The 60,948-nt window shown below is 45.7% G+C and overlaps 3 protein-coding genes across 3 annotated transcripts; 1 reads left to right on the top strand and 2 right to left on the bottom strand.

Moving 5' to 3' along the window:
- Nucleotides 1–456: 456 nt before the first annotated feature.
- LOC131287249 (endoribonuclease CG2145-like) lies at nt 457–3,431 on the bottom strand. Its single transcript, XM_058316281.1, has 4 exons — nt 3,377–3,431; nt 1,258–2,137; nt 760–1,192; nt 457–690 (listed from the first exon to the last, which is right to left on the bottom strand). The coding sequence occupies exons 1-4, from the start codon at nt 3,429–3,431 to the stop codon at nt 457–459; spliced, it is 1,602 nt and encodes a 533-aa protein (XP_058172264.1).
- A 3,771-nt stretch (nt 3,432–7,202) lies between these two features.
- On the top strand, nt 7,203–8,690 carry LOC131284200 (estradiol 17-beta-dehydrogenase 11-like). Its single transcript, XM_058313055.1, has 5 exons — nt 7,203–7,559; nt 7,844–8,020; nt 8,095–8,351; nt 8,420–8,548; nt 8,618–8,690. The coding sequence occupies exons 1-5, from the start codon at nt 7,203–7,205 to the stop codon at nt 8,688–8,690; spliced, it is 993 nt and encodes a 330-aa protein (XP_058169038.1).
- Nucleotides 8,691–13,248: 4,558 nt separating this feature from the next.
- LOC131284199 (uncharacterized) lies at nt 13,249–32,647 on the bottom strand. The gene is made up of 9 exons (XM_058313054.1): nt 31,053–32,647; nt 24,835–25,160; nt 20,713–20,864; nt 18,327–18,434; nt 16,666–16,792; nt 16,298–16,593; nt 15,970–16,222; nt 14,020–15,165; nt 13,249–13,956 (listed from the first exon to the last, which is right to left on the bottom strand). The coding sequence occupies exons 1-9, from the start codon at nt 32,581–32,583 to the stop codon at nt 13,378–13,380; spliced, it is 4,518 nt and encodes a 1,505-aa protein (XP_058169037.1). The 5' UTR covers nt 32,584–32,647; the 3' UTR covers nt 13,249–13,377.
- Nucleotides 32,648–60,948: the final 28,301 nt, after the last annotated feature.

The raw sequence follows: 60,948 nt of genomic DNA, 5'->3' as shown, positions 1-60,948 counted from the left end.
TTGGCCAATATTTAAAATTCATGGAAAAAAGTCGTTGTCCGTTAGCGGAGTTTGGCAAAAACAAAACGTATTTTCGTGAAAAACAACTTTGAGCAAGAAAACAATATAGTTTTTGAAAACAATAACTATCAAGATAGAAGGTGATAGGTATATTTTGAAAGTTGTCCTTCCTACTTTCCCTGACTTTTCATTACCGCTTCAAAGAGTCAACGTTTTGGTCGTTTAAGACGTTAAGCATGCTATCCACATGCTTGAGTTTTGTTTTGCGTATCTCACGTTGATTCTCATTCAACTTGGTATGATTGTTTATAAAAATTTAGATTTTTATTAAAATTCGAGGTATACAGGCTTGATTAACATCGTGCGTGTGCAAGATAAAATAATGGCAACCAACCGTTCATTACGCGGTCAGAGCTATCCACGTGCTGCGGCAGGCTAGCGTATGCTTGGCGCGGTTTAGATGTTTGGCCAAGCTCCTCCGATTAGATTTTTACCCCGATAGCGGAACGTGAAGGTTTTTATCGTGAACGGTTTTCCGTTCACCGCCAGCGGACACTCCTTGTCTGGGCGGGTCTGGAAGCACACGGTGTACAGTGCAATCTCCAACTCAGGCGACGTGCCAACGAATAGTGAGTTCGATGGTTTCTGCAGATTGTCGAACGTTAGGCGGACCTTTGCAATTTCTCCTTTCTGTGAAAAGAATAGAAGCGAATTTTGAGAAACGAAATCACGAACTCTCGACCCCCCGAGGGTACGTACCGTGCCAAGTTCCATCTTCTTATTCCAACCCTTGTAGTCGATACGGCCAGCCTTCTCCATATCGTACACGTACAGCCAGTTGTGCAGACCGATCATCGTACCATTGCTCACTTCGTTCAGGAACACGTGCTCGAATCCGGAGCTACCAATCTTGCCATTGCCGCGCGAGTAAAGCGTAAACCAGATGGTCTTCAGCAGTTCATGGTGCGTCTTCGGGTCGGCCGTCACGATGCCCTTCTTCTGCAGGAACAACATGGCCTGGCGCATCACGTTGGTGGCCAGCAGCGCATCGACGAAATCGTTCTCTTCCTTCTTCTCCAGCGGCGTCACGTACTCGTTGGTCATCGTGTCCAGCTCGTAGTTGTTGAACAGGGCGTGCATTTTCTCGATCGTAGGAATGGCGTAGATCTTGGCCTCGTCCACCGTAAGGAATCTAGAGGTAGGTGATTTAAAAAGTAACCGTTACATGAGGCTGGTGAAAACTTTATGAAAACTTACGGATTCGGTGCCTCGTCCGTGTTGACGAAGGAAGAAGTCTGCTTCTGGTAGTTGATAGTTACATGTTTGCTCGGGCTGTTCGTGTCCTTGGTGAACAGCAACTCGGACAGAGCCATCAGTTCCTCATCACTGGCCGGTCCTTCGCTGACCGTACTGGCGGATGCCGGGGTGCTACTGACCTTGGCACCAGCCGTTCCAGGGGTGGTCGGTACAAAGCTTACACCAGACTTTCCACCGGCGGCAGGCGGAACAGTTGGTGGCGTACGTGTCCACGCGTTGGCAACGGTTGAAGTTGGCACAGGTGCCGGTGTGGGACTACCACTGCGAGACGTGGGAAGAGCAGGGAAGGCATCCTTTGACTTGGGAGTCGTCACCGTCGTCGTCGGCGTAGTCGTCGTGGTCGACGCCGTTGATACCGGTTTCGGGGTCGTGCTTGGTCCTCCGGCCACAGGCAAGACAGATTTTGCGGTCGTTACCGTCGGAGCAACGGCACTTTTTGCCGTTGTGACCGTTCCTGGCTTCACCGTCGTGCCCGCCTTCGTCGTTGTCGATGGTGCAACGGTCGTGGTGGAAGTCTTATCCTTCTTTCCAAAGAGTCCGCCGAAGAAACCTGTCTTCTTCGTCGTAGGAGTCGCAGGCGTAGTTGTGGTTGTGGTAGTAGTGGTCGTAGTCGTGACCTTCTCTTCCTTCTTCGAACCACCGCCAAAGAGTTTACCGAAGAAACCCTTCTTTGTCGTCGTGGTCGGAATCGGAGTGGTGCTCGGGGTGGGACCTGCTGCCGTTGTTGAGGGAGGTGTTACACTGGGATCCACCGGGGCGTATGAAAGAAGGGCCACATTGGGATCCTCTTCTTGTTTCTTTTTCCCAAACCATTGTGCATCTGTAAGGGTAGAATATTTAAAAGTAGGTAAGAGTATGAGAAGTTGATCACCCGATCTTCACCTTAATGGGAATTCGATTCAATGGCAAAACAACTCTTCAGCGAACGTACGATCGGAATACTTTCACTCGTGTTGCGATAAATGAACACAACGGGGTGGTAGAAAGTGATCGTTACACAACCTCTTAGGTATCGACTTTTAAGTGGCATACTTTCCTTGAGCCAAACAAGCGTATTAAGTCACCTTAAGTGGTTCACACCGGTTCAGTGTGGAGTATGCCAGACCGATATTTAATCGGTGACATTTACTAAAGCCTTTGGCCACCTTTGTGGTCGTCATTTAAAAGGTATTCTACCGTGTTCTCGCCTTGTTTTTCCTGAACGGGCTCTGATTATCGCTGGAAGCAATCGTTAGCGAACGTTGATGGGAAAGATTATTTTAAATATTCCTCCAGATTGTGCTGATAATTGAGGAATTGAGAACTGACATCATGCACCTTCGGTAAATATTGCTCGATTCCCGGAACCAAGAGAAACTTGGTGTGTTTGATTGGAGGTACACACGCGTAAGGCTCAATGCTTATCGGTAAATAATAAAAAAAAAACTTATAACTCCCATCATCAGCCACCGAAGGAATCAACAGTTTCGGTCGATCAGTTCAAGACGTCCGGTTCTTCCCGGCGAGACGTTAATTGAGAAGAAAACAACAAAATGTTCGCGTGTCAAGAAGGTCAAGCACGATTGGGCACAGGGAAGATGCAACTGAAGAGATCACTAATTATCAGAACTCTCACAAATGGTTGGTCTAACGGTCTTCCGTTTGAATAGGTTTAATGCTTGCTCTGTTCATTTTGAATCCACCTACACGCATCGAGATGGCTTGGCTTGCGTTCGATACCTAGCATCATTTGCAAGTTTAACCGGGTTCAATTGAATCAATCAATTCGTTTCAGCGATCGTGGAAAAATGGAACCGGCACGAGGCAGACAGATCGCGTCGCGACCTTCGCTGCGCCATCGAATGTCACTCGGTGCCTGTTTGGTATTCCACACCGGATGACATCAGAGCCCCTCCGTCTCCGATCGATGTGGTTGCGCGTGAAGGTGTTTGACCCACCGTGACCAGCTGCACCTCGTGGTTCCCCCATTTGGCCTTTGGGTTGTTGTTTTACGTTCTAGTACAAGTTGCTCACGAGGAACCGGAGAAAAACAACAAACGTTCCGCTTGGTATACACTACCTATAGCCAATGCTAGGCACAGCAAAACAATAGCTCCAATCTGAAGGGTCCGCATCCTGTGGCCAGTCGTTGATTACTTCGTGTGGTTCCGGAAGGTGTATTCACTAATTATAGCACTGCTTGGAAAGGAGACCAACAAAACCAAACACAAATAACATTAGCAAATCACTGCCTACTCTGATCCGTACCGACCGGTTCCTACCTGAGAGACTACCAAATTGAAGATCGACCGCTCTGATCGACGATCAACGAGCAACTGCATACAGCGAGAGGCCGCGATCACAACATCGCCACTTCTCTCGAACACCAGCTGATCACCGTGATCGTCAGCAAAAGAGAGAAGAGGTGCTTTCCTAGAAATCTCGCGTCTAGGAGGCATCTTCACCAACATGAACCGACCGGTTCCTTTATCTCCGGTTTTATGTTTTCTTCCTATCCGCAGGATAGAAGATTCACCATATTTCTGACTTTCTTCCTTGCCGTGAACTCTCTTCTATTCAAGATGACCTTTAATGGCCGCCCAGGTTCGTTCTTTGTGAAAGATTATCTCATCCTCCTTGTAACCTTGAATGTTGCAGAAGAAGCTTTCTTACTCTTTTCCGTTGTCCACCTTTTCGAAGTCAGCCATCTCAGGGGCAAAAGGTTTGCTACATCCGACAAAGACCTTGGCAAAGGCTTTATGCTGTCTGACAGTGGTGATACGATGATTGCAGCGGAGTTTGGACGGTTTATGGGGCCTAGGTGACCTCGTTGGCCCGTTGGGATTGTGTTGAACAGTGGAATAGAGGAGTCTTTCTTGGAGACTCGAACATAAGCTACCACTTTAAGACTAATATCAATTAGAGTGCGTAGGAAGAGACATGACCGAATGCAAGAAAGAAACATAGATATTGCTCGTGGGAAACACCTTTTTCAGCTAATTGGTTTTAAGTAATATCGATCAACTACTCCCGTTGATCAGTGTTGGGCCTTAAACTGAGCATTTCGATACGTTACCATTTTATTCCATTGCCGTTCGATTAAGAATTGATGGTATGAGATAAGGAATCTAATCGATTTTCTACACAGAACATCTGCTGATGTTCAATTCAGTCTTAGTTTAGTCTAGTCTCGAGGTATTTTAATTAGTTTTTAATTTCTGTAATTTCTTGTTTGTGCAATCATGAAAATTATTACTTATAACTACGAAAGGTGCTGCTAAGCACCCACAATTTGAATAGTAATAATTGGCCTTTACAAAACTTGACTAAAACCACGCCATTGGGCTATGAGTCAACTGCCTTTTCTGTTTAGTAGCTCTTTACCGGTTCTTGGTTTAACACAACACAAGATGAAACTCGTGTCGGTATTATCGGTATCACTTTGCTTGGCATTAGTAGCTCCCCAAAATCTGCTACATTCCTTGGTTCCCTTCTTCGATGAAGCGTTTCGGCATTCGATCCGAGAGCTGTGCCTTGCCGGACTGGATCAGCGGGACGTGTTTGAGGTGCTTGTAGCGTTGCCTTATCCAAAGACTATATTGGATGGTAACATAACGTTCAGAAAGCTAGAAGAGTCCTATCTGGTCATACTATTCGCGGACGTTCGCAGTTGGGTGAGGCTATAGGCAACCGGCCAGACGTTTTGAAGCAACGTTTATCGTTCCTGTTTGTATTCTTTCAGAGCACTCTGCTGGAGTCGATTCAAATGAGAATTATGCCAACAGAATACACACTCTGGCAAGCGAAAATCCTGGTCCTAGTAGAAGATGAATACCTCGAACAGCGGGCAACGATGAGCATGTTGAGTCAGTTTTTCCGTCACTATAGAATTGGGTTTTGGTGCGTAACGGGTGAACGCCGGGGAACCCGCGTGCGGTACATTTTGGACCTGTCGGCACAAGGAATATTGCTCGACGGACCGATGGACTTCCAAACCTTGTACACCTACCGTCGGTTGATCATTAATCACACCCTGCCGATTCGTTATCAGGCTTTTACTTCGTTTCCATACACCTTTACGGATGCGCAAAATATTTGGAATGGCATCGATATTCTTGTGTACCAGAAACTGTTCGACTATCTTCATCTCAGGGCCGTTTTTCATTCCGATTTAAAAAATGCCCAAAATGGAAATGACGTAATCCAGATGGCTATGGAGAATTTAGCCAACAAGACAGTCGATGTAACATTAACACGCCGACAGATAGAGACCACCGTGTTTCCCATGATCGTACTCCCGGAACCGATGGTCATCTCTCTGGTTGTTCCGAGAAGAGCAACGCCGGCACTTCTGCGCATCCTGTGGCGTCCTTTGTCCGAAGAACTTTGGATAAGTATTGCGTTGTCTGTGGCTTTCGTCCATGGAGTCAAACTTTTGGCCAACACACGCACCAAGATGGGAGCAAATATTAGGCGTTTCCTAAAGAACCATCTGATGGATACCTTCATCTCAGTCACGGTTGACGTGGTCTCCTTCGTTCTGATCGAAAGCTACCTAGCGCAGATCACATCCTGCCTCTTGGTTCACCAGTTCCAGCGAGATCCAGCAACGTTGGAAGAATTCTTTGCCACGGACATTCCCGTGCAGGTGTTGGAGCAACAGAAAGCGATGATATCTAATCTGGAACCACGGATATCGCATGCCCTCCTGGCCCGTGCCGAGGTCGTCCCGATGTTGGACGAATTTTCAACCGACTACGCCCACATCGATACAACGGCTCGAGCATCCTATATGCTTGCTGCACACACGAAACACGATGAAAGTGGCCGCAAGCCGCTATTCATTCTACCGGAGCCGCTGGCAACTGTACGGATGGCGTACTTGTTTAATCCGGTCGCGAAACCCCTGCGGAACCTCATGGCACTGAATCTTAGCTGGATGAGCGGATTTGGGTTCATGGTCGAAGCCGAACGACTTTATAATAATCTGCTTCAGTATGTCTTGAGGCGAGCCTCGCTCGGTGAGGACTTGATCCAATTAGACAATCTGGAACCGATCGGGATACTGTTGCTCATTGGATGGGTCGCTGGAGCGATCGTTTTGTTTGGCGAAATATTCATACATACGCTACAAACACGTAACCAAGGAAAGGTTCTAGGATTATTATTTAAACTTAAGTGAAACGAACGTTGTTTTTGATAAGCCTATTTAATTTTAGTTGCCTAAATCACCAACTATTGAATTAGGAAAAATGCTTTTATTATGAAGGTCTCTAATATTTTAACTACTCATTTTTAAATGAGCACAAAAACAGTTAAGTTTTAAATAGTTGTGGATAATAATGGATCAAAAATCATATCGAGTATTGAGTTGATTTTTTATTTGAATTAAATATTATACTATATTTATTTTCTGGAAAATAATTGGGCAGCAAATGCTTAAACCAATGTTTAACCTCATTCAAGTCCGAACCCTTTCTACCGAAACTAGTTATAACCGATTTCATCGTCCGCTATGTGTTATCAACACGTCGGTGATATGTAATTGCAACCTGAGACCCCCTTCTCGGTGTATCCCTTTCCAAGCACTGGTTGAACATGACAAAATCAGCGACAAAAAATAATCATTCAACAATCAATCCGGGGCCAATCCGCCGGACGGTGGCAGTCGAAGGGCCACGTTATCTAACTGGTTCGATTAGTGGCGTTCGATTGGATAAGATTGCCGTTCGAATTTTGGTTCAACCCCGAAAGTCCGAAACGTCGGTATCGTTTAATGCACGCATTCAGTTGCCCTTGGTCGGTTGGTTCCGTGTGAGCTATTTTTCCTCTCCGGTGGTTCCGGATCAACTGTGAAGTGTTTGTTTGTTGGAATTTGGGAACGGAGGAAGTTTACGGCAGAAACAATGGTCGATAACGCTGACGTTAGCCCGTACCGGTGGGCCGATCCGGTTCCGCTAAAAACGAGCGTCCAGCGTGCCCGGGAACTGTTCGAGCTGGTGCTCAACGTCGTGCTGTTCTTGTTCGAATCCGTGCCCCTCTGGTGGGAGGCACTGGTCGGGTGCTTTGTGGCCCCGCCCGCCAAGAACATTTCCGGCCAGACGGCTCTGGTGACGGGCGGTGCGAACGGACTCGGGCAAGCGATTGCGATCGCACTGGCGAAGGAGGGTTGCAACGTGGCCGTGGCGGATGTGGACGAAGTGAACGGGCGGGAAACGGTGGCCAAACTGCGCCGCTACAATGTGTCCGCCGTGGCATATAAGGTATGGCAGACATCTATTCGCTTGTGCTGTGATCGATGACGGGTTATCGGTAGACTGATTTTCCTGGCTCTCCTGGTGTTGGGCAAAGGTCGCGGGAGATAATTTCTGGAGACGTCACGTCGACAACGTGTTGCTATAGTATTTCGCTGAATCGTAATCGCTGGGTTGTAATTACTTGCCGAACGCAGTTGATGAATAATGTTTTACGTGTTGGACATACGGGACGAAAGGTCAATTTACAAAAGAAATTATTAAACATGGTTTTAAATTGAATTATTTTAAAGGTTGATGTATCGGACTACGAAGCCGTGCGGCAGCTTGGACGGGACATCGAGCGCGACCTCGGCCCGGTAGACATCCTGGTCAATAATGCCGGAATACTTCCCACAAGCTTCTCCCAGGACGGCTTGCCTTCGCACTGCAAACGTACCATGGAAGTGAACGTACTTTCCGGATTCTGGGTAAGTACAAAAATCCCTTGTAGCCAGGGAAGAACCGAGGAAATATTTTCACACAAACTCCTTCTCTCCATCAGACGACACAAGTCTTCATCGACAGCATGGTCCGCCGGAGAAAGGGTCACATCGTGGCGATCAGTTCGCTCGCTGGTTACGTTGCGCCCGGGTGGGCGAAAACGTACGCCACGACCAAGTTTGCCATCCGCGGTTTTATGGATGCCCTCGAGGACGATCTGTACCTGCGCGGACAGTCGGAGCACGTGCGCACTACGACCATCTTCCCGCAGGCCTTTAACACACGCAAACAGGCCATCAGTGTGCTGAAGGCCTCTTCGTAAGTACCTAAAACAGACTAAATAATTTTTACAACATTGATTATCCCTACACCTTCTGGCCTTCCAGCGGACTTACTCGTCTTCCGATCTACGAACCGAGCGCATTAGGAGAGACCGTTGTAAATGCGATCAAAACCAACCAGCGCAAGGTTGTGGTGCCAGAAACAGTGAAACCCTACCTGCTGGCCATCTTCGAGTAAGTTTAGAGACATTCGATGAGTTCTATAAAATCCTCTTTTTTTTATTATGATTGTCCGGTTTCCAGGAACATGCCGATCAAGGTACGACAATTGCTAACGAAAACATTGGCGCAGGGTGAAGTTAAACTTTTAGATTGAATACCCTTGAGACTGACCAAAAGTTTAGCTGCAATATGTATCATTTACCGTTAAGATGATGATAAAACAAATAAACAATGAAGAAACTTGATTCGCGTGCCTGTAGTTGATTCGATTGACGATCGGATGGTCCTACGCGACTAGTTTTCGGATAGGAAACTCAACAAACTACCATCGGGGAGGACAGCTTTCCACTTTGTATTACATCTATAGTTTTTATTTTCTCTCGATAATTCCATCCAGTTCAGATTCAGTATATTTGTTAATTAGTTCCTCCGCCGCGCGCGTTTTCGGCTAGTAATAACGTAACGTTCATAGTCTTCCGCTTGTCACCTCCGTAGGCTCCGTTTGCTTAACATCTCTCCGGTCCGTTCTTCTTGGTTTTACAGTACTCTGCGTCGTAATAGTAGGAGCGTCTTTACAGTAAAATCTTCCTAATAACATTCGGCCTCAAATCGCATGCCACCACCACAGGGGGCTACACACAGGAGGGGAGTGCAGCTTTTCTTTTCCACTTTTTCACATACCCTTATTCCAACGATACACACACACACACACACAGACACACAAAACAAGATCAGGCCCAGCCTGTGGGGGCAATCGTTTCCTACACTCAGATCCACTGCCTTCAATTCATATACTGTTGTAATTATTATTTGGTTGGCGAATAATTTCTTATTCATTTATGAGAAGTTTACCCCCGTCGCGTGTTTGTGTGTGTGGCTTCCAACTGCTGATCATTCCAATGAAGGTTTTAAGCTTCTAAACACCATTGGGGTTGGTTTCCTTCCACAGCACGATCGTTAGTCTAAATATCTGCTCGCTAGTGCTACCAGCATTCAAGAGAGTCGTTGAGAGACTTTTCCTTCGTAAAGAACCAGTGGCTCGTAGCCAACACACTTAAGTTGCTAAGCAACAGCAAGGACATCCCCGGGGGGGTGGGATGCACCGCTGTTGACTCCAAGAGTTACATAAACACACACACTTATACAAACGTTTATGCTCTATGCCTTCACAATAATGACACGAATTTTCCTAAAGGGTCGAACACAGTGGCCGACACAGGCGTTGATCAGGGGGTGTGCACACGTGAGAGAAGTGATAGTCTGCTAATGCCTACGAATGATATCCTTTTGTGATACGGTGCTAACTTTCCCGCCCGCCCCACAAGCGATAGTATGGCAGGTTTATAGTGTGCCGATTGAGTTTATTTACAGCAATTACTTCCCTCCACCCAGTTTCTGTCTAGGTTTTGCTAAATAGTTTGTCCTTCCTAAATCTCCACCTCCAACCAGCTCTACACCAAAAGTCTACGGATCATCTGTGTTATCTTTGCTGTTATTGGTCCATTTCGAAAACATTACGCCAGCACGCATGGCCCCACGATGGCGGGTGACGGTTTACGGGGGTTCAGAATGGGGTCCCATCATTTTATTTTCCATCAGATGGCTTTCGTCACCATTGCTCCCTTTCATTGGTTTTATGGGAATAAGATCACTAATGGCACATGACATATCACGCCGTTCGCTCTTTCCTTTCCTACGCGGATATCGTGGCAGTTTGTGCAAACATTTCTATTCTGGGCATCGCATCGGCAGGTCGATGATTTGCTACCGCCAGCCAAATTCACACACACACACACACATGCCTCGTGGAAAACACTCTTTCGTACGCTAATTTGACATTTTTGAGATCCTAGACTACGGTGCACGATGGCTTACGATGTGAGGCTGTGATGCTGCGATACCTTTACAACTGTGCTTTAACGTTTATACTCAACTTTTTCAAACGGTTTGGCCACCGTTCCGTTCCGCATGCCGTATCGTTTCGGGTGGATTGGGCCCACTTTCCACGAACTAAGGATTGATTGTTTCATTGGGTTTGCTGCGAAGCATTGTTTTTTTTTTCCATCCAAGTAGCCGTTTGTTTGTTGAATTGTTTGTTTTTCAGCGAGCCCAAATTGCACCTAGGAGGTCAGTCAGGTGGGATTATTAACGGACTTTCAAGTTTACACAGCCAACTCCGTGAAACTAAGCGCGCACAGTGTTTGTTCGGAATAAAATCGTTACATGAATCTTCAAATTTGAGGAAATCAAAACACTTCTCGGCAATGACTTTTTTTTTTACATAAAACAACGTAAAAAAATAAATACAGACATGGGAAATGATAAATACAAATAAAATAGAGCAGAAAAGTCAAATGACAACGAGCGCGATATACATAGGACATGCCAAATCAATCCTACAAGCTAGAGAGCAATAGAAATAGAAGTTAATATGCATTTGCGTCTGCTTGTTGTTGTGCATTCCTCTATTTGCTTCTCCCGCGCTGGACAAAAGTGTGCCAGAGGTGGGCGGTTTTTGGGAGTCGATGATGGTCATACGGTGGTCATAATATCTATCGAACAACATTTTGCTATTTCTACTGTAACGGACTTTCGTTTGCGGCTAGTGTAGTGTAATGTTTCCAAATATGAGCAGGCAATCGCTATTGTGTGTGTGGTTGTTTTTCTTTTTTCTCTCTATCTTGATTTTATCGTACACATAAATACGTCGCATTTGTAAGCATTGAGTAGACAATTGGTTTTCTTTGTTTTATTATTATTTATAATGTCGCCTGCAACATGATTGTTAGTCATATCTAATAATATCATACATCTAGGTGATACCGTTCGCATTCGCCCAAATTCTCTATGCTTTCCATGCTCTTGTCTTTCGTTTCATTCTTTTCCATATCACCCTCATATATGTTTGTTTCATATACTGTTTACAATTTTCTTTAAATGTTTGATCCTCTTTGTGATTTAATACAACATGTTGTGCACTTTAAACTTTCCAATTTCAACTTTCCGATTGTGTCATAAAATCGATACCACGTTCGTTGTGGGTTACTCCATTTGGGAGAGTAGGAGAGACAGAGAAGTAAAACCAAAACGAAAACAAAGTGCGGATGATGAAGATACGCCAAAGAATACGGAAATGCACTAATTGATTTGTTTGATGCACTTGTTTGTTCTCACAGTGGCACTCGCATACAGTCTTCGGTAAGGATAGAAGAAGCTCGGATTAGTAACGCTAACAAGCATTCGGTCAACCAGGGAAAGGAATTATCTATCGCATTGATTATTACGATTAGTTCTATTTGTCTTGGAGCTTGTCGCACCAGCAGGGGATTGTTGTAGCAAAGCGTTTTTAATCCTGTTTGCACATTTTCTGCGGAATTCTTTGCTAAACGTCCTATGCAACTTTCCTACTACTTAACTTGAATTGATGAACCATCAACTTTACCTTTCTGATTGGCTTCTCATCCGTATAAATTCGGGTTTGCCACTACCACTGCCAACAATGCTTTGTCTCTATAACATTCCGTCCTCGTCTACGATCGGTTTTTAAATTTACAAAGCCTTCAGTTTTGGCTAGACCGCGTTGAGTTGAGTTTCTTTTCATCTACTGCTGCAGTAAGTTTGGGTTTTTGGTTCAGTTTACAGTCTCCAGTTGGTGTAAAATTGTGGTCAGTAGAAAAACGGGAGTTCTCGTCCAAGCGGGACGCGACTGATCGCGGTAGAAAAACTGGGAACGCATGTAATGGTTCGATCGGAAGGTAAGTGTAGTGATATGTTTCATTAGCAGATCTGTTCCTGGGCTGTAGTTTGTTGTAGTGTGAAGCTAGAATATCGAAGGGGTGGGTGGCTGCCCTCTACCTGCCCCATGGCCCGTCCCGCTATCGCTAGGTTATGTACTGCTGTCTATCGTATTCGCTATCCCGTACAATGGGAACCATATTTATCTTTTTAATAGTATCATTTGTCGAATTCTTTTACTAATGTCCTAACGTTTGGCAATATATTTATTGTTTCCGTCCACAACTGTCTCCGCGCATTGTTGCAGAACGATTGATAAACCAGCCATTAGGCTCTCTAAGCACTGTGATCATAGAATTACTACAAACTTAAAGAAATAAACAGTATTTTTATAAATAAAATAAAACAAGGAACTATTGAATATGATAGATTAAAACATAATTTCGAATTTACTACATCGTTCAAACAAAACATTCGTAGATATTTACAGTGATGGTCTAGTAGATAAAAAGCTAAAGCTTGGTTGCGTTACGACTTCAAACCTCGCTTCCACGTGAGCTAAAACATGCCGTGAGGCTAGGGCTAGGGGGGTTGGTCAGGTCCTGTCCGGATCAAATGTTTCCCAAATCACCACCACCAATACGTGAGCCACTCACCTGCCGCGTCTACCTAAAGCCCTATCGCTCCCTTTCTACCAGTGGATTTTGGTTTTCTTTTCCCAAAAACTAGATTAAATCGTTTCGGTTTCCGGGTAAACACTAAACACTTTCCGCCGGTGGAAGAGTGCGTTCGCAGCACTTGCAGATCAGTGAGCTCATCCGCTCGGTGAGACAGATCCAGTAGCTCACCAGCGCGGACGTGTGCTTGGACGAGATGGATTCGGATTCGGCAAATGGTGCCCGCCGGTCCGAGTCGACCGAGGGCCGAGCACCGCGAGTTCCCGATGCGACTACTGCCGGCCCGAGATGTTGGTGGGATTGTGACGGTGAGTCGGCTTGAAGTGAGGTCGAGGTGAGCAGGATGCCTTGTAGTGATGGTTCGTAGGAGGAATTTGTGTGATGTATCTGTTGGTAAAGATGTTGCTGCTGGGGATGTTGCTGTTGTTGTCAAATTCCTTCCCCTCCACCCGGTTTGCTGCCACCACCCACGGACGAGGTGGAAGGATCGTCCATCAGGAGCAACAACGAAGGGTCGGTTCCGTTGCGCATCGGTGCCACGGAGCTCGATTTACGATCAGTCGAAACTAGCGCCAAACTGCCCGCATCATTGTCCTCGTTCAGGGACTTGTTGTTTAGCGAAAAGGTGAGACTCTTGTGGCTTCCGCCACAGCTTGAACCGGCTCCACCACCGGTCGTACTACCGGAGAGACTTCGGCAACAGTTGCGTCCCCCGATCGGTACATCTAAGCTATACGCGCGTCCTCTGGCTGAGCCTCCGACCCCGCCCAAACCGAGCACCTCACTGTGACGATGTTGCATCAGGATGGGTGAGATGGATTTCGGTTGACTCATGACCACCGGCCCACCAGAATAGAACGATTCCCCCCCGACACCGAGGGCTGCTCCCTGATGCTGTTGCTGTTGGATCGTCATACCCGGACCGCCACAGATTGCGACCGGTCCACCGATGTCGACCGTACGCGAACCCTCCAGAAGGTGGCCTTTCGTGATCGTCAACTTTGATCGCTGGTGATCGGCATGTTTCATCGGTATTGTCGCCGCAGTCGTTGTCGTTGCTGTCGTTACCGCTGTCGTATGTGCCGCGCCGGACGCGATCAGATGCAGCTTCTTCGATTCCTTCGAGTCGAAGCTGAAACTAAGCCGACCGGTTAGCTGACGTAGCCGGGACATGAAGGACTTCGATCCGGACGTAGACGAAACACCCGTAGCTCCCGTCGTTGCACCGCCTCCAAATGTTCCTCCTCCTCCTCGATCGTCTACGCTTCCACCATCCGCTACGCCGACACTCCCGGAAATGGTCCCATCGAGTCCACCAGCGCCACCAACGCCACCAGTGGTGCCGCCTCCACTGCCAATACTTTCTTGCCGTACTCGACCTCCCGCTGCTCCCGACGTTACCATATCGTTACCAACACCACCAGCCGCTAGGTTCGGTTGTCGCACGGCGTAGCTGCTGCTGTTCACTAGGTTGCTGTTTTTGTTCTTACTGTTGCTAATATTGTTGTTGTTGTTGTTGTTGTTATTGTTGCTGTTGTTATTGTTCTTGCTTTGGTTGTTGTTGTTGTTGCGCAGTTTGTCGAGCTTTTGCTGTTGATTGAAGCTGAGCATCCGGCTAAAGTGTTTGCCCGCGGAGCTTGTCTGCGCCGGCGTAACTCCAACCGCAGGTCCACCACCTTTGCCGGCCCCCTCGGCACCACCACCGTTATTGTTTTTCAGATTGGCCGCGGCGGTGGCTGCCGTGGTTCCACTGCCGAACAGCTTGCCCAGCCGTTTGCCGGTGCTCGGAGGCACGTTGAGGTTCATGTTTTCGCTGTCCTCGTGTCCCCGTCCGGGGGCCTCGTGCGTGCTGTTCAGGCTGGTGCTCTTGTCCGACGACGAGCACATGGTGTCGTGGTCGAGACTGCGGTGCTGCCGCTGGTGGTGGTAGTACAGCACGCTGTTATCCGAGTGGACCGTCTGTATCGGGACGCCGTCCGACATGCGCCGGTTGTTACTGTACTGGTCTAGGCTAATGGCGCGATTCGAACCAAAATACGTGCGATTATTAGTATGCTGTATGTTGCCGTGGGAGCCACGGGTGCGCGTACCTGTGGTGTAGTATTCACCGATCATCGAGGGGCGCTTCTCGCGGCTACCCTTCCGGGAGTTCGGGTGCGACTGTTTGCGGTGGATGCTTTCCGTGTCAACCTTGAACTTGGCCGTTTTTTCCGCCACCTGGCGTGCGTTTGTTTCATTTTTTCGAGCGTATGAGTGACGTAGTATTGTGTAACCAATTTCGTTAAACGCGATACGATGAGATTGTTTCGTTCGTTGAGTAGCCGAAGATGGTTTCGATGTACGATCGTTGTTGTTAGCGGTATGAACGGTTCGAACGGTGGAAGAAATAAGTAGGCCGCGTCGCACAAGTAACGTAGGCATTTGAAAAGAGAAAGAAATATACGTTAATACAACTGTAATCGTGTTTTCCATCGCGTCGTCGCTACTTCTATTATGCAAACTGATTTTCCACAACTGTAGTGCAAGCATGGTGGTGATGTACAGCCACTACTCCAGGCAAGGAAACGATTTGGCAAGATCGTAGAATATGAAACAAACATCTCCTAGCTATTTTGTGATGATTTTCTGATATGATCAACTACTGTATAAAATCTAAAAATGGAGAAAACTAATCGCGTTTTTGCTGAGGCAAATATTCTCTATGCGAAGGTGAAAGAAAGATTCAATTTCCAGCGCATCCATCATTTTTTTTCTAAAAAGCAGCAGAATGGATGCAAAACAGAACAGAAGAAAACCATAACGAAAGTGTGATGTGATCGTGTGGTGTGGAAAGCAAACGCAAAACACCCACTAGAAAACGGGCACACTTGGTCACCGTGGCGAGTGGCCGTGCGTGGATGCGAGAGGATGCCGCAACGCAACAAGAGTGAGTGTGTGGTTTGGCTTTTTTTGTTTCTTCGAGCAATCAACACCTCACCACGAGACGACCCGGGCGTGGTGGTGCGCATGGACCTCACTTACGTCGACTTCGGTGGCCGTCTCGGAGTCGCCACTTTCGCTGCCCTCCGGAAGGTCGTGTAGTTCCGCTGCAATTAAAATAGGCTCATCAACAGACGTTCGAGAGGCGGACTTTTGCGAGGGAATACTACGTCGGGATTTGACGCTGATGCCGGACTGGGAGCGGGGCAGCTGGGGCGAGCCGCCGCTCTCGGAGGAGGCCGCTTCCGCTTCGGCGATCGACCGGCGGGTCCTGTTGGCGGCATCGTTGAGACGTCTGAAACAAACAGTAAAACAAAATGCTTGAGGGTTCTACTTCCATTTCGCGGGATGAGTTTACGGTTGAATTTACTTGTAATAATCGAGGGCAACTCGCACCGGCGTGATGATAAGATCCGTCAGTTCCGGTAGTAGCTCACCGAGGGCTTCGAAAAGTGGCAACAACACCAGCCCAATGAAGCGCACCTGACTACCCGGCTTGGACACCTTGTCCGGATCCATAAACGGTGTCACCGGTAGACCCTCCGATTTTTCGGCCGCACTCTGGGCGAAGAACTCCAGCAGCAACCGATCGACCCACGGTTCTGCGACGTCCATCGGACGGGCTTCGTTCGAAATATCCGCCACCTTGATCAGCACCATGCAAAGCTGAAAGAAATAAGCACGTGTTAGTGATCGTACGTTCAAGAACTGATCGGTGACAGCTTACACTTGACTTACCAGATTGGTGTGAACCTTGTTGGTGTAGTCAAAGTTAGGGGTAGCCTCCTGGAACTGGGTGAGGATTTCGTTATGACGGGCCATATCGGTGGCCAATATGCACCGGATAATTCCTTCGCGGACGTCCCTGTGTTAAAGAAATCGAACAAACAAGAGAACGATGGAGATCGATCAACACAAATCACATCCATCACGGGGTGAGTGGTCACGATTGTGATGCAAAACGGTGCCTCCCAGCTGCACGTTCTCTCCCGCCCCGCCCCGTCCCGACCCGTCCCGTCGATCGTGCCATCACAGACGCCTGATTGGCGCCATTTAGTCGGCCGGAACGATTGGCGCAGCGATTTGCCACTGCTCGGTTCCTCAGTCTTTCGGTCGAAGGTGCAATTATTTCCCCCACCTCCCGCGAGAGTTAATGAGTATGAGCTCGTGGTGAACTCGTGGTCGCCGTAGTGTCAAAACGATACAGTGGCGTCGCCTCTGGGACCGTACGTTCCAACCATGGGGACGTGCCAGGTACAATCTCACTTTCAATTACTCTCGATTACACCGAGGCACCGATCATCCCGCACGGTAAGACGGGAAACCAGTGGAAGTGATGGAAGGGTTCGATAGATCCGGTTACCAACCGTACGTTGTCGACGCGTAGACGCCATCAATTAATCATCATTAGATGTCGCACCAATTATATCCGTTCGTCTTCAACGCCCCGGCAGCCGCTGCGGAATTGGCGGAAAGACGCGAAACCGGATTCGTACGCATCGGATCGCTTCACCAAAGCAGAGGGGGTGGGGCTGCACTGTGTATATACATCACCAAGCAGGCGGAAGGTTTGGGAAGCTTTCAGAAGCTGCGCAGTACGGGCTGCGTTTGCCCGGAGACAGTTTTCACCGGATTGACCTCGGTGTGCTGAGGCATAATGAGGTTGCAATTAATTTTCCCTTCCAGCGAACTACCATACGCCCTATGGTGTTGTGGAGTTGCGGCTTTTTGAACACAAATATCTTTGAGGCACATATCTGATAGTGACTGAATTTACATAAACTTAGCTGGTGATACAAAGAGCGTCATGATAACGTCACACGACAGACCTCTTGCTTTCAAAACAAATGCTATAATTAGCGAAACCATTTCGAAGTCACAGCGCTGAAAAAAAAACTGTGGTTGTAGATAAAATGAATGCCAATTAGCACTCCGAATTTTACAATCCTCGATCCAATAATCCAATTAATTTTACATTTGACTAATTACTTCAAGGATACGCTTAATAATGATACGACAGTTACGATATCTATCGTAAACCATGCGGTATTTAAAAGAGATAACTAATAGCTCAATCCACTAAATTAAAACCATTGACATTGAATGGTTAGAATGAATTAATCCGATGTACAATCAATGTATGGTTTACTGAACGACAAAACGCAAAGCTACATACATCCAAAGGTAGTTCATCAAACCAATCAAACTGCTTGTTTGCTCCAGTTGGCCAAGTGGAATAATTTAGCAAACAACTGTTCCACATCCAATAGCGCCATAAAGCTATCGTGAGGTGATACTCTCCAATCCGTTGCTTCTCTGCTGTACCCCGTGATTTTCCTCATCCTAAATCAAATCCCACCACCACCACCACCCCACCACAGTTGATCCCCAAAACTTACTTGAACATCTCCTTGCTCATGTTGCGAAATATGTTGCATTCCGGGTGCTCCAGCAATCGGAACGCGATCGAGCAGTGATGGTTTTCCAGCGGTGAAATGTCATTGTACCTACAACGATGGAGGGGAGAAGTAGAAAAAAGCATGTTAGATCAAGGGAAAGGAAGAGTGTTTGGAGTGCACCGGCAGCAGTCGGGTGTGGCATATAACTAGCAGACGATACGATTGGCACAGCAGAGGATTGTTTTCCTCCTGACCGGAATCACCGTTGGTCCCAGATTTGGGTTGAGGGAACTGACGAAGTGGTTGGGTCATTGAAAAATGGCAACGATAAATGTGATCTCCACAGCGTGGAAGGGGATATATTGCACATGGTGTTGTGTTGTCGTGTTCAGTACGCAAAAACCGAACCAATCCGAGTTTTTCACTGTGAGCAACGTTAGAAGGGTTTTCGGTAAAGGATTCAAATGTGGAGTAAGGACGTGCATCGTGCAACCGGAGCTGCCTTGATCAAACCGAATGACCCATTCCCGGAACGGGCCAAATGCAAAATGGAAACTCGAAACGTAACAGCCTGGAAAGGGCAACAATTTTGCTGGATAGAGGATTGGATACATCGGACTCCCAGGAACGTTGGGTACGAGGGATCCCACTAGCCCAGGGTGGCCTGCGGCGTCGGATGGAAATGAAATGAATCCTTCCAATTGGACAAACAAATGGTTCAATCAATTTGTGCAGTCAACAACGAGTGTTTGTATGTGCGCGTTTTTTTTTTGCGCTACCACTAGTCGTGTTTTTTCGTATTGATATTTAACGATCGATGCGGAAGGGCCGGGAGATTGTTGCCGGGATGGTTAACCGAGGTGCACCGATGCGTTCACCTCAACCTCATTGCCCGATTGACCGTAGGTAGTTAAATTTAACGGTCCACGTTATCGTTGTGCATTTGACTTGTTGTTGTGCCATCCCTGAGTTTGTCCCCGCGTTGGGGAACTATTCAGCTTTCGATTTATCTTTGAAATGCGGCCATCAACTGGAAGGATCAATTATTTTCGGTAGCTTCTCGCTCATAACTTCATAGAAGCGCATCAATTTTTAAACGAATTGACGTAAAAAGTATCTCAGTAGAAGAATTATCAGATTATATCTTTACAAAATTGGAAAAAACATGCCAACAAATTTGTAGTACAAAGAATCGGAATTTAATGAATGTGGTTCTTTGAAGTTATTCTGTAGGAATACCTTCATTATCTGTAGGAATTTTGATAAAAAAAAAGAAACATTTAGATTACACTATTGATTAAAAAATATCGTTGAATGGAAAACAACCCAATCTACGAATTCTACAAATTCTCCAGACTTTGTGCTGCCTGCTCAATCACTAGGAAGATTGTATCCACGTTAGACAAATTTATTAAGCTAATGGAAGTCCATTCGGGAGGTTCCCTCTGTGACTTCTAACTTCAAACAGATTTCGGGATAAATTCCCTCACCGTGGACCATCACAGCTCCTCCTTTCGAATTTAGGATTTATGTTTAATTTCCTTAGTAATGACCGTAATTTAGCGCCCGACCATCGCTGGGCTGTAGGAAAATTTAATGGTACGCACGGCAACCACGAAAACTTTTAACTCGAGCTTTTGTGTACTACACGAACTGAGACCGGGAGCGTTTGTTGGACGTTTGGTATACCGAAAAAGTTAGGAAAATTTTTCATCGGCCTCTGGGTTTATTTTACAACATGAGAACTTGCGACGCAAGTCGTGGGCGTGTTCGGATCTAAAGTTTGCTAATAACTTTGGAGTTTCTTTTGAACATAAAGAAGTGGTGAAAGACGAGATCGACCGAGAATTTTGATTTTTCACGCAAGTGTTGCCAACAGTGAGCGTTTTGAATCGATATAATAAAGTGAAGAAGCGATGATTGGACATCCAAATTATATTACAAATTTAAAAAGCATTATTACCAGCATTAAGAGTAAGTTTCCTGTGATGAACCCAATTCTATCAAATCAAACTAAGTAAACTCGTAATGAAGTACACAATACAACACCAACAAATCAAAACTATCCAAGTTGGTATTCATGAAATGCCACGCGTTCATTAGGTCTATATATGGAACAAGTCCCACACAAACTGACCACATCCATTTTGGTGGAATAATTTGACAAAACTACCGGATCAAACTGTGTCATGAGCATGCACGAGTCAGCTAATGAGGTCCATTGAAAGCCTTCCCAGGACTGCGTGTTGCCCGATCCAGACGTTCCGGGTGCCGTAATTGATTAATCATCGCTGCCAAAATCTGCCAAAATGCCATTGCCAGACGAAACTTGCCGCAACGCACGCGAGCGGTTTTGTGGTGTTACTCGCTGAGTAGTTGGACCTACCTTAGTGCTAGCTCGGTTCGTGCGTTAATCTGGTAGATATTGTTGTATCCAGGATGGTCCAGATCGTGACAGATGCAGGCCACCAGCAGGACCAGTACCTCCAGTTCGCCCAACCGCTGAACCAAGTTCGTGTGCCAGGTGATGGCGTACATCTGAAAGTAGAGGAGATGAAGGGGAGTAGGATATAAGTCACGGGCAAAGCTTGCCAGACAACTGAGACATTGAATAGACGAAGACGTCAGCCGCTCGAAGATATTCGTCACTGAAAGCAGAAAGCTCACATGGCGTGCATGTAATTGCAAGTGTGTTCTATCCGCTATGACTTCCGCTCCTGGTGGTGATGACCACCGGATGGGTAATGATCCGACGCTTGATTACGTTCTGGAACACAGGCGCCATGAAGCATGAGCCCAAATTGCCATTCATAATCAGAGAAAATCACCCCATTGTGGGTGCTTCCAAGGAACTGCTTCGGGGGTCTCCTATAAAAGCGTTTGGGTACCATCGGTTTCTCAACAGACGTTTTGGGCAATTCGAAGCAATCGGTCGACGGGATGAAGTATTTCGCATTGTTGCTCCTGCTGGCGATCTTCAGTGGAACACTCCTGCTTTCGGGAGTTTCAGCAGGTCAGTAGGAATCTGTACTACCAGCCTCTTGCCATCGATACTAATCGAACGTGTTTGTTCCGGTACGAACAGCCCATGTTCCGGTGCCCTACTTCGACCAGCGGCTACACATCGGTCCGCTGAGCAGAAGCGAGATGGCATACCTCAAGCGCCTGGTGGATGATGACGATGGAGAGATGCGAGAGGTTACGACTAGCCAGCGGCCTTCGGTCGTCGATGAGGACTCGGACTCGTGGGACAATTCCTGTGTCAGTGAGGCCGTGAACGAAGGAGGCTTCAGCCAGGAAGAACCCGCCGAGGATCCTCCAGCGGAGGATGAGTAGAAAATGTTTGCACGGCGTGGAAAAAGTCTAATAAATGTTTAAACAAATAAACCAAATCTTTGCTCCTTTGAATACAACACCCCCGAAGCAGCAAAAAGACAAAAAAATGAAGTCCGCAACATTTAAAAGCTCTATGGCAGGGCGAACGAAACCTGCATTCGTACGACCGGGAAAGGTACAATATGAGTTGCGCTAAACATGAGTAATGGCTTCCACCATCCGTTATGTAGGATACTAATTCCAAACGAACGAAGATGCTGTCTGGATTCCAGCAACACACACACACATCCGGCCTTCCACAATGGAGCCACAATTAGCGAGGTAGGATGCGCCGGTGTACCATAAATTTCATTTAGTACGACATATGTTTGCACTATCGCGAAACGGCAACCAGCTCCAAATGATTTAGCGGCCCACGAGTTTCCCTATTCAACCCACCCGACCCCCTTTCCTCCCACCCATATGCGGAAGTAATAGCGGATGCATCACCATTGCAGCTTGGATGGTCCGTCATCTTAGCTCTATGGAACTCATTAATCAGAGTCGATTTCCCCGCGTGCGTTAGTTACAACACGGGACGGGGTTGGAGCATCTCGTAGTTCATAGTTCGCGTCAAGCTTCCCGGGAGGCCAAAATGGCAATGGATGGGATGGGAAGGTACGTTGCGTTGCAGAGTCAAATTCTGAACCGGAAGATTGCAATAGACCATCGCTGCAAGGTCGGACTGAATGGAAATGACTCAGATTTGAAAGGTTCTTCGGAACGTTGGCAGTTTCAAGCTTCTTGCTCAAAAAGTTGGGTCACGTTCGGCTTACGTCTGATACTTTCAACGTGCTCACGGTGCGTCATCGTTCTCGTCCGGGGTTGGAACTCTTGTTACAGTGGCATGATATGCTGGACATCTACATACCGTGGGTGCAGTTTTTGAGGCGGATAGACACCGGGTGTATTCTTTAGAGTTCAGCGCCACCATTATCGAAATGGTAAGCCGGTCCTCGGCGCAGAAGAACTGCATGACAATGTGTGTAACAGACAAGTCCATCAAAACTCACCCTGCCATAATGGGATTCTGTGAAAGTGGTACGTCCAGAACGGACACCCTGGATCTTGGAGGGCATCAATTCCAAGGGAAGACCAGATTTATTGCGTTTTGTGAAAGTGCATCCCGAGAAAGGATCAACACATGTTTCGCATACTACTAGGGAAAGTATGAATTATGATAATACAACACACATTTCGATTGCGAATGCACACTCTCTACCATCTTCCCTTGGCCAGTATTCTGCTTCAGTCCATTTGAGGCAAACTATTTTGCTGCGCTAGCGTTCCCTCTGTCCATTCCCGCCGAAGGAAGACTTCAATTTATTTATGTCTATTCATCACCCTTCGGCCAAGTGTATTCCATTCCTGCGTTCGGAACCACCTGCGATGTCCTACGGACGCGAACGTCGAAGGAGGACGAGCCGAAAAAAAAACAACCCGATGGCGCTCGGTCACGATGCTGCTCTCCGTGTGCACCGGTGTGATAGATTGAGCGATCAACTGGAACGGATGGATGCCATTTTTCCCATTGTTACGCTGACGGTGCATTGTCGTGGCCGGCCACGCAACCGGCGTTCGATTGCATTTAAGGGACGCTAGATGAGTGTCCGTCATTCAGATTTTGCATTTTGATGACAGGAAGCGAACGGACGAGACTTTCCGAGTGCACAGGAAATGGCACTTAGGGCGATTTGATTTGATGCAGTGCAGGGTTTTAACATCTTTACCATAAAAAGCATTCGTGAATCAATTTTCTTTTAAGACTAATTGATCCAAGTCTTATCATTGAGAGGTACAAGTGACAAAGTTGCGCAAAAGTGAACGTATTTTCTTGATGCGGGAAACTACAACACAACTTCGTCTGGTATCTCGAGCCAGTAACGTTTGACATTAAATTCTTACTTCCAAACGCCACCGTGAGGCGTAGAAGCGAGTAAAAGTGTCCGTCGACGGATGTGGAACGGATGAGGAAAATCCAGTATTCCAGATTTGATTGCCACTTGAGCCGTTCCGTTTCGCGTACGAGCGTTATTAGCTCGAGTGGGTAGAGAAAGACGATGAATTTCCTTTGGTGGACACCAGCGACGAAAAATGCCAACCTTTGCCGAAGAGCGAAAACGCAATTATTTACCCTACTTGGTTGCAGCACCGAGTATTCACGCCGGGCAAACAAATACTCGCGCCTCGGTGAAGGTTGGAGGAAATAAGTGGACTGCTTAAACTGCGCCATCGTCGGTCGGAGCCAATGCTAATGAGATAATTCTCACGACACCCGTATTACACCAGGTTTTCCAGCCGGCGACCGGGAAGCCACCCTGCTCGGTGAGGAGGAACTCCACCTGAGGTCCCTTTTGCCGTGTGGCATCATCCGTTCGCTCCGTTCTTCATCTGTATGCAAATGAAATTCATGTTTCCAAAATGTGCAGCATTTCTTCGTGAAATTAAATTCCCGGGTCGTGATTTCGGCGACTGGCGGAGGGAACGGGAAAATGAGAACCGCATCGCTTCAGGTGCCACTTTTTGGTATCTTGCTATAAGGGAATAACATTGGCGCTATTTAATTCTATCGCCATTTCCGATGGGTATGCAAGCAAATTGCGGACAATCAAAGAGGGGGGGAATTTAGAATGCACTTCAAGAGAAAAATGTGACAGTTAACGTTGTGAGTGGAAGCAAAACTAAGATAAAAAAGGATTTTTGAATGTTAAATTAAAACGGTGATGTAGAATTCCTTAGCTCTTGCCACATTTTCCTCATTTATTGGTAAAGGCATGCAGTTTATTACGGTTCATTCGTTTCCAGGAAATCATTTTAATTTCACAGCATGCATATTTAATGTGACTCTAGGAGTACAAACAAAAGCAATCATTCTGATGAAATTTATTCAAACTTCTCCTGAAGGTATATTGCGCTGCAATAAAACGCATCTTCTGTGTAGTTGATTAACACATCAAAAAGGTACGTTGTTCTTGGAAGAAGTAGATTGCATATCACATAAAAGCATTCGTAACCTGGCGGCAAGAAGGCGCATTACAACTTCCAACCCCCGGGAAAAGTTGAAATGGGAAATCTGATTAGTTAAAGTGAACTGCCCTCCCTCCTTCTCTCCCTCCCCCTCCTCATTACATACCATCTGGGCAACGCAGAAGCAGTGCCGGTAGTTGTGGAACGGTACGTCGTTGTAGTGCTTGTAGACCTCGTACAGCCACTCGCGCAGCGTCTCGATCGGTATGTTGAACTTCTCGAGCAGATTCAGCTCGACGAACATCGTCTGCATCAGGTGGATCACGTCCCAGTCCTCCCATTCGTACGAATCGAAGGCCGGCAGCCGCAGGGCGTTCTTCACCTCGTCCGGCAGCGTCCGGTCGCACGTCTCCAGGAAGCGCTTCTTCACGTCCGTGTGCTTTGGTAGGCTAGTTTTCCGATGGGGTGGACCGCGCGGTCGGCTCGATAAACCTGCCGTACGGAGGAGGGAGAAAGGAGCGGTAAGAAAAAAAGCTATTTATTTTAACTGACGTGAAGAACAAAAATCTCATAAACAACACCACCACCAACAGGATTATAAATGGAGAGGGAAAAGTGTACCGTGGCCGTTGGCGTGTTCAATACATCCCCGATCGGGGAAATATGTTTTGCGGGAAAACTTTTAACTTCTCCTTCCGCCTGCTTGCATCGAGTCACGTCCCCGGTTTCGAGTTGGCCTAGTTTTCCTTTCATTCAGTGTATCCATCAGAGTTAATGGAAACGTCATCATGCCGGAGCCATTCCTCGCTTTTCCGAGGCGAAAGATGTTTTTCCCACTTTCCCAAGAACCACACAGAAAACCGCGACATAAGCGCATCAGCGAAACGGAATGTCCCATGCAGTTCGAGCGACTTACTCGGGGATGATGTTCCGCGCGCTCGATGGGAAGAAATACGAGACCGTTCCGTATCAAGCTTTGGAAGGAGGAACGAAGGAGCACTAGCATTCGGTGTGAACGGGGCGGAAATGAAAAATGTATGCACAGAAAATACTCCCATCCGGCCAGATGTGGCGGGAGAGTTCCATGGGACGTCGAAACTGTCGTCCGCGGTCAAAGTTTTCCGCCCCTCCCTCGGTGGCGAGAAGTTAAACTTGGGAAAAGAAAATCGGCACCTGGCCCAGCGGTATTGAGTGGAAATTTCCGATGTCAAACCAAACGACACGGACAGACTGATTTTCTTAGAAACTGTAAGGGGATTTTACTAACCGGTTTTTACAATTCTTGGGTTGTTTTCAGGGATGGAAAAGGCATCATCAGAAGGGTTTATAGAATGAATGGATGGACACGTTTGAAAATCAACTGAAAAATAAAATGTGGAAATCTATCAATTCTCCAAGCATTTCATAGGAAAATTTTCATCTAGTGATTTTCACAACTCCTTGGCTATTTCTTGTGCTTCTACAATATTCAGATCAATAAGAAAAAAGAAACAGAAAATGGTTTCCACCATGCATCTCAAGACTTTATATTGGCCATTATTGTCCGAACTAAAGCATCTTCCTTCTAGATCCTAGACTCTTTTGTATTTTTCTCTGTACATTTGTTGTGCCACACACGGAACTGAACTGAATTAAATTGAAACATTCCTTTTTCAAGGAGCGTCAGGCAGATTTGTATAGAATGGTGAAAAGGTTGAGATCGAGGGAACAGAATGGTAAAAGAAAATAGGGCAGCGTGGAAAAGCGACTGCGATGAGGTAATTTTGTATCACAGCCAGATTCTACCTGTAACAAAGGATTCGGCCTGTCTTTGTGTGTGTGTGTGTGTTGCTTCGACCCAATGACGTTCTAGAATGGGTCATGGGAATGGGATTTCCGTCGCACAAAGTGGAGGACGGCTTCATCACGGATCGGAACAGCACTATCCCCCTGACCGAAATGAATAAGGCCATCGAGGATCGAGGGTGCGTTTTATGCGCACAATGATTGAATATTGATGTCGGGGCCCGGCTTGGATCTCCCGTAACCTTCAGGGGGGAAACTCCATGGTACTAAACTCAATCCCTCCCGGGTTGTAGGAAGAGAGGGAAAGAGTAGCAGAGGCCTTCCACCCGAACTCGATGACAATGTGGAAAAGTATAACCGCCTCTCGAACAATGCATCCCATTCGACCGTGGAAGTGGTGGACCATTTTTCCGGATAAAAGCGGATCGATACGTGTCTCGTGCGAGTAGTGCCGAATTGCCGGCCGTGCTTTGGCCAGTGGTGAAACAATAGAGAGCCTCGAGCGGGCAAAAAAGGGCCATGAAAAATTGAATCATCCGACGAAATATGGCAACTAGGACAATCCGAGTACAGTTTTATTGGATCCCGCCGACTGGAGCCGAATGTGTCATGAAATGTTTGAACTTATGGACACAAACGCGACAACCCCGAGCAGCGATGCGTGTAAATTGTCCAAAAAAATACCAGGTTATTTCAGAGTGGCGTATCATAGATAGGTTGGTTTGTTTCAAAAAGATAAAAAGGGAATGTGTCCAATGTCGAGCTATAATTGTGACATTCACGATGGAACAATGCATCGTGCATGGTCTCTACTAGTTTTGTAGCCTAAAAAAGGGGATGGATTCTTTTTAAGCTATGGTGCTGATAAAAATTGGCTTCAGAGCATCACAACTTGGGCATTTAGAGACAACTAACAGGAGGATGTGGACCTCAACCTAAAAAGAGTATCTAAAACAATGACAATAATATTATGAGAACGAAGGATTTTCATGTCGACATAAAAAAGTAGTATGTACAAATACCAAACGATCGTCGTTCTACGATGAGAACGAGAAATGTGTCTATAAAAAGAAAGAAATGACTGATATGTCCATGACGGACCAGAGAGAAATGGAAACCGATTTAATGAGATGATGCTACGCCATACGCAACGAAACGGGTTTAGCAAAGGTTCTTTATCCAGTATATCATTTGTTGGGTACGATTCAATTGAGGATGCTACTCAACATTCGTGTGCTTGCCATTCATGGTGGAAATGAAAAAAACCGTAAGGTCAGCTTTTAAGTTTTCGACCCGAGATCGATGGCGTATCGCAATTTTTTTTTTCCCAAACCCACGCCCATTATGCCATGGCAAGAAGCCATCATTTATCCCGTGCCAAATTTACAAGGTTGATGAACGTAACGAACGGCGATTCATCCATCCTTTCCAGCCGGAGGTTTCTGCTATCTCGGGGCCGGTGGAAGGATATCAATTTCTTTTTTTTTTTTGGCTTTATCAAACTCGCTCGAATTATTTTCTTCATCACCGAACACGGCGTTTGTTCGGGCGCAGGTAAAAGACCTGCCGGCTTCTTGTTCGACCGTTATCTGCGCTTTCAACTGTCAAACCATCAATCTTCAAGGAACGTAGGGCCGAATCGAACCGGGCTTGTGCGTTTACAACGTTGAGCCCTTTTGTGGCAGCGACGATAAGGGAAGAAAATGGCGTGAGAAAAAGGGGGGGGGGAAAAGAGCTTTTGCTACCAATTATCCTTTTAGTATCCACATTCTCTTAGTTTTTTCTCACACGGTGCTTTGCATCAAAATATCCTCGCGTTTCGTTGGTGGCTCCATCTGGTGAGTTGGTATGCAGTTGTTGTTCGTTTGATAGAAAAATACGTTTGGATTCCGCCCGAGCCGTAAGACGACACCCGTCTCCATCAGTCACCCGCCCGAGGGTCCTATTTCTAGACGCACAACACCCGGTGGCCCACAATTCCCCATGCAGTAACGGGGGAACACTCCCGGGGAAGATTGATTACAATTCTACGTGGGATTGGTTTGTTATCGAGCACGTGGAGGTCGCCTGTGTGTGTGTGTGTGTGTGGCTTTAACTCCGTTGCTATCCATCGTTACTTTCTGCTTCGGCCAGGATCTGGATGGTCGTGGGTGGACTTTCAATGGCGGAATGTAGAACAATGTTGCCATTCAATACATCACGCCGACGCTAGAACCTTCGAACCGTCGGTGTTTTACTGTGACAGTTGAAAATGGTTCCAAAGGGTCAGGTGCAACCCGAATCGATCAGGAAATTCCGGAGAAAGAAGCATCGATATTCGAAAGATATAGACAATCTATTCGTTACTTACAGGGAGGCCGTAGGGAGCTACACCTTATCGCTCTTAAATAATTCCATCGTAGCAAATTGCAAAGGATGCAAACAGCCACCGAATTCTGAAAACGAAAAACTTTACATAACGCTTAGCGTTCATAAAATTGGATGGGTTGCAGCCATTCCCTAATCATGGTCCGATGGCGAAACGTTGGGAAAAAAATGCCCAAAACATTAACAAGCTTTATTACAAGCAGCTGTTTTCTCCAAACGAAAAAAAGGGACGCCTTTACCGAAACGTATCTGCACCGCAACCGTTGGCAACAAATTTCTATACCACGAAATAAACTTCGACGAATCGAACCCATGTCTCGGCGGGTTTGGAATCCGAAAATCTGTGCTTATGACCCAAAAGTTCAGATCTACCACCCTCTTCCAGCGGCTTCCCTTTTACCTGTCCCGACCATATCGGAGAGGGGTGCCAATTTGGCTCCGGAACCAATTGGAAATGTGAAACGACCCATTAACAATGCGAAGAATGCGGTTGCGGGCGAAAACCTCTTGCGGGGGAGGATTTGGGGAAAATTTGTCCCAGGAACCGGATCATTTATCCGATCGTTTACCGATGGTTGGTTCCGGGTAGGGGACCGGGTGTCACAGAAAGGAAGCTTGTTGGAATTCGTTTCTTTTGCTTCTACAATGCGTTGTCCTCTAGAAACGCGCCGTCCTTCAATTATGGTACGAGCAATAAAGTAATTTTATTTGATTTTTGGCTCACTGCAGACTTTCTCGACAAAGGAAAGAACATACAACAAAGAAACGCCACGATCCAGCGTAAGGTGGAAGGTTATAAGCACTTCATATCCATTTCGCTATGCCATTCCATGAAGCAGTTTACTATGAGGACGCCAGAAAGGACGCGAGAAGAAAAGTTGTGGAAAACGCACAAACCGAACACCACTCCGACCAGGTTTTCCCATGCCCCATGGGAATGTACACAAGCAGGGGATGCACGACGGGCCGAACGACGGCCAGCATGCCGTTTACGAGGTTACCTTCCGCCTTTTGTTTGTGAGAAGATGGTTAACGTTTTACTCACAATTTTATTGAAATTGTATGACGTTAAAGTGGCTCTTAAAATTTAACCTAACGAAAATTGGAACGAGGCCACCGATTGTCGAGACGAATGCTAGAATACTACGGGTGTTCCGTTAGCAAAACGTCCCATTTTGAGCAAAACAATTGATAGCTTATAACGGGAGTTTTTGTTCATACTTGGGATGGATTTATTTTTCCCGAGTGAGACTTGAATACAGTCAGGTACTTAAAGGACCATTTGGGGTACTTTTTACAAGGTGTTGTTAAATTGGATGAAAATTGACATGATTTGGCTTAAAAAGTACCCAAACGAAAATTAACGTTTGAAACTGAGATCTTCCTTATGTCTTCTACGGAACGCCTTGTTAGGGCTACCCTCCAAGTGTTAAACCTCGCACACACGGACGGATTTTCAATTAATTACACACCGGCAACCTATCAGATTTCGACGAACTGGGTCAAGTAGGTAATTAGGCGAATCATGACAAACCCTTCGCTGCTACAACCCCTTCGAAACTCATTATGACGTAAGGATTAAGGAGTGGTTTGTGGAAGTAATTAGGGGAAACATGAACAATCTGGAGTAAAGGACAAGGGTTTCTCTAATGACATCCTCGCCACAAAATTAAAATGATCTGATAGTTTTTATAAGTCTGGGTGTGCCATTTTAGGGATTCGATCCAGCCAATCCGGATCCACCTTCTTCCGGAACTGCTCCAGATCAACACCAACGAGACAAATCCGGGACCCAATGAATCCTATTTTCGGCCTTCAAAGATGGTACATTTGGAATCTAAGAGATCTGAATATGGGCTTTGCAACAGAATTCCAACAGAATCTAAATACAGGTTCCAGATCCTGATACTCATTGTAGATCCTAGATTCAATATCCAATTCAGATGAAGTCGTAATACGTCTGAGTGCGGCGTTTTAGGGATTCTATTGAATCAATCCGGATCCATCTCCGATGTCCACCCAAATTGCTCCGAAGTCCTATGACAGAAGACAGGAAACAGATCCGGGTGCCGAAAGATCCTATATCCGGATTCCAAACATGTCAGTTAACATGGGATTTAAATCACTCAGGATTAGTGTGAACATCTATATCTGGATTCAGATCCCAATCTCAGATCCCAGATGAAGTATCCATTCCAGATAGATTCAACTAGGCTTCTATGGCATACTTACACAGCCAGTTCATCCTTTCGGCAAATTCAATCTTCCTCTTCAGTTCCTTAATCAGCAGCTTCAGGTCGTTGTCAGTGATGTTGTCCAGGTTATCGTACATCTGCTGGAACTGCTTCGGCGTGCAGAAGTTGTTCGTCAGTTCCGAGATTCGCCTTCGCAGCCGTTTGCTATGATCACAGCCTGCCGGTTCACCCTCCGCGCCCGAACACCGCCGCGTCGTTGGTGACCCTGTCGGTTGATCGGAACCGTTCAGTCCAGCCAATAGTTTCTCCTTGCGTACGGTAGCACCATTCTCCTCGCCTTGATCGCCGCTGTCTTCATCGGAGGACCCACTGACGCCCTCGTGTTCGTCTTCGCTGGCGCTGGAGGTGTCACTACCGATTCCGGTCCTTGCGAAGCACCCGCGCCCGATGGCACCGGCTCGTTGGGGCCTTGCCGGTGAATCGGGTCGGACCGCTTCGTCGTCGTCTTGCCCCGTTGCCACGACCGTCTGCTGGCTGCAGCATTCACTGCTCGTTTCCGTGGTCAGCGTTACCGTATCCTCCTCCTCGTCGAGCGACTGCTCCCGATCGGCTGCGGCCAATCCCTCTTCCGCGCCGTCGTAAATCGATCGCAGCGGTTGTGAGGGAACCGCGGATGGTATGTTCTGTGGCGGCTGTTGGTTCGTGGGAAGAGCTGGCTCCACCGCCGCCGGATCGTCGTTGGTGGGAAGAAGTAGCGCGCAGTCGGACACCGTCGATGCTGCACTCGGGAGAAGATCCTGCTGCTGCTGATCCAGGTCGGTGCCTTGGTTCATAGTACGTTCCCGATCGGCCGGTGGTTGCCACTGGCCGCCCTGCTGTTGCTCTTCCGTGTCCAGCGCTACCGACCTCTCGTCGTTACGCTTCGATCTCGTTTTTTTCTTCTTAAACTTCTTCACTCTCGAATCCTCCTCCCTTGGATCCCCTTGTCCACCGGGGCTGTGAGATTTGCTTCGCGTGTGTGCTCGCGCACGTCCCGATTCACCGCGTCCACAGGTGCGATAGAACGCGATGACCAGATTTTCCAACCGATCTAGTTTGCGGACCCGCTCGTTGGCATCACTGAATTCGGTCCGGTCGTCGTTGGCGTGATCTGCTGGAAGTGGCTGCTGCTGGTCCTGCCGCTCATCACTGCCACCGGTGCCCTCCGAGACGACCGATCGGGCCCAACATTCGTCCGCCACCGACGATACCTCCTCGAGCGAAGTCCCGGGTGATAGTTCCTCGGGCAACTGATTGGAGTCCGGCTCTGGTTCTTCCCGCTGCAGCTGGTCCGGCGACCCCGGTGGAACCGTGGGCGGCGGTGCCGATCGTGTTGGCGTCTGAGCGGCAAGGGTCGGACGTAAGCGCAGTACGCTCGTGGGCGGATCGTCCAACTTTAGCACGATGCGCCGGTGCAGATCCTTCAGCTCGGTGAGATCCCACTTCTGCTCGAGATTCCGGAGACGGTCGGCTATGTACCCAAGGTCGGCTAATAGCTTCACATCTACGGTTCCGTCCTTATGGTACATTCGAGGGCTCGTTACGCGTCCGTTGCCGCCAGCGGAATAGTTGTTGCTGCCTTACTTCGTTCCCTCGGACGCCACTGGCTTCAGGCGAGGTCTCAAGTTTCGTTTGTGGTTTGCGGAAGTTGAAGTCATTAAAACTCTCACGCTCGATCGCTAGTGGACTTCAAGGATGTTAATTCGAAGTCTGCAAGAAGAGTCAGAAAAGAACGAAAACATTAATGAGAAAATGAACAAATCAGAATGTATTGAACGATTCGAAGTAATTACAAAAGAACCTTACGATGCCGTTTGGTGTTAAAAGCTACAGTCTCATATTCCTCTCGACAGCTCACAGTATCGAACCTTTCTCATCCTTGGCAAAAGTTCCCACTAATTATGAAATACTCATTGCGACCCGGACGATAACCCGTGGCGTCCTAATTATCTTTACAGCTCTTCTTCAGTTAGCAAAATGGAAGCAATCCTTCATAACTAATGCCCCTTACCCAGGTTTTTCCCTCTCCACCCCCTTCGCCAGCAGGGTTTTCCTTCTCAATCCTTTCCTCGCTTTCGGAGGAAGGAAACTTTTCTAAAACCTGTTGCCATCGTTCGAATAACTCGAAACTTATACAGTGACCTGCCCCGCACATCACCCTTCTCACACTCACATTCCCGTCCAGCTCCATTGAAACCCTTCTTGCGATATTTCAGACGGACAGGCCGATATCGACGTAGCCTCCGTTCGGAGGGGCGAAGGTTAAAACATTTTAAAATGGGATGCTGACTTTTGATCCCTTTTCCCCCGGTGCCGCCGCACGCACCGGTCGACTTTCTGGTGCGGGGTTAACAACGGTCGGATGTGTCAAAAGTGTCAAAATTCGCTCGCTCGAAAGCCGCTTTCGACACTCGCTTGAGCTGCGGCCCGTTGTTGAGCTTTCCCGTTCGGACTGTTGTTTGCTCACCGCGGTCCATTTCCCTTGCTCGCCCTCCCCTGGGGACCTTTTTTGTGAAGTCCACTCCACGTCCTCCGATACGATCGAAGGGCGAACCCGAACCCGGGAACTTGAGTGAACAGGGCTCGGCCACGCAGTTGGTTTTATGGACTGCTCGTCAATGACGGCTCGATGGAGAAAGCAGAAGGCCAATAAAAATACAACCATATAGAAAAACTCCATCTTTCCAAAAACACATCACCGAGGACGCTTCGGTTCATGTGTAGCGTGTGTGTGTTTGACGCTCCGAATGCTTTCTTTCGTCCGGTTTCCGCTCTCCCGGCAACTCGAAACTCGTAACGCACGGTGGACGAAATAGAATTATCCAACTAATTTCAGCTGAGTGCTTTGGGCACATTTTAGACAATTCTTTCGGACACTCACGTAGTACCGGTGCTTCGACCCGGGTTGACAGGTTCGGGTCAAGGTGCCAAGGCGGAAAGTGTGACGCACGTAGACGGTAAAGGCACTGACGACGAATTTCGTGCCAAATGCGGAAAACTGCCAACAACACTAATAAAATAAACATAATACAAAGTGTTCCGCACAGCACGTCACATTCCGCTTACTGTCTATCAATCATTTCGCTGCGGGTTCGCTTGGATTTACAGCCGTTGAGAGCAGTAGGCTGCGAAGGAAGTGCACTTTAAATGCTCATGTGATTAGCCCCTTGTTAGGCAAAAGACATTTATCATCAATGCAACGCGTTCTGATGTGTCTTTCAACTCACTCGATACGTCTCAAACATTGTTGCATTCACCACAGTTGAATAGTTATCGTTCGCTAATGGATTAGCACGCTGTTGAATAACTAATGACTTCATTTGCCTATGAAATGACTCAAACTGATCCCACATCACAAACAAACAAACAAACAAACCTCCTAAACTGTCAAACAACACAAGATCCAGCATGTTTGACAAGTTTACATTGTTTGCAAACTTCAAGCGAAAGAAAAAGTGTAATTTTGTTGATATTTTTACCTTTGACAGTTACACATAATGCGATCAATTGAGATGACCCTTTCGGTGGCGGTTGGATCTCATGGAAAATTTCAAGAGTTTCCTTGCCTGACCCACCACCACACTTGACACATAAAATGGATGCAGCATCCCCAAAATTCGGGGCCCCGGAGATGGGCCATTGTGGTTGATCTCTGACAGTTGAAAGTGTCAAAATGGTTCCCGGTCCTCGGAAAAAAGGGTCAAACATTTCGGTCGCCTGATATCTTTCTCAAGGATATCGTACTTTTCAATCTTCAGGGAGCAAGGAGATGGGTGAACGGAGAAGAGTAAAAAACCTTTTCAAATACACATGCACACACACACACACATATGGAGCGCAGGTTCTATTTCCCCGCCCCCCCCCCCCCCCACCCCCCACTCGCGTAACATCCAAATCGGAGTGAAGGATATTGTGAAACTTTTTTGTCAACGATAGTTGAAATACCCTTGTTGGATGTTGAATCCCTTTCCCGTCAGCCAACCGATGACGAAATCATCGTGCTCGTCTTGATGATGATTAGAAAGTTTTTCTGATGGGTTTCCCATTCCTCCCGTTTTTGCCACTGGTCTGACCATTGATGCCGTTATTTTATTATTGCTTTACGTGTAAAAAGGTAAGGTCAAGTTCACCGCAAATAATCGAATCGCATTATACCAACAGCACGGTTCCCGTATTCCATTCCAAACCTTCCCAATTTCTTTCCTTTCATGCAATTTCAATAACCAATTGGTACGCCGCACTTCAGGGAGTGATTATTATCCGTCCCTTCTTCTTTTTGGTGAGGATTTGAAAACGATACACAGTCCATCGCTCGGGTGCAGAGAGTTGAGTAAATTTTAAGGCAGTTAGTGCGCCATTTACCAGCACTTCCCGGGACACACGGTCCGTAAATATGAGCGTAATCACATTTAAAACTTTCGCTCCAACCGAAGGGTCGAACAAATGAGAAAGGATTGCGTGTGGAGAGGGACTTTTTTTCCTTCGCTTGCCCACTGGACGAGCGCTACAGGTTGATATTCTCCATGTCTCAACCCAACTTCCAGCGTTTTGTAACTTGCCCGGTGTCCTCGAGCCCGTCTCTTTACATAGTGTGTCGTTGGACTGAAATTCGTTTAAAATAAAAAAAAAGAACCGGAAAGGTTTCGCCCGGTCGGTTGGATACGCGACGCCGAAAAAGGGTCACCCGAGAAATGATGGTTTCCTCATGACTTTGCCCGCGCCGCAATTGGATTCTGTGGTAGTTTAATTGGATTGTGATGAACCTTTCGAAGCCGCTCCGTGCACGGAAGCGAACGAGCGCCGGTGAGTTTACGATCACTTCCGTAAGTTCGGTCACCTTCGGAGGGCACCTAATGGCGGACGGGACCGGTTTGTGCGTCCGTGTTGCCGGTCGTATCGTTCGGAGCGAAATTTAAAACCCTTCAATATTTGATCCCATCGAAACCCTTTCCTGCGGGTGCTGCTTGTGTTGGTGGAGTGGAAGGAACCGAAAAAGGACACCTGCACATGACATGCCGGTAGTGCTCGCAACGGGTCCGCTGGGACGCTGTAAAGTAAAATGGGCATGATCCGCACACACTGACCGTGTTTGAAATAATCAGCATTCTACAAACTGATGATTCGTGATCCGGACCTGCTTTGCGAAAAAAAAAACGAGGCTCGTAAAAATAAACTTCCCAATGGAGGCGCCTGGTCGTTCGTGAAAAAGACCTACCTTTCGAGGTCATCCACGGGGTACCTGTCACGTGGCACATACACACACACACAAACGCACACACAAACATATTCTGGTTGTCAATCTGTTGATTTATCTGTACGACTGCAGCATTGCATCAGCCGTCCGGCACCGGGCCAACGGCGCGATGTCAAGCGAAGCGCAATGGCTCAGATAACCATTAGCACTAATTAACGTATCGCCGTCCATCTGCCTTTCGAACAAAAACCACGCCACGGTCCTTTACTTTGTTGCCACGGCTCTCCGACACGGGTTGGATGGGATGATCGTGCCCATTCCCTCGGGGGTTCAACGGTGATAACCTCCGCTACTACGCCCTTTCCACAAACTATAACCCGGGAACGCCCGCTTCCCGAAGGGAAGATGATTTCCGTCACCACCGTCGATTAATCGATTTCCGAACCAACCAATTACCCGGTGGCGTTACCGGCGGACCCGGATCTGTACGACCTGGTGGTTATGTAATCTTTGCTCGAGCGGAATGTTGTTTGGGACAAAACACGACCGGCGATGATTTTGGGAATCTGTTACGCAATAATCCTTTTTTTATTCCGCTGCACATAACTGCCATTCGGACAATTACAGTCATACATGTCAATTAATTGCCATATACCTCAGATCGTTTTCACCTTTCCTACCTGCATATTTCAATGAAATTTGATGTACAGTCGTTAATTATTTTGAACGGTTCAATCATGCAATCGATCAGCGTTAATGTCAATAAAGTTGTATGTAGTCCATTCCGTGTTTGAGACACAGTTTTACTGAAGACTATTTAGCATATGAGAGTGGAATGGAATTGCAAAAATGTATGGTAAATAATGGCATACATTTTCAGTGTGTTCTTTTCTTTTCTCGTATTATAATAGTCCAATATTACGTTACATTCTAATATAACAGTTAAACCTCGATTTATATAAATACCCTTGCTCTTAATTTTAAATAGTCACCAGTAATTAAAAAAAAAAAACAAGTAAACGAATGACATTAAGGCACGGAACAGTCGAATGTTAAATGAACGAATATATTATTACACACAGCGTGTGCACCCGCAAAGGGTTTCCCTTGAGGTTCGGCTTCGAAAAAATCAAAACCAATTCGATGGCCGCACATAAAGTCCGTGCGAAAGACAATTCGATCCGACGGAATGGACGGAAATACACACGGATTACATATTGATCCTGTCCGTGCGCATGGTCGACAAAATCCGCTTTTCCGCTCGGGATGATTAAAATTAATGAATGCATCTCGCCCGCTATGCCACCGACACATAATGACGTAAGCTCCAAACGAGCTCGGCCCCAATTTGGGGTAATAATAAGCGACGTTCGGTGGGCGTGATGGTTCAATATTGGTGTCGGTTATTTTATTGCTTTTACAATTTCTACCATTTTCTTTAAATCACCGTACACCGTTACATCAAGTAAAAGCTGACATGTTTGTAGCACAGCTTTCAATCCAAACTATCTACAATCATCCATTTTTGAACGGCTGTATTTTGAAATAAATGCAATAATGAACACAAAAAGTAACTCGTTGTATTGTAACGAGCAGTGGAAAAGTCATGAAATATTTCATCTTAAGCCTGTTACGTCCATAATAGCCTATGGTGGGCCACAAATAAACGAGGAAAACTGACACTCGACGTGCTGCATCTGGTTGCACAAAAACTTCCTCCCGGCATCATAAATATTTTTCCCAAGCGACGATACGGCGGCATTGTTGGTTGTATTTTATTAATAATGTTGCATTTTGATTTTTGTCTGTTGCAAATGGATGCTTTTTGTGTACAATAACAACATCGTGGAAACATAACAGAAGAAACAGCCGACGATATTATATTTCACATGGAATTCGATTCAATTATTACTCGGCAAAATTATATTTTCAAGTTAAGCTTAAAAACTCACAAATTTAACAACAAACAACACCTGAGTACTCTTTGTTCAACTTTCGCATTCAATTATCAGCCATCGACAACATTCGCTCAGGAAACCATGGCCTGCAGGCCATCGTTCGTTGTCATGGCAAATAAAAATAAAAAGCAATATGCTTCTCATTCAATCACATTTGCATGATTTCCCCTCTCAAAAATCTCCCACTCCACTCCAATTTTCCACACACTACCCACACGCGCGGAAACATGCAAAGCCTTTGGTGGACAATGTAAGGCAGCTTTTCCAATACGTATCGCCGGAAAATCGGAAATTTAATCCGTTCGTATTTGTGTGCCTAGCGGTCTGCGGTTGGTGCGCGTATTGACGGGTGCGAAGGAATGTGCATGTGTGAGTGGTTGGATACGATGGAACATATTTCATAATTACTCGACCCCGCAGGGAAGCGCACCATAATTTTCCACGCCAAGTTCTCGCTCAGGCATCCGAGGCACCGGTGGAACATCTACGAGCAAACGGGGCGTGCGGAGGGGAGGGGTGAAGGCAAACACGATTAATGAACTTCAGGCAAATATTTCATACATTCTTTCCCGACGATGGGTGGGCGGCAGGTAACCGTTGCATTCCGTGGCATGGAAGTGCATGCGAAGTATGTGCGAGCCAACGTCGGTAGAGGTGAAATTGCAAAACGCAAAACTTTTCATGAAAGTACGAACTTAATTGACACTGATAAACAAGATGAAGGAATAACTTTTAATCATATGAAATCTAGCTGAATTAAACTCACAAGGAATTAAGCGCCTTTTAGACCGAAGTACGTTTAATTGAGAACGATAAACTGTGGTTCAACTATTCACAAATAACTAAGTGGAATTGGATTCAATTCAATAAATTAAGTTTTCAACACTAGCACTCATTAAACGTACCTTCTACGAAAAACACATTTGCGCACACTTTTCTAAGCCAATTTACAAAGGTTTCCATTTAGTTTGCCAACAAGCCTGCGAACGCTCTCAAACACGGGTTTCTTTATGGAATCTCACAATTTTCACCACCGACAACACAGCAAGCCCATCGCACGGGTAGACAAACACAAAATCCATTGGTTCCCGGAGGCGAAAGCGTGAAATTGCTTCCCGAAACTGTGGTTGTCTATTCGAGTGACCGCAAACTACCGTCAATCCGGAATAACACACGCCGCGAACGGAAGCAGTAGTTCCGAGGAGCCGATGCGTGCAATCGACCTCACCGGTCGAAACGCGAAAGCATCCATCTTACCACCTCTAAGGTAGCCCTCTGACGACCGCAACCGATGGAAACCGACGACCGCAAACGCTCGATCCTCGTTCCAAACAGCGGCGCGCACCTGGCGGGTTGTAATTTCAACTCGCTACTAAATGGGTCCTTGCGCGTGATGCGTCCACTGAGGGCACCAACATCCCCCGGAGACTCTAACACCACTCCTCGGGCGCCATCCCCCCCCTCCCACCTCCCATGGGAAACAGGAATAATGCGGGTAATATGTACGTGCAAAAATTTATCGCCTCCGGTGGGTGGTCCGTCCGCCGTCTAATTGCGCTCGTAAAAACTCCCAACGGTCCCACAATACGGGCTGGCGGAGGGGTGGCGCGGCGGGGTGTCCGAAAACAAAAACTGTCAACAACAGCGGCGGTGACATGGTGCCTGGTACGTGGCGCCCTAATGTGCGCCATCATCCAAAATCCGGCCGAAGTGAAGGAGAGACCAATTGAAACGGCCGTTAGGTGGCCAAATTTCAAAACTCACCGGGGCTTATCTCGCATGAATCCGTCCTCCGCAAACCCAGCGGAATGGTCCGAAAGTTCATCCATCCGGTCGGTGAGCGATGGGGGGGCAAGGTAAGCGGGAGCTCGATTTATGGACTATCGGTCGGGTGCAATTAAGCGTAAAACCTATTTCGTTATGCGAAAACTACCCTTTTGCACTACCGTTTCCCTATCGTGAATATCACCGTATGTGTGTGTGTGTGTGACCGTGTTTATGTATTGGATTATAATTCCTCCCACTCTCTCGGAAAGGGGCCCCCCCGTGCCATCTTCCATCGCAGGCCCGTATCCAGCGCAGCTCGTAAACGACCCTGAATATAATTGCCCATCCAACGAGCACTCCGTTCGAGGCAGAACGCGCGCGCACAAACGGCGAAGGACGTCACAAGCACCGGCCGATCGAGGGCCGTCGAGGGCAGTTAATTGGGTAAAGCAAATACACCCAATAGCAATAACAATGATAATGATGACAGTAATAATCAAAAACTGCACCCGAACCCAACGCTGGTCCCGGGCCATTTCGCGATCGGTTTCACCTGGCCAAATATAGCAACACAAAGTACGTCGTTGGCGTTCTGAAGGGATGCGTTTGTGGGCGAAAAAGTTGTCCAAAATTTGCAACCCATTACCATCGTTTGTGGTGGGGTCGATGTCGGTTGCTTTTTTGGGGTTGTTTCCATAGCAATTCTGGCACGAACCAAACACATTGGTTCGATGAAAAGTAACAATTGTTGTTTTCAAATTGTACTTCAAACATTTGTTGTAAGGTTAACAGTTTCCTATCTTAAGAATCAATAATAACCTGCAATAATTCGCCTTTAACCTATCTGAAACAATTTTAAAGACTCCTAACAAAATGTTCGTTTGCTTCAATAAATTTCTTTATCTCGTTAGTTAACATTGTAGCTTCATTCGATTCTACTCTGACGCCTTTGGCACAAAACATTATCGAGAAAACGAGTCGCTCGGAAACCGGGAAGCAAATCATACAACAGTTGCAACGCCGGTTCCAGATGTTGGTTGGAAAATCGATTCATGTTTATGTCGACCCGCGTTTCGTGCTTCACACACAGAACACGGTTGCAACGCTTGGAACGTGTCACGAAACAAGCTGGTGCATTAAATATTCATTTTGCAACACACCGTACGAGTTCGATTAATTCGCTTGCAAGACGTGTGTCGGCCGAAAATGGTTGGTGCCAAGTGCGAAAATGTTACCTATTATTGATCACTAAACTATAAATTGTCACCCGTGGCGCGTTACCGTAAAAACACATCGCCAGTTACGTGCCCGATACTACAATGTACCGCGAGAAGTGTTATGCAATAAAGGTATTGAATTTAAAGTACTTTAACTGAAGTGGAAACTGAGTACCAAACGAATGCAGTGACATAAGACTTATGCCTGACATAAGACATAAGATAAAAATAAACTTTTGCTTCGAAAGAATAATCGCGATCGTTTGCTTTCTGCAACGCGCTGGCTCACTTTAATTGTTAGATTTTGTTTCAACCCTTAATGAAACTTCCGCGATTCGCTGATAAAACTGAAACACGAAATGAAACGTCGGAAAGCAGAAACTGTGGGACAGGCTTTGCGAAAAAAAAAACACCAGTGCGATGTGCTTCTTCAGCAGATATACTCTTTCATCGGTGGAATCTGACTCATGACTTTCGAGCTTGCGAGTTCGCATCGAAAAGGATCAAAGGACGAAGGCTGCCGGTGCCCGGAGTGGCGTTTTGTTATATTTTTTTTTGTTCCATTCACCGTTCCCATTCTGCTTTGATAAATGTTCACCGAAGCCGAAAGCGTGGCGTCGAGGCAAGGTGTTAAATGGTTTTCCTTCACTCCGGCGGCATCACTTTAATTCGCTCACATCCATGTCGACATCCGTTTCGCTCGGTGAGCAGAGGGGGTACGGGGAGCGGGGAGTCTCCGGAAGGGACGCCGTAAACCGAAAGGATAGACAGACACCCTGTCAAACAGATGGATGAACAAAGGGGCACCAGATCTCAAAATATTCAAACCCATCATCGCGCCGTATCCTTTCGGTGTCCGGAACGCCAGTTGACAGGTTCCGCGCGCTGTCTGTGTGTGCGCGACCCGGACTCCGGGGCCGTCCCGATTGAAAACGCCTATCGAAGCTGGCGGGTTCGTAGTGCGTGTTCGTAGTCTTTTCCTTTAATCTAACATTTGTTTAGGACCCAGGCACAGCGTGGTTGCACGGATCGGATCTCGGGTTTTTGACTTTCGTTTGGAGGAGAAACCCAAAACCCAAATCAACGATTCCGTTCCGAGGCAAATCCGTTTTCCCTCGGTGTGTCCGCCATGATGGTGTACCTTTTGTTATCCCTCTCCCCCCTGCCTGCCCTGTTGAGAGGGTTACATGGCGCCCGTCGCCTGGGGAATCATTACTCCATACGAGAGGAATTTAACATCCGGTCGGAAGGGATTTCTATCGTTCGGGTTGAACTGCTTTAAAATATGGGTTCAAATATAAGCCGGTTCGGTGTTGACGATAGGTGTTGAAACCGGGAATTTGCTTACCATTAGAGGAAGGCAATAGGACACCTGGGTAAAGACACCGGTGGCCATTTGCTGGGAGAGTTACCTTAAAGGGTTGATTTCATGGTGAAACCATACGAAATGGGCGATATCTGAACCATTTTTATAAAAATTAATAAATGGGTCTAGCAAGTATATTTTTATCTAGCATTTGTAAATCTGATGGACTTTTCTTTTTGTTACAGATAAGTCGATAAGCTAAAGCTTTGTTAGATCAGCATCCAACATCAATCTGCAGGCTTTTATTTTTATTCGTTCCATCAATCTTTTTTCCCCGAGTCCAATACAAACCATCGCTCACAAAGGGGCACACATTTTGCATAGGATAATCGAACCGATGAATTTACAAGTCTACGGCGTACGAGTTGATCCCAGGATCCACAATGTGCATCCATTACCCGCCCAACGCCTACCCTTGATCTTTGTTGGCCTTGGATTTGAAAATCTTTCCAATCAAACAACACCCACAACCGGCAGCAGAGCCCATGAAGCATGTTCCCCGATAACGCAAATGTGAGCCGGCTTCCAGACGCGACGAAACCCATCGGCGCACCCGTGGCTCGAGGTCAGCATGATGCGGTTCGGAAGAGGGTCGCGGAACATAAAATCGAACATGCTCGAGACTCATCACAATCGGTTTCTGGTCGGAGCCTTCTTTTTTACGGTTTGCACCAATCATGAGATGAATATTAATCACCTGCAACACCGACGCCTGCTCCCGACGCGCCCGACGTCCGAAGATCCGAAGAAACCAATAAACCACCACCAACCAGGGAAGAACGCAGAATAAAAACGAAAGAATCCTGACCTTTTTTTTTGCCCCGGCGAAACGGCATCTCGCACCATAAAAATCGAAAACCAGCGTCAGCCGTCGCGAAATGTCTTGTTCTAGTTTATTTATTTCGCTGCTCATCTTTATGCATGGGTATCCATCAGCCTCTGACCGCCGGAAGGGGTTTTGTGGCAAAAAAAAAGGAAGGAAAAACGGGACAAACAACAAAAGAAGAAGGGAAAAGCACAGAGAGAATTGACTCCGTAACGACTCGGAATCATGAATATTAACACAACCAATAATAAAGATCGGCTTTGGGTCAGCAACAGTGAAGCATCGAAGGGTTGACGAAGCAGCACATGGATGGAAATTGACGAGTATATTAACTAGCTTTCCATGGATCAGCAAGTTGTGTCGGGAATTACACTATTTATGCTTGCACGTAGAACAATCGATTGCTTCACCTGATGAAATCAATGAAATGAAAATATAAAATATAGGAATTGCTAAGGCTATGAACCGAGCATAAAAACATATCTACCTGTAAAAACAATAATAGTTTCAAACAAAAACAAAGGAATGGTAGATGAAAAATATATGTTATATAAACCATTGATGGCCTGTTGCAATTTGTAACGTAACCTGAGAAACCCTCCAATTGATTAAATTGCATGGCTTTAGGCGACATCACAAATGCACAGAACTAACAGGTTGCAATCCCCTTTGCCAGTAGTTCCCGGAACGGATATAGTTAATCGGTGAGGGTATAAAACATGTCGCTCGCAAAGATTGCCGAGGAAAGATAACTCCAAGGGGGACAATTCAAACATTTACCGAACACAAGCCCCGTCATTTACTGTGATTAAGGAAAAGTTTACCCAGCGGTTTGTAATATCTCGGCCCCCGAGAATGCAGCTGGCCGGTGGAGCTGAAGCAAGCACTGTGGTTGCGGTATACGGTGACGCAGATAATTAGATTGAGCGACTACAATCTTGTCTGCCCGACCGACCGATCTAACCGCCGCAAGCCGCAAGCTAATCCGGAGGGTGAAAGCAGAACCTTACGGTGTCGAACTCTAGGAGGAAGCAGAGTCTCGCCGTTCCTAGAGCCCTGTACCGTTTTGCAGACAGGCAGCAGATCGTACGAAACCGCTTAATCAAATTGCTGCCAGAATCGATGGACATAAAATGTGCTTTAATGTTGCGCTCATATGTCCCTATCATATGGGCATCTTGATGGAGGCGGCCACTGTTCTCCGTTCGGGAACGGGTCCGGGATGCTTTTGGTGGTGTGCAACGGAAAGGTGTCCATTATGGCGAGCGACAGGTTCATGGAATACACCTTCACTTGCAGTAACCAAAGGATAGCTAACCTTCAGAATACTTGCATCAAACAACTTTCGGGAGGGTAAGTTAATTAGAAGATTGTATTTAACGAAAACTTCATTTAAAATCTCCCAGATGTATTTAAAAGCATATTTTCCACTTACAATATTTTGAATATTCCAATGATAAAATGATTCAAATATTATTTAGCTATCATTTTGATGATAGAATATTGATCATCATTTTATTGAACTAGTAAAGATTAAGCTTACGCTGTGTTCGTACGGACTTTTGCAATTCAGAACTGTACTATTTCAATGACCTCTTTAGGACTTTCCCGAACGGATTATAAATTCCATTTCACGCGAAATCCCCAAACATATTCTGTTTTGCAATATGATAATTACCGCTGTTGCTTTGGTATCACCAAATAGAGCCAATTTCAAAGAACATAAGCAATCTCATCATGTTAAAACCCCCGAGCGAGTACAACGCTTAGGTTTGACGACTGGCCATATGTAATATGTTCAGTGCATTCCGGGGTTGATGTCCAAATAGATACTCGTTAGTGACCAACTCGTTCAAGATAACTCGTTGAAATTTGCACATCTCCCACAAAGTTAACGCATGCAACGTTGGGTCGAAGCCGGAAAGCAAAAAAAATCCTATGTGTACTCAGTGGGCTTTCCTTTGTGATTTTCTGAATCGTTCATTCATTCACCGCAAGTATCTCAAGACCCGACAGTGACAGGCTTACTGACATTCCCGACACGTTCTGTTTGCTTTGTTTAGTGCACAACCGTTGGTGTTTTCTTTATCTTATTGCTGGGAAAAAACTTCTCACATCAGAAAACCACTCGTATAGCACATTGTGAGCCATTCTTCTTCATCTGAACCTAACGCCCACGATGTATAGAGCCTTCAAAAACCCTCCCCCCATTAGCTTTCTCTGTTTCTTGCTGGAGTGGAACGTACAGCAAAAGGATACTGAACTGGTGAAAAGTCGAGGAAAGCTCTATGACGAAGTCGGGAACCGATGGTTGGACGTCAGTTAAGAAATTCAAAATTCTATACAGTTTACACGGAAGACGTATGGATCACCATCACCATCCGTAGACTTGTAGGAATGGAAAGGGAGGAAAAGCCCAAACCCACTGCACCCGGCTGTATGCATGAGTGAAGCCATTTTGTGGGCTTCCCCGGGGAAATCCTGTATTATAGCTCATTCCATCGTGACAAGCCTTTTTGTCTTTTGTAGGAAAAGGTTTTGTCGGAGCAAAAAACGGGAGTAAAATAGAGTAGGAAAGATTGAAACACATGACTCCTCATCCTGACGTCTCGCAGGTAGATTTCGAAAGCCGGAAAACCGGCACACACACCTTTTCCTTCTCTCCCAAAACTTCCTCCCCACCCCCGCTGAATGTTTTCATTCCTGATTGTAAAAATATACTCCCACACGAGGCTGCCATTTTCGTCCGTCACAAATCATGTCCTACAAACTCACGCAGCAAGCTCGAATTTCAATGCCGACTACTGCCCTTCAGGGAAATTCGCAATCTGCTTTATGACGATCCAGTTTTCACGTGCGTTTCCATCCATGACGATGGTAGTATTCAAATGTGAATCTTCCTCTTTGTTGGAAGTTGGATGTCATGTTTAATAAGTTTTAAGCGTCTATTTATCTTGAAACCGTGCAAACAATGGTGAAATTCTGTTAAAACCCAGAAGCACGCATACTTAGCTCCATTCTGTTTCAAAGAATTCTCACGCATTACGTTTCTTAGGAGCGGTTGTATTCGAATCGTTAAATTATTTTGCAATGACGAATAAATTTGATTAGTGAACACTACTGTTGAAGAAGAAACTATTGGAACCACTGAAAATTTCACTAAACCAAACTCTTTGGGTTATAAAACATAAAACAAGAGTTCGATTCTAAGATTATTTTCGGAAAATGAATATTACAAATTATTTTCAATTCTCGCAACCAATTGGCAGATCATATCAACAAATTCACATACACACAAGTTACTTGAAAGAACACAAAAGAAAATCATCGGAAAAGTTTTTTTTTTCAATCATTGCAAATAATCCTCTTATACAGCCTTAACTTCCTTTGTTCCTGTTCATTCAATTACGCAACCATGCGTGATGCGCTTTCTTGGCTTTCCGTTTTTCATATTGTAGGTGAAAGAAAAACCTTACATCATGAGAAAAAGAATGGGAACCTTTGCCCAATGTTTGGGCAAATCGAAGCGTATGCAATTTGTCTTCATTACCTACCGGAAGCACGAAAAGCCGCCCACCTTGAAAGAGGATGGAAAGTGTCGAATTTTTCATCATTCACTTTGCGTGTAAAAGTCGCACGATAGCTTTGGAGGAGAATCGGAACTAACCGGAAGACTTCTCTATCTTATCCCAGTCAACAAACAACGACAACAGTTCGTTTTCAACAAAAAAGAAGGTAACAACAGACATGTCTCCCTATCATCTATTAATTTATAATCAAAGTTATTGGAGCAGGAAAAATATGGAAAAGAGTAAATTGAATCAAATAAAATATTTCAGATCAACAGGAAGCATTCCGGAAATGGGAGCAACCATTTTATAACTGAAGAACCGTTTTCACTACACACACATATTGCTAAAACTAGAACGGGCCAAATTCACCTCTCGCGGCACGAAACGGAATGAATAATTGTCGACAAATCTTCTTTTTCAGCGGGATAGATCCATATTCCATTTCGCAGCGAAGTACAAAAGAGCTCCAAAACTAATTGACATCCTGTTACCTCTCCACGGGTAGACCGACCAAATAGAGCTTCTCGAGAAAGATGTTCTTGCCTTCGGCTCGAACGGTGTGTCGTCTCTCGAAGAGATTCCGCCCTCATTTAGGCCGAAGGAGCTCAGCACTGTCCTTCGGCGGAAGAAGCCGCGCCGATGAGAAATTGCTACCGTAACCACGAAAACCACTTTCCCAAAGCCAGCAGCGGACACTTTAAGCTACCCTTACAGTCCGGAACTTCGCTCCGGGGAGCTTAAAGGAATGGAAGGAAGGAAGGAAGGTATCGTTTCGCTGAAAACGTACCTTCAGGTCTCTTGGAACTGGTATAAGGCCGGTAGGTTCCCATTTTTGCCAGCTCCTTCCTACCAGTGACAACTCGTCGCACCGACGGCTCAAGGTGCCGAACAGCGGGCGCATAAGTGCCGGTAAACAATATTCCGAAGCCGCTGCCGCCGGCTACGGAAGAAATAAATCATAATTTAATTGAAATTTAATCCTTCACGGTCCTTCCGGACGTTTTCGCGTTTTGAATGGAAAAACTGTTGCGGTGGAAAGGTACTGTTGATCCGCAGCAAGTCCCAAGGAAAAACGGTCATAATGGCCGGGTAAAGGGATGGTCTGTAGTTGAGCATAAAAAAAAATAGCGCACAGTATAAAATGAAATACACTTTATCCAACCAAGGCTCCTGGTTTGCAATTTCCTAGTAAGAACTAGATTTCGAAATTGTTAAAGAAAAGTAAAAAGTAAAAAGAAGTATTAAAAAATTCAACCCACGCAAAGTGAATAGTAATCATAGTAAATCTAAACGTTTTTCTGCTGATTCATTCAATCGAAATACGTATGTCCGCGCTTGCTAAGTTTTCGGAAAATTTATCAACGCTTTGCGTGACAACGCACGTTACGAAACAATCAAAGATCAACCGGGCATATCCGACCGAGCCATCCATGAAATATTCAAGTGCCTGACACGCCGACTTTTGGTGCTTATCTGCCGGGTCCCATGCACCACACCCTTCCACTTCCCCCGGGAACCACCGATCAATAAATCGCTGGCGCTGAGAGTTGTTCGACAACACTTTTCAAGAATCAATTTCCGTGAAAGTTGAAAACAAATTTAACTCCAAACTGTAACCGGAGGCGAAAGTGCGTGCGAGAGGCGGGGGAGTCGAAGACGGGATGCACCCGGGCAACGGTTCGAGGCTAATATTTGGAAATTCGTTAGGAACGTCGGAACTTTCGAACGAACTATGGATGAGTTCAGTTTTTAATGGTTTGTTTGCGTCGAAGGTAAGATTCGGTTGAAAGTTTACCATTTCCCCGGTGGTTGTTTTAACCCCGATCGGTGAAAGGTTATCAACAAAAGGCTCCTTCCTTCGCCGGTGAAAAAGGCGAAAAAGGTGTAGGGATTTTAAACAAACCCTTTAAAAATATCGAGAACAGTAGCATAGAGCAGAAGCAATTATTTGAACTACTTTTCTACTTTTACGAAGTCCATTGCTCATCAATATCTGCACATTAAAACGAACGGCTTCATCCTTCTACTAGATTAACATGATTGACAGTGAGACACATTCCAACGAGCTCGTAAGCAGCTCACAAAGCGACTCCAATTCAATGCGAAATCCCGCACGTGTGCATCACACGCCGGTGCGGTAGCATAAAGTACGCAAACAAAGCGAATCACCTCTAGCCATGTCATTAAATCAGTTACATGCTCTACCGGGAACTGGTAGGACCGCAAGGCATCCTACGACGACGTCGTCGAACATCGCGTGTGTGCGTGTGTGTGTTTGTTTCCCACACGTGTGCTCACAACCCTTAGGCTTGCCCAGTTGGCTTCCCATTGTGTTGGCCACAACCGCCATTGACGTCAGCGACTTCTGGTGGGATCGAGAAAAACAATCAGCAGAAGTCAAGACCACACAACAACAAAAAACGGAACGGACTTAACAGACATCAACACACACACACACACGCAAACACATGCAAAGCAATCCTGGCAAAAGGAACAAGCTGACGATTCTTATGGGAACAATCTTTCGTCGGTTCTGTTTCCGCATCCGGTGCCGGGTTGTATGATGGTGCAGAAAATAGGAAAATGATCGCCAAATACCTTTACTGAAGTCATGGAGAGTCAGACCTTCGACATGATGATTCGTACAGGGCTGTACTTTTTTGCTGCTATTTTTAGCGAAAAACGTTTTTTTTTTTTGTTTTCAGAGGTTTAGATAAACCCGCCTCTCAAAACGGAATAAGAACGCGCAACGATGAAACATACCTTCCGTGCTTGAAACGAAGCTTGATGGGAAAACCATCGTGGCCCGCAAGGGTTTTTTAGCGCACGGGATTGCTTTTCGTGCGAGATCGTTACAATTTTCCAGCCGTGCTGCTGATGCCGACACGTTGCTGGCGTTAATTAGCAATTAATTGGCATTAAAGCGATATGACGTGCTAATGGCGAACGGCTTGGTGCGCAGTCGGCAGTTTTGTAGGGCAAAACCGCTCCCAACTCGGAACCCATTAGGGACTGAACCGAGAAAGTAATGAGATCTGTTGAACTGTAGAAGAAGTAATTCCACGAATTTTAACTGTGCTGTCTTGTGTTTAGCTTTCGTATAAATAAACAAATCTTTTGGACTTACAGTTAAGTAAAAATGTACACACCTACCTTTGACTTCATCAAACAACGGCCTACTACGATGCTATGGAGCTTTTAAAAACTCTCAAATTTGATAGTTGATCTGAAAAGAAAAACAAAAAACACAGAGATTACTACGTTTTCCACTTTTGATTCATTTTGTAGAATTTCTATACTGCTCGAAAACGTGAAAATCCTTCGATCAGGAAGGTTTTATGAAACAGATTACAAATCAATCATTTCCACCACAAAACCATCGTCGAAGCTGAGCTTTAGTGCGACACAATCCAAATCGCCATCCACCGCAACGTGGTCGCGGACGAGGTAACGAGCAGCTAATTTGACGTACGAAGGATCGCATGAATCCGTAATGGGCCATTTAATTAATTGATGGCCTCGGGAAATGTCCCCAAAGGAAGGGCTCTAGGTCATACGGCCGAATAAAACTATCACGTAGAACGTGATCCTTGTTTTCGTTAACGCCGCCTCGGTGTCGGAAACACTTGAACGGTTGATTGGTCATTGAAAAGGATTTTGTATCAAGCAACGAAAGTTTTAAAAGTTATATAATACCTTTCGGACAATTTCCTTTTCAAACGAAACAACAATCAACAGTATAAAAAAAATAAAAGCAATTAAAGCTTCCTTATTATGCCACCAAGTTGTTAAACCATTTAATGAGTATTTTTCGGAATGTAATTAATTCCACATTCATTGCATTTTTGTTGTTTCCTCACTGAGCTGTCAAAGAAAGAGAAGTAACGTTCGGTTCTCGGCTTCGATCGACGGCACGTAACAGTAGCGGCTCGAAAATGTGTTACCAAAGGATCCCTTTCGCATTTCGGCTCGACATCCAACGATCCGGAAAGCAAAATTGAACAATATTAAATTATCCTTCAAAAATAACCGGCTCCGAAAGTCCGGACCCAAAACTCGGACTAACCAACAATCGGGTGGAAGCAGCGGGGAAGCAAGGAAGAAGGTGAATATTCCATTTTCGGCCGGGTTGGCAAACAGACTTTCTGCAAAACATCGCAACAACAAGCGAAAACCGGACGTGAATAAAGAAAAAACGAGTACGATGAGAGTTCACGCAAACGATTATGGTGCCGTTGTTTTTTTACTATACATTTATAATTTCTATGTGTGTTGGTGTCTTTCGATGTAAAAAAAATAAATAAATAAACCAAAACGATCAAATCGTTTTTCGTCCATTATTTAGAAAGCCGTATTCATCGAGGGTGGACTTGCTGGTGGTTTTGGCCGGTCGGAAAAAGAGCGCAAAACGTGGTAGGGATAATTGAAGGATAATTGATTCATAATTTGAGACCATTCATAGCCCTACTGCGTGATGTTTTGCCCGGCTCGGTTTAACTTTGGAAGCCTTTTATGAACGCTGAACGTGAAACTTAGCTTTTAGCTTTGGTTCAAATAAATTTTGCGAAAATACCACGATCAAACAAAATGGAGTAAATCTTCCGCAGGATTCGGTTTGCTGACTCGTGCATTTTCAACCGCTCCGAAAGGTGCTGCGTAGAGCGTAAATTAAAGTTGTTTGCCGAGGTAGCTCAAGCATTTTTATGTAGTTTCTACCTCTAGCTTTGGTACGAACTGCGAACTTCAAGTGCACCGATGTTTCCCCGTGAGCGCAGAACAAACAATCGTGCTTCCCTCCCGTCGCAACCGGAAACCGGAAACGATCCCTCATATCTCGGGCGCCCGTAGCGCGCGCGTCCCTCAAGCGTACTCTCGTTGAAAGCAAAACACTGTCGGAAACTTTCACCAATTGTCGATACTACTTAGGTCTTGCAAAAGGAGCTTGCTTGAGGGGGAGCTGCTGGTAGCATCGCGTTGAAACGCCATTATCATCACCATTGAGGCAGCAGCGAAAATTGCTCACGCTCATACACACACACGCCCATACCTGGTAAACTTTAGCGTCCGTGGCTTATGAATACAGATACATTTCCAGCGGCCGAACAATGACAAAGTTTTGCGCCTGCCATCACTCCGAACTTTGACGTTGTAAACACAGCCGAGTCGCCCGAACGCGAGCCAAAGTTTTCCTCCTGGCGTGGGGAAAGCGCGCCGTCCGGTGGCCATCTCAGTCGTGTTCGAGGGCCGATGCCGAAAAATGTGGCTTCCCCTGTTCCCCGGAACTAGGATCCGGAGGTTTGTTCTGGAAAGTTTGGAAATGGATCTCTTCGGTCCCGAGAAGCAGGCGTCTCGAGTTCACTTAGTGCGACTGACATCTTTTGGAGGGGGAGAAAACTATGCCAGGAATGCCTGGGGTCAACTAGTGGCCGTTCGAAGTCCGGGAACTGATTAATTGATACCCAGCGGAGGCATATCTAATTAAAAGTATTCTCGTAGGTCTTGTTATTATAATCAGTGAGCCACACATTTGATATTGTGCGGCCTAAATGGAATTTCAATTCAACGTAAATCAATTCAAAAAGCCCGTTCAATAAACCCCCGTTCTATGATTGCTCATAATCCATTCCCCCACCGAACACCGTGCACCACGGAAGCCCGGACGGATTTTCATAATTCGTTATACGGTTAATCACATTTGCAACCATCATTTTTGTTTCACCAAACCTCAGCGCGACTAATCAATTTCCCTTTTGCGCGAGTGTTTCGAAAAAAGAAATATAAAAAGAACAAAACCCCAGAAGTGAAAAGTGTTACTTTCCCGTACCGAAGCACCGGGCGCCGGGCGCGCTTCAGTTTCAGTCGAAACTCAATTTTGTAAATTTGATTTGCCTTTAATTTGCTTTTATGAACAGAGCGCGCATTTTTTTTTTGTTGTAGCGTTGCCCAAGGCTTTCCTTCACGTTTCGAGTGCAAAGGAAAACTCACGTCGCTTGTTACGAAACTGTTTCGCTTTAGCCAACTCATCTTGTGAATCGTTCCAATCCTCACACGCGCCCTGGAGAACCTTCGGTGGAAGGCTTGGAGAAGCATATTTTTATTGAGTGTGACATTTCGACAGATTTTTTTTCTATACCTAAGAAAATGTTCCTCCACTTGCCAGAAGGGGGGAAAACGAAGGGAACTCAATTTTACGGCCAATTTGGCGGGAAAACTCGCGCCACTCGGGCCTAGTGTAGGAAAACTTCACGTCTGGCATACTTTCTTCTTTTTCTCCTCCTTTGGTGAGTAACGAACGATACCTTTGATTTATGCTCACGAGGACCGTACTTCTGGAAAGGAATAATAAAAAATCATTGCACGACCACGGCCGTCCTCCTGAAGGATCCGTAGAAAATTTTAACAAACGCTACCAAAAATAGATTTTTCTTTCAATGGAGCCCTGATGAACCCCGTTGCCTCTGAAGCTGAAAAGGTGAGTTAGAATGTACGAACAAACAGGTTTCTCAGCTGTCGACATTTTCAAGGAGCTCAGTGCAGTGGATCTTTCGCCAATTACACATTTTCAAAACCCCAACACACTCGTACACACACGCAATCTTTTTCTATTAACCTTTGCCTATGACATGGATAAGCAGCAAGAAAGGGGACACGGCAACGGTACAGTGAACGGGGAGGGAAAGCATACATAAGAAAGCTTTTCAGCATCGGATGACATCAAAGCGCAGAAAGGAAGCAGCGCTCGCTCAAGGACCTTCAGCGTTATTTTGTCAAGAGCAAGGCTCCCTCCAATGCTTCCATTCCTGCTTTCTCGTGTCCTCGTCCCTCCATTCAACCCGGCCCGACGTCAACGAAGTGCTTGAGAAAGCATTCGGCCGTAAGCCTATTTGATGCTGTTAACGCCGAGATAAAAGTGAGAGCTTGGTAGGGCATTTTAGCCACGCGATAGATTCGAATCGTGTTCTACACGCATCCAATGTTCGATCGACGAGACGAGATATCAGGCAACGCTCTGTTTTGTCGCATGATCATGAGCGGATTGTCTATAAAAGTAACGTTTGCCGCAAGCTTTCCCGGGGAAACCGGGTTTTCCTTTCGCAATGATCGCTCAGATTTCGAAGCGCGTCTTTTTCCCTGTTCGAACAGACCGAAACACGAACCGACCGGGAACCGACTCTCCATCCAAAAGCAATCCAATATGCCAATTTTGCCTTTTGAATTTGAATAGGATCAGAAAAAAACGAGTGAACACATTAATGTCGAATATCACCCCATGATGTTTCTCACGACCAAAAAAATACAAGACATACACACACAAAACGATTTAATAAAGCTCTGCCGACAATTGCTTTCATGATGATTTCGAAATTTGATTTTTAACTTAATTTAACTTTCAATTGCTACGTTTCGCAGTCTGCTTCCATTTTGTGCTCATTTGCGTAGGAAAAGCAACGCTTTTTTCACACTCGAGACGCTATTTGAGAAGGGACACATGAGCGTTCCGTTTCTCACATCGGTGTCCTTTTCTTTTACCGATGTCGTCCATTTTGCAAGTAATACAAGCATCCCTCGCACATTATGCCAAGAATTATGGGATCGTGCTTGCTGTTTCGTGTGCTAATTCGTTTTCAAGTGAAGTTTGGACAAACAAAAAACCTGTCACCGTTTACACACGTACCAACACTTTGCAACTAATTATGTGCATACATACATTACCTCGCCACAGTATGTTACCATTTTCCTTGCTTGAAACGTTCATGAAATGGACGATTTTATTGCTTTCTACTTGGACATACCCAAGTTGCAGTATCTTTATTCCAAAGTGCTGTTGCTAACGAAGTGAAAAAAACGCTACGAAGAAAGTCAAAAGTGATCCGGCGCCTTAAAGCCCAAAGCCCCTGCGAAACAGGAACAGGATAAATGGACAAATTTATGCAAATACATTCAACAAGCTTGGTCCGTTGCATTCACGGCTCCGGCCCAGCTCGGCACTTAGAAACGCGACGGCTCGTACTCGTAAAGAGGGAAAAGAAATGAAAAATGAATTTGACGACGACGGTTGGACTTTGCCTCAAATGTTTTAGGAGAAAATGTCTACCGTAACTCAACCAACAATGCCAAAATGACCGGACATTGGCAACGTATTGGTGCAAATTAAATTACTTAACTAATAACGATGTTATTTTATATTTAAAATAACATATTCGCGAAAATTCATAATTAAAATACATCGAAAGAATGATTAAAAGTTTAGAACGAAATTTGTTAAAGTTGTAGGAACAAATTTCTATCCAAGGAAGGCAAGCTTAAGAATGGCGTTTAAATTACAATCGGGCTGGGGATTAGAGTCGGGACAGAATTTGAACATGATTTCACTAGACATACATTTTCATTCCGAGGCAATCAATTGAAAATAAAGAAAAACCCTGTTTGAAAAAGCTTATGTATTCGAAAGTCCTCGTAAAAGCTTCCTCATAAAAACCAAACTGTTGCTTAAACGTCATATTTCCCTCGCAAGATTTAGGACGTTTATAAAAAAAAAAACCATATCAAATTGATTCCCCATCGTTTCAATTTGTATCATAACCGCGGTTAATAATCTATGATGGTCCTTCCGGAAAGTCCTCCGACGACGAATGCTGCATGCCAATGGTTCGCAGCGCCCGGAATAAGGTAGACATTTTGGGGAATTAAGAAAATACGTCGATAGCCTAACAAGTCCTCAGAGTGCCATCGGAGAACCGTTTGGGAAATAGCACTGGAGAAACCGGATGGACAAAACGACAACGACGACGACGACGACGACGAGAAATGTGCCCAAAATCGTTCCGGATCGGTCAAGTGGCATTTGGCAGCTGGCATCGAATTGATCGAGAATTTTTTATGAGATAGAAAAAAAAACACATTTTTCTCTCCACCAAGGCTTAAGCCGAAGATGGAGAGGGTTTTTGGGCACCATTAAGCAACTGTCGTACCGAAACCGCAATTTTATCGAATCGACATCGAATCGACTGAATTTTCAACGCTTATGTTTTGTTTTATGTTCTCGCTTTTATTTCAGTCTACGGAAATAATCTTCATACCTCAGGAACAAAAAAAGGAAGATAACTACTTCCCTACCTTTCGGTTCGGCGTAAGTAGGAAAGGTTCGAAGTATGTTCAGCCTGCTTTCGCACAAAGCCTTCCCGCCTTTAGACCTACAATGACACAGCCCGGACAAAATACCGGCTAGCCGTGCCGTGCCTTCCGGTAAAGCTTTTTCTACTACGCTGCTTCTCGAGAGGCTCCCAAAAGTGATCCTTCGCGGGAATGCTCAAGTTGCCGCCCTCGAATCGCCCTATCCTGGCTGGGACTTGGGGATTTTTCTTTTAATCTCCTATTGGAAAGAAAGCCCCCCAAAAAGGCCTATCCTTGTCACGTGCCTTTTGACCGCTCCCACGAGTCTAACGGCACTCGATACCCATCGGAAGGTCGAACACGACAAAAGAACAAGGACAAAAGTAGAGCCTCCCAAGGGTGATAGATAATGCCTTCTGGGATCGATCTGTCCTGTCCGTAGTAAGGTAAGTGAGCCAACGACGTGGTAACGATTTCACTGGTCCTGCGTCCATTTGACGAGTTTTTCGACGAGAACATGTTTAACAAAATTATTTCCAAATATTTCTTTAAAGTTAATTTGCAAATGTTCAACTTCTTCTGTTTATTTTTTTTTCGTCGATGAATACGTCATTCGGGCTGCTTTCAATAATTTGTGAAAATGAAGTTGCCCGACAATTGATAAATTTGCAAACTCCCCTTCTTACGAGAGACGAATATCTGTTTCCCTGTTTTACCGCTTTCAAATTTCATTTCCAAAAACCGTCTCACTAAACTTTACAAATTCACCCGGAAGAGAATACTTAGGCGCAGAAATGCTTTCTGCGGCGAGATAATTAATCCAGCAATAATAGCAAACTGGCGAAGAGGGAAACATTTTGACGCCACTGGCTGGCGCTCACAAATAAACAGCTTCCGGAGCCGGGCGTTGCAGCAGATTATCGAATTACGAAGAAAAGCTTTTAAATAATCACTGCCCGAGACAAAGAATGGATTTCTCGGAACGAAAGATAGAACCTAAGGTACGGGCGGTGTTGGGGCGGAGTGGCCTTGGTGGAGCTACATTTCCACTTCCCGTTTGGTCGTCGGCTTGTTTATTAGGACAGGATGGAAATTTCTGCCTTCGAGGAATAGTTTGTCTTTTAAGAACTTTATTCAGATTCACGATTCTTAAGATTACTCCTAATATCATTCCCCACTGATCGTGCCTCCTCTGTGATCTCCTTTGTATATTTTTGCCATTACATTCATATGTGCTTATACAAGGTTTTTAGATAACGTTTGTAATAACTTGAAATAAATGATTTTAATGATTGACTCGAATTTAATTTTCAAGTATACCCACAACTAAGGAGGTTTGGGGGTTTCCATTGGCTTCAAAGAGTCTTCACCATCAACTTCACCATCAACGTCAACAAAACCTCCATACCATTATTGAGGATGCTTTTCAACTTTGTTTGCAAGGAATTCTGGAACACTAACCACCAACCAACTCGCACCAAAATTAGGTCAACATTGCATTCGCTCGAGAATTGTTAGCGGCACCCACCTTTTTATTCAACGCACGTTATACAACGTTCCGAACGGGCGGGGAAAATTAACTTTCCCCCCTGCCGTACCTTTGCAGCTCACGGCAGAGATCACCACATTACAGCGGGCGTCGGGCTTTTCCGTGCTAGTGGAAAATATTATTCTTAATTAGTGCGCTGGTTGGTATGAAAAGCCGGGGTGAGGAAAACCCCGGCCTCACTGGGTGCACGGAAAAGTACAGTTTCCTTCACTGCAAGGACGCGCCACGCGCGCAAAGGGCTTCCAGCAAAACAACGTTGACGCCGCTTACGTCACTTAACCGAGGTATTCCGAGGGTTCGACTTGCGTGTGTGTGTTTGTGTACGGACGACGGAACTAGCCCAGCACACGGGTACATCTGGATGGTTTTGCTTAAAACGAAAAACGGCTCAGTTAGCGAAAAGTGTATGGGACGAAGGGTGCGGCTGGGAAGAATATAATTAAACCACCACTAACTGCAAATGAACACATTTTCGAGGTAGGAAACTGCTCGAATAATTAAATGAAAAAAACTTTGCCAAATTGTTAGCAGGTAGCGCCGAAGCAACAAGAAAATGGGAAAGCATTTTTTTGCACACACCATAGAGGAATTTTGATTTTGCGTTGCTTTCTTAGGAACTTTTACGATGAGCAATTTAATTTTATCTCAAGAATACAATATGAAATTTGTCAGCAAGTTTCCCAAAGGACTTATTTTCAGTAACTCAATTTTTGATTACCTTCTTTGGTTGCGTAAAGTTTTATATTCTCTGAATAAATTCGAATCATTTCTCGTAGAAAAAGTTTACGTCATGTGTCGTTTTGATTAGTTAACCAACTATTATCCTCTGGAGGATGGCAATCCTTCAATTATAGAATTCCATAACTGTAATAAACTTTCGGTTGTGATAAATATTCCTACCATAAAGAAGCGGCGATACAGCGTTCGAAATTAGTGATTAAACCTATTTTTTTGTCCCGCTCAACGCTTGTAGTAGCATCGCATATCTTTTCCCCAAGAAGTCAAGCCCTCATATTGCCCGTCCAAGTGGGATCCTTTGAGATGGAACGTGTTCTTCCTTACGACTCCGCTGGGGAAACGAAACAAGCCACGTATAAAATTGCCATATCCGACCGATGGGACGAACGACGCTGTGCAAGGTGGAAATAAAACCTCCGCTAATACCGGGACACACGATTGCAAACGGTCGATAAATTTCCTCTTTTCCCATGGCTCATGTTTGCTAGCGAGGATGTGGGAAATGATAAATAGCTTTCGAAAATGGCATGGAAATGTGGACTCAACGCAAGCGGCAAGGGCTTCACGAGATTTGTTGCATTAGATTATTTCATTACTGTCGGCGTCCGTTTGTCGGCGATCTGCGTGAATTAATCGGCGGGCGGTGTGTAAACGAAATGTAATAAAAGTGGAAAGAAGAGTCCCCTTGGAACCATTTCCGGTTGTCACAATCCGGAACTGAAAGTATCAACATTTGATTTGAAAGTATGAGGGGAGATAAATGAAGTTTAAGTCGAAAGAAAAGGCAAGACTTGATTAGAAAGAAAGGTAAAAATGAACTTTACAACTTTTATTCTAACGTTATTCATGCAAATCAACAATTTTACAAAACGAACATGAGACTCTGAAAGTCTTTATCAATATGTAGAAAAATCGGAAAACTTTGAAGTAGAACCATTCTCGTACCAGTTCATCAAACAAGTCCCAGTCTTAATTAATTCCTGAAGCATCACTCACTAGAGTGCCACACTATATTAATAATGAAACTCCACCCGCTTATCCTGCTGGAAATCGCTAAAGTTATAGTCAAACCAGACGTCAGTGTGTTCAGGCGGAAGGAATCATTCCCATTTGCAATACTTTCAAAGCGAAGCTTGTTAGTCGTGTGCATATAGGTCAGATGCAATAAGCGTGAAATTGCCGGACTCCGTGCTGGCTGCCGGAAGTTTCGTGGGATTTGTTTACGTACTTGTCCGTCCATGATGCACTTGAGGAGGTGGATTGCCGACGGAATATGGAGTGGAAAATCATCATCTCATGTGCATAATTGCTATCGTTCAGTGGAATACCTATCAATGGGTCGATAATACGTTTACTGTTTACGTGATATGCAGGATATTCTGTCGGCTTTGAGAAATGCAGCAAGCACAATCTGATTCTCCCCATACAGTTTGCACAAAATTCGATTTCAAACCTATCGGTGAAACCATCGACAATTCACAAATTAAAATCCCGGCGTGATAATGGAAAACCCCTGTTTAGTTCAATACTGACGATGGACTTCATCTTGACAGCTAAAAAGTTCCACGTACCTTCCCAGATATCTTGTAACGATGAACGTTTGCATCCAATAAGTGTTTCCTCGACAAGGACCACTGTTGTAACCCGGGGAAACCTCTTCGAACAAACATCATTAACTGTTCCCGTTGCCGATGGTCGACCTGGCAATAGTTTACCTTCTGAGAGCTACGAAAACAGGGAAGTAAGATTCCCGGGAATGAATTCTGCATCCTTTCTAGAATCATCTCTCTCTATCTCGTAAACGGATTATAAGATGCACTTAGCCGAGGTAAGCTACCCGTCCGTCGTTACTATGGCGATTAACGTTGCCATAGCTGATCAGATTAAACGATGCAAATATCTCTTTTCACCGGTTAGGCAAACAAACGCTTGTAGCATTTTCGAACCAAAATAAGGAATGTGAATAGATTTTCCGGAAGGAAAGTACTCGAGTAGCACCTAATCTTCTCGAAGAAGGGGCATATAATGAAGAGGATATCACGAAAACATTCTTCTACAACAGATTTATATGAAAAATAACCACCCTTGAACCCGTCTTGACAACACTTTACGAAAACATGCTTCATACTCTCGTTTGATTTATCTACACGCGTTTTTTACAAATTATCCCAACACGATCCTACATCGTGCATTCGTACGTTTACGTGCTTATAAACATCTCAAATCGTTCGAATATAATTGAAATTAATTGACAAACAGTGCTCCACAACAGTAATAGATTATTTTATTGCCAGCGAGGAAAACAAGGACAAACGCGGAGTGGCGGGAAGAATGTCACAATTTGTTGAAAAATTACCACAGATGGCACGAAGCTTTGTTTTACGTCCAAACCGTAATTGTTTTTTAATTATGGCGCCGTAAATCAACCCCATCGCATCGTTGCGTGTGCCTTTGAATTGGGAAAAAAAACAAACACACCCCATCGACGTTGAAATTGTAGCCAAACACGAACAAATTTCCCGGTCCCGGGCCTGCATTGTTCAAAAGTACACAATTTCCAGTGGCGTCCCTCTGGCATCCCCCCCGCCCAGCG

The sequence above is a fragment of the Anopheles ziemanni genome, chromosome 3, assembly GCF_943734765.1.
Source record: "Anopheles ziemanni chromosome 3, idAnoZiCoDA_A2_x.2, whole genome shotgun sequence".
Taxonomy (NCBI): domain Eukaryota; kingdom Metazoa; phylum Arthropoda; class Insecta; order Diptera; family Culicidae; genus Anopheles; species Anopheles ziemanni.
Note: the sequence above shows the minus strand (reverse complement) of the source record. Positions and strands in the feature narration are given on the sequence as shown.

Coding starts and splice junctions, on each gene's coding strand:
- LOC131287249 (XM_058316281.1), bottom strand. CDS start 3,431: ATGCGGACCCTTCAGATTGGAGCTATTGTTTTGCTGTGCCTAGCATTG. Junction 1,193..1,257: donor ACGGACGAGGCACCGAATCC/GTAAGTTTTCAT, acceptor ACCTACCTCTAG/ATTCCTTACGGTGGACGAGG. Junction 691..759: donor AGAAGATGGAACTTGGCACG/GTACGTACCCTC, acceptor TTCTTTTCACAG/AAAGGAGAAATTGCAAAGGT.
- LOC131284200 (XM_058313055.1), top strand. CDS start 7,203: ATGGTCGATAACGCTGACGTTAGCCCGTACCGGTGGGCCGATCCGGTT. Junction 8,352..8,419: donor AGTGTGCTGAAGGCCTCTTC/GTAAGTACCTAA, acceptor CTGGCCTTCCAG/CGGACTTACTCGTCTTCCGA. Junction 8,549..8,617: donor TACCTGCTGGCCATCTTCGA/GTAAGTTTAGAG, acceptor TCCGGTTTCCAG/GAACATGCCGATCAAGGTAC.
- LOC131284199 (XM_058313054.1), bottom strand. CDS start 32,583: ATGTACCATAAGGACGGAACCGTAGATGTGAAGCTATTAGCCGACCTT. Junction 20,865..24,834: donor GCTTCTGCGTTGCCCAGATG/GTATGTAATGAG, acceptor CTCTACTTTCAG/ATGTACGCCATCACCTGGCA. Junction 18,435..20,712: donor CGAACCGAGCTAGCACTAAG/GTAGGTCCAACT, acceptor CCATCGTTGTAG/GTACAATGACATTTCACCGC.